We start from the raw sequence: 71,621 nt of genomic DNA, 5'->3' as shown, positions 1-71,621 counted from the left end.
TGCCCTGATTTCATTTGCTTTCATAATTTCTCATCAGATTTCTTTCCATGAGCAAGTCAAGTCCAGTCTCCTGGTGAACTCCTGGCAGGTTTTTTAAAACTTTCCTGAAATGTCTGGGTCTTCTTGGATCACCCTTCTTTTCTTGATTTTTTTTCTGCTTTTTCTTAGTCCCTTGCACTATTAATCAAGGACATTTTCAGGTCATTATCTGATGATTCCAGGATTTCCTTGCAGCTGTCTGGCAAGCAAGTCTCTTATCCTTGCAAAGGCCACTTCTTGCTGTTGGTATGCCTTGTAACTTTTAGTTTGTTTATTTAAAGCCACTCAGAAAAGAAACATGAGATTTCAGTGGGCCATCTTGTGGTAAGTTGGGATGTATTAACAACTCCTAAAACTGAAAGTTCTAGGGAACTGACCACCTTCCTGGTGTCTGGTTTTCCAAGAACTCTGTGCTTGTACAGTCTGGGTCTTATGACTCTAAGCTGTGATTAATTGAATTTGTTCTGGGTCCCTGTTAGATGGGTGTGGCTGTGGGGTTATTTTTGGTGGGTTCCTGGACTGTGGCCTTCTCAAGTGCACCTGGCCATAGTGGCCCCAAGGGCTGGGCCAGGTATGTATCTTCCCATGTGTGGGAACAGGTTCTCTCCAGTCCTTTCCTGCGATAGGAGATCTCGCTGCAGAGATTTTCCTATGTGTTACAATAGAGTTAGTTTTCTTCTCACTTTGCCAGAAACTTTCTTGGCCTTTAATATGGGCAGCTGCTTGACTTCTGGGAGGTAAAACCATGGAAGTGTGAATCCTGCCCAAGGCCTGTATCCCAGGGGTCTCTTCTCGGCCGGCTGATGCTCAGCTTCCAGCAATTCATCAAAGTTGTCATGGACTTGTCTCACCAGGTCATGGCTCCTGAGGCCTCTAGAGCCAACCTCCAAGTGGCACTCAGAGCACCTGCCTCGGCAAGCTTCCTGAGCATGGTATCTCCTCGAAAAGAATCAACAAGGTTTGTTTCTAATTAGGCTAAGAGCGTCTTGTTTTCCAAGGACTGAATGATAAGGGGCACTTGGGCAGAACATATTTGCATAGCCTATCTGAGCAAGAACTTGTACCCACACATAAAGAACATATCCAAAATGGAACAGTAAAAGCCAAGCAGACCAATTAAGGGTAGCTGTCTGTCTAAGAGACACTCTGCCCAGTGAGGTGGGCAGGTGGCAAGTGTGTAGCACTCACTCTCTGTCATTAACCTAGGGACATGCTGGCTGAGACAGTGCTCCCCACGGTGGCCACGGTGAGTAGTGACCCCAAGGTGTCACTCATCCACACTTAATGGACATGTGCAATGAGCAGCTGCTGGAAACAGCCCGGGAGTGTCTTGAGAGAGTCAAACAAGCCTGCACAGTGACGGGTTGTTCCCACCACTCAGCGTTTTCCCAGGGGAGATGCGAGCATGTGTCTTGGCAGAGGTGTGGACGCCAATGCTAGCAGAAGCTTGATCTTCAAGAGCCAGGAATTGAGGACGATGTGACTTTTCATTCAAAGGTTAATGGGTGAACTGTTTGGAATGCCCACATGGAGGGTTGCTGCACAGCTGTCAAAGCAGGGTTGATACTCCACGGAGCAGCACAGATGATCCCAGTCTTCTCTGTGTACAGCAAAGCCAGACGGAGTATCATGCAGTCATGATTTCACCTATATAAAATGAGCTGGTCTATAGTGGCAGGAAGCAGAGGAGTCATTTCCTAAGGACCTATGGCAAGAGACAGACGGAAGGGCTCCTTAAGGGGGAGGTGATGGTTTTGCCCATCATCTCAGAGGTGGCTTCCCAGTTGGAAGGCTAAATACCGATCAAATTATACAACTTAAATATGTGTTGTTTATTTTAACTATATATGAAAAGATTTAATATTAAAAATAACAAAATTTCACATTCCATAATGCATGTGATGTTTCAGAAAGGAGAGAGTGGTCTGTAGAGACACAGAAATCATTGTTCGCTGGCCCCTGACTGAGAGTGGTCTGACCGCAACAGAAGCCTGAGAATCTTTGGGGTGGTGAAATGTTTGTGGAATGTACAACTGAAATTTTGGAATCTCCAGAATATGTATCTTATATTTCAACATGCTTCATTCAAAATGCCAAGTATAACCCCTACCTTTGGCCCTCCAAGTTATTTATTAGTCTTACAATTACATATTTCTAGGCCATTATGAAATATATCCGTGTTGAAGAAATGTTTGTAAATGTGCGTAATTATGGGAATCTTCCCTTCTGTCAGAAAACTCCACCTTAGCAGCAGTGAGTATAGAAACCATTCAAGCTTCAGAAAATTCACGGGACCAGAGTGTTCTTTGGGCAAACGTCTGACCCTAGTCACCTATTCTAGTCGTCATCCCGAAAGGAATGAATTAGAACCATCTGATTCAATTATATTTGTAGCGTGTTTGTATGGGAAACTCCTTTGAATGTTCTAATTGTTTCTTTTTATAATCGTTTGGTAATAATCTCCCCTTTAATAGTTTAAATGTCACCCTCAGACGTCAAATGAGTAATATAAAATATTTGAGCGTATACAATAGCCATGTGTAATGGCCGGAAATGTCCCATTATATCCTTCCCAGGCTGCCCCTACCCAGAGAGGATATGGGTGGTTTTAATTATTTGTTAAAGAACACGAGTCTATAAAATATTAGCTATGATGAAATGGAGAGAATATTTTGAGGCAGCTACAGACAAAACGCTGCTGTCAAGAAGATGAAAGGCTGGGTGAGTCACCTTGTGTAGGGAGAGCCGCCCCCATTTCCCAAGTGGGGAGCTCATCCTCTCCTAGGCAATTGTGCAATGGTGTAGCGGCTCACACAGTCCCTGGGGCCCTGCGTGAGCTCACGGTCCATGCTGTGTTGTACATCACTGGGCAATGGCTTGGTGCCAGGTGCCCCAAGCCTAGGAAAGCCCAGACTACCAGAAGCCATTTCCAGAGTGACTGTCCTCATCAGGGAGGGGATCCAGGGCTGAGGTCTGTATAAATATTAATGACTAGTGAGAGCCAGTCTCACCCATGACCACGCTTTGTGACAGTCTAATTATGGAACACCTAGAGCAACACCAACAGGCTATTTTTAGGCAGGCTTGTTGAGGTAAACTCTCTACACGAAGAAGGGAAATGCTGTGAAAAATGAAGGAGGTTTTGTGAAGATGAGGCCGTGAGGTCATTCTTCAGCAGACATTCTACTCCCACAGAGGCACTGAGCAGCGGAATCAGTGGGTACAGGACTCAGAGCGAAACCAAGCAGGTGAATCAGGCTCCGATCAAAACTAAACACAGAGGAGGTTGCAGCTGGAAGCCAGGCTTCTGGGGCTTGAGCTCCAACAGAAACAGCTATAAAGGCAATAAGCAGAAATCTTGAAGACAGAAGAGAGGAGCCATTTCTCCCAGGAGAGACTGAAGAACCAACAAGACACACTGTGGAAATCCTTTTCACTTCCCTCTTGCTTTGTTTAAAGCTTGTTAGCCCTGAACTGACAAAGAATTCCTCTTTGCTGTCTGCTCAAGCTGTTCTTAAAAGGGGGCAGGGCAGGAACTCTGTTGAAGATAGCGGAAGGGTAGGATTTTGACTTCCCTATGGGCTGTGCACGTCTGTGGTGACCTGCACGTCACTCTTCTTGTCCCCCGTGGTCACCCACTCAGCTGCCTTCTACTCATGCCTACCCTGCCTGGCGGCCATCGCCTGGACTCCGAGTCTCAGATCTTTGTGTAGACACAGGAGTTGTGGACTCTGTAGTTCATGTGTATGTAGCGAGAAGGCCACGAGAGTCTGTTAAGGGTTCTCAAGAATTTATTTAGGTATAAAATAGGGGTGAACACTCACTGATACAGAACAGTTTAGACACCACCGCTGGCCCAGCTGCCTTTGTCCAGTCGTTCTGTCCAGGGGTCAAGGGCAAGGCACCTGCTCTGCTCCAACCACCGAAGAGAGCGCAGGAGCAAGAGCGGGCCAGACCCTCTCCATAAGCTTATAAATTGTCAAGTTCGCTGACAAGATCATGCTGTAGGGTTGGTACTCCCCAAAAACCATTGGCTAAAGGGATCGAAATCCCACAACATGTGTGTGAGCTGTGCTGCGGGCCAATCTCATACCTTGCTGCCCTGGGCTTTGGTCAGGCTTGCTTGTTTCCTGGGTTCACAAGTGTGGGGTCTGCATCTCACAGGCAAATGCATGTTTCCTCTGATGGCTTTGTGTTTGGGACCGTGTTCCTTGGAGTCGATAAATGTGTGGATCAAATGCAGCTGGGCTCTGCCTGGCTGGATATAATGTCTTTAGAGAACAGGAGCTGCTGTTTCTTGTGTCCTCTGCTCACAAACAAGAGAAACAAACAAACAAACAAACAAACAAGCACTTCTATTTCATTCACAAAACGAGAAATGACGTTTACACAGCACATTAAAAACATGACATGTTTTACTGCAGTCAAGGATTTTAATCTTTCTGTGGTTGGACAGTAAGTACCCTCAAGCCCAAGAAAAGCTTGAGACATAGAGCTCATAAGCAAATTCATAGGGAATAAACATATTTGTTTTTAAACTTTTGGCACGCAGGGAGTGTGAAGATGTGCTCCACAGTTACTGGCTCTCAGGATGCTGTGGCTCAGCCAGGGAGAGACTCAAGCTGGCCCTCACTTCTGCCTCTTGTGTTGATGTGTGGATTAGGAAATGGCCACCCTGGTGGATAAAAGGAGCTGTGGGCTGCAGGCAGGGAGGTAGGGGAGCAGGGAAAATGGAAGCTGATGGCCCACCTGGGAAGGATGCTACCTGAGAGGGGTCAGCCTCCGGGCATGTCTCCAGCACCTGCCCTCATCGTCTATAGAAACAATAGGCAGAGGCTTTTAGACACTTGAGAAATGGCGGTGTCTTCCAGCCCTCTGCTCTGCAACCCAGAGTGCAGGAGGCAGCTGTGGCTCTAGTTGCCTTTCTAGTGCCATGGCCCACGTTATCCCCTCCTCTCTGCATCTGTGACTCCTTCTCAAGGAAGTGTCTCTCAAGTGTACATAATAAGCACAATCTCCATCTGTCCTTGGTCAGCATGTCCCCTGCCCATGCTATGGACATCCCAAAGAGGACACTACCCACACTGTGAGTAACTGAGGTCTCGGAGACCTGGGTGAGGGACGTTAGGATTCCATGGGGGTTGGATATGGGACATTAGAGCTCTATGGGACCTGAACAGGAGGATACAGTAAGTTGGAGGTTTATAACATTTCCTCCTTTGTGATGCTCCTAGGAACCTTCATTCGCTATACCAGAGGCAATAGTTTTCTTTCTTCTGGAATGTAGATGGGATCATTGGCAAGTCCACTCCGTGTCTCCAGATAGAGATGTGTTCTCTGCACTCTAATTGACTTTTAATGTGAACTCTGGTTCTTTTAGTGTGAGTGTATGGTGTACACTTATGTACATACGTGTATTAACATGGGTGTTCTGTGTGTTCACATGGATGCTCATGTATGTAGAAGTCCTAAGATCAATGTCCCTATAGTGGTTTGAAAGAAAATGACCCCCATAAGAAGTGGCACTATTAGGAGGTGTGACCTTGTTGGAGGTTGTGTGTCACTGTGGTGGATGAGTTTTGAGGTCTCCTATGCTCAAGCTATGGCCAGTGTGAACACAGTTCACTTCCTGTTGCCTGCAGATCTAGATGTAGGACTCTCAGCTCCTTCTCCAGCACCATGTCTGCCTTCACACCACCATGTCCCACAATGATGATAATGAACTATGCCTCTGAAACTGTAAGCCAAGTCCAGTGAAATGTTTTCCTTTATAAGAGCTGTCATGGTCATGGGTGTCTCTTCACAGTGATAGAAACCATAACTAACATGGTCCCATGTTTGTTCTGTGAGACCACATCTCTCCCTGAATCTGGAGTTCATTGATTTAGCCAGATCAGCTGATGGCTGAGCCCCAGGAATCATCTGTCTTTGTTACCCTAAACACTGAAGTTATAGGTATGTGCTGCCAGATCTGGCCACTTCTGTGGGTACTGGGTATTTTAATACAGACCCTTATATATCAAGGCCCCTCACCTCCATATCCCCCTAAAGGAAGCCAGGCACTCACTGTGAAAGACAGCTTGCTGGGGATACAGGAAGCTCTGGGTGTCAAGGGGACATCTATTGTATCCTCAAAAGAGGCCCCCTTCCTCCTTTCTTTCCCTAAGGAAGCGTGTAATATAAAACATACACATACATATATATACATATCACACACGTGTATACATATACATACATATATACATACACACATATACATTTTAACTGGAGAGCTATGGGGGAACAGACTCACAGACACAGGACAAGACATATCAGTTGCAGAGCTCAGTGTGCAACCTCCCTTTCTCACCTCTTAAGTGGTCACCTCTGCTGACAAGAAGCCACACCCTAAGGCTGGTACCCCAAGGCTATTGGAGCAATGAGTTCCCACAAGAAAGCTCCATGTGATCTGCTTGCTATCTTCTCTCTAATCTTCAGGAATTCTGTCCCCACGTGATTTCAGTTGACATGGTCACCCAAACAGCCTAAGTTTCCAGGTCTATTTCCTGGAACTTGTCCCGGTCACCTGACATTACAAAAGATGGAATGTGATGTGATGGCAGGCTACAGGGTCTCTGGACAGGGAGGTGATCCTTCCTGTCTCTATGCAGATGCTATATGCAATGGGGCTTGTTTTAAATGGGAGGGAGATGGTATTCCATAGAGCCAGAGAGGCTGCTGGCCACTGAGCAGAGACAATACTCTGGATTAGTGGTTAGAGGAGGAGGCTGTATGGGACTCAGCAGGGCTGAGAACTGGGGAGCGATGAGGGCATGTTTTCCTGTTGTCCTGGGGTAGTCGATGTCTGTTAAGGAGATCTCAGACTGGGTTCCACAGGGAAATGTGTGTGAGAGCCCCTGAGTTTGTGGGTGAAGAGTCTAAGGGAAGCCAGCATCTCCCAGCTACCTCCACAGGCACTTGTGATCTTGCTAAGGGAATCTCATTTCAAGACATAAGTGAAAACATGGTGTTGACTTCCAAACAGTTCTTGTAAGGAAGGGAACTTGTCCTCTGCTCCCACACACCCTCCTGCTGGTTCCTGGCAGTGCTTACAGCCATCCTGGACCGCGAACCATAGTTTGGAGTTGAGTCTATGCATGTCGGGCCAACTAAGCCGAGCAGTGGACAACACAACATTTAATGAGAGGAAAGAGGGCCTCTGTCTGTCAGTTTCACTCACAGCAAACAAAGGAATCCATTGTTGTAAACACAGTCCTGGTTCTGTCTCTCTCTCTCTTGAGAGTCCCAGGTAAACAAGAGTCTGTTCTGCTCACTGAACTTTTTATCACAATGTTGACAATGAATGATGGGTGAGAGGAACCAGTTTAATGTACTTAGCTTACAGGATAGTGTGATGTGGAGCTCACTACTGACTTTTCTAATATTAAACCCTAAGGGTGGTTTCCTCCAATGGCACTTTTAACCATGTCTCTCTGATGCAAATGTCCAGGCTTCGGGATGAGAGGAGCAGAAAGGTTAATGAATTGCACGCCTGTGAGTGATAAAAAGCTGTGCGTGCAGGGTTCTCCACCATCCTTCCCATCAGTGGGAAGCTATTTAATTTACGTGTTCTCTGGTACGCTGTTTATCCGATTTGCAAGAACAGGTGTTTTCTGTGTGGACATTTCTGAGCCCCTCACATTCTCAATTCAGAGTTCAGCATGTTTGGATGCTGAGGCCTGACATCCGCCTTGCTGGACTCTCCAGATGCGTGGCTACTTGACTTCATGGAATTCCCAATGGCGCCCTAAAATGCAGCCGTGGAGAGAGTCATAAAGTTTAAGCCTTGTCCAGTCTTGTTTTCCCTCCTATTTATGAGAGAAAACTTTTGGTTGTTTTTGGAATCTGTCTTCCTCATCCATCTGTCTCCGAGAGGCCGGCAGAGGTGGAGTTTCAAGTGTTGGAATCTGGCCTGGGTGTCCAGCCCCCAATATTCAATTGACTGCTGGTGGTAGCAGACTTTCTGAAAAATAATCACTAAAATCAGAAGCCATGGATGTGGGCACCCGTGGAAGCTGCCTTGACAGTTTGTCCTACACGAAAAGAAGTGCATGAGCTGCCAGAGAAGTAGATCTTAGTGTTCACCTGCGCCTTTGTTGAAGCCAGGAAGAGACAGGCCTTTTTCCCCCCTCTTGGCATTTTGGCCGCTTACTTCCAGGCCCAGCCAAAAACCAGAAGTACAGAGAAAGGTGATTGAAATAAACATTAGGAAAAAAAAAAGTAAAGGCTGCAGTGGGCTGGCTTGAACTTGGTATTGAATTTCAACTCCAATCTTTCATCAGTATTGTTTCAACAGGTTTGATGGCTGCCTCGGGGAGGACAACGGCATCTCTGCTCCTCTCTATGTCCGCAGGAGGATGTGTCCAAGTGCATAGTCACCAGCATGAACTGAGGGTCCTTTTCAAAAATCTGTAGAAAGGGGTACATATTTCTAATCAAACTGGATATCTGAATTCTAGACAAATTTAAATTATTCATACTTCTAAAAAATGTATGCTATTCAAGTGATTATCTTTTTTCATTTTTAGAGAAATTCTAAATGTACCCCTGGCGTTGAGTGAGACTTATGTTTAGGGTGTTATGTGAACAGGCCCTTCAGAAGCCTTTTGGTGGGGCAAAAGCCAGGGAATTCTGAAGTCAAGCCAGCAAGAGGACAACCTGAATGGTCAGAAGTGGAAAGATAGTTCAGTGTTGGGACTCAGATGGGCAGCAACATATCGGCATCTGGAGGACATTAACCTTCTGACCCAGGAGCGTCGTCATTGCTGGTCTAGCACACCCCTGCCTTTAGTCATCAGAGTGTCCATGCAGTGTTTAGAGAGCATATATTTTTGCCTGACTTATCCCTAAGGATCTCATGTGTCTGGACTTACCAACACTCTTTGTAGAGCCCATTCGGTTTCCTACATGGGTGACCCTGCTTCCCACAGGAGCTCTGGCCTTCCAGCCTGAGAGCTCCGTTCTTTCCACCAGACTAGAATTCCGGCCACAATCCCGGGGCGGGGATGATTCCCACAGCCCCAGATTTTGCTCTGTGCCTTGGGATTTACTGTTTTCTCACCGAGTATGATGTCACCTAAAGGAAGGTACTGATGTCCTTAAAGTGGCCAGACAACCTCTGATTCTGTTTCCCTCTCTTAATTTCCCCTATCTGAGTGTAGGTAGGAAAGGGAGGGTCAGTTTGTGTTAAACCAAAGATGGCTCAAACTGAGGCGAAATGGAGAAACCTTTACTCTGTCACACACATATCTGCTAGGGAAGGTTCTTCTGCCTCCAGACATCTGAAAATGTCTGTGTTTTTCTTTTGGATTAAAGAAATAAATCTTTCTGCTAGATATAAGAGACTGGACAGCCTTTATTTTTGGAAAATGGGGTCTCGCGTTCTCATTTATAAAGATTGGTTTTTTATTTTTGTTTATTTGTTTGTTTGTTTTGGTTCTTCAAGACAGAGTTTCTTTGTGAAACAGCCCTGACTATCTCTCTGTAGACTAGGCTGCCCTTGAACGCACTAAGACTCACTGGCCTCTGCCTCCCAAGTGCTGGGATTAAAGGTGAGCACCACCTGGCATAGACTGATTCTTTCATCCCCAGTCCTTCCTATATTGTGTTTTCTTGTTCTCTGTTTTTTTTTTGTGTGTGCTCTGGGCCGTTCTACACCACACACCAGTTGAGTTTTCCTGGTGTCACTGTGGACAGCACTCATTCGGTTCTGTCAGTGTGCTCCACTGGGGTGAGAGAATCATTCTACCATGCTGACTGAGCAGCCCACTTCTGTGGGACTCCAGTTGCAGGCAGATTAGGTCTGCTGAAGCTAATCCATTATCTGACAGATAATTGATTAACGGTGTGCTTACCAAGCAGTTCTGCTTCTCTGTTTCCTGTGGAGACTAGATATTTTAATTGCCTGACTTTCTTCTGCAGCATCTAATCTGCACACATGCATCTCCTGTGTCACACACGTGACTTCATGCTGGAAGTTTGGTCTAGAGTTTGAACATGTGCATCAGGGTGGGTCAACATTGCTGTGTTGAATGTTCTCCACGTTGTGGGTTCTTGTTTCCTTTGCCACACATCCCAGGAGAGCTTCTGGTCAGATAACAGCATATTGGGAATTTACCTTGTACCGAACATTCTTTTGTTTGTTTGTTTTTGAGATAGTTCTCACTGTGTAGCTCTGGATGTCCTGGAACTCATTTTGTACAGTAGTAGGTCGACCTTTAACTCATAGAGATGTGCCTGCCTCTGCCTCCTGAGTGCTGTAATTCAACATGTGGGTCACCACTCCTCGAAACACTAAGTATCTCAACTCCTATAATATTCCCAATCTAGCTTTGGTTCAGGAAAACTACTGAAATAATTCGATGTTTTCTATTCTTTTCTTCTAAGATTTAGTAAGTGAAGTAGAGCACAATACAGTTTGGGACTATTTCTCTCAGTGGCAGAGGCCAGAGTTTTCCAAGTCTACTTCCAGAAACACCTGTTACAGTGGTGGGAAAAGTGGGTACCTGGTGTCACCTAAGCTCTGGATCAGTTTCTACATGGATGCTCTGGTGAGGACCAAAGGGCCAGGTGTTTCTGCAATTAATGGTAGTTTTCTCCACCCTGGGTGTTTGTCTTTACAGCTCTGCCTTGTGAACTCTTGCCTCCTCTCTCCAGGAGCTTATATGTGTTGACTCAGCACAGAGCAGCCTAGACTCCTCACATCAGGATACTGTCCCCAGGTCTGGGTCAGAGAGTGGGGGACTCAGCTCAGCCTTTCTCTTCCTACTCCTTTGTCCTTCACGTCTGGATTCAGAAACACTGTGGCCTCATATCGTCTGGCTTTTCCATATATTTCATATAAATTTTATTTTTGGTTGCTTGGTGATTTCGAATTTCCTCTGAGTTGGAAAGGAGCCCCTCAGTTTCTTGTCTTTGCGACAGAAAATCAATAGCTTCTCAGACAGCTTCTGTGGGAGAAGAAGTGGCTCTCGCTAGCAGGCACGAGGCTGCAAAGAGGCTTCCAGATGTCTTTTCCTAGCCAGCTTGGGACTCCAGGGCTGGGCATATGGCCCACTAACTTCCCCACAGCTTCTCGGGAGGAGTCTAGTTAGGACTGGTCTGCCCTCGCCTTGGGTGTGGGGTGGTGTCCCTATGAATGGAAGAGGAACATCTGATAAAAGAGTGGCTATCATCACGGTGCGGCAAGGAAGGGGAAAAGGCCCGATAACGCACTCGGGTGCCAGCAAGCCCCATGCAGGTGTGTGTGGGTAGGCACCAGCAGGCCTTCAGAGTCGAATTTGGGTTAGACACTTTGTTGCCCCGTTTCATAGGCAGCTTTGGCTCACTGTTGAGAAGAAGGTCCAGAGGCCTTGGAATAGCATGACAGGCCTGGTTTGGAGAGGGGAAGGCTGCCCATCTCTGAGCACATGATACATCTCTCTTGACGGAGGAGCTGAGTCACAGCTTCTGCTTCCAACTTCCTTGCTCTCACATCTACAAAAGTCTCCAAACTTGAACTTCTTTTCTGACTTCAGCTACTTACTCTGGAGTCCGCTGTGGCTGTAAACTCCCAGCTTCTGAGCGGATGAGCCTCCTTGTGTGCCTGCTCCAGTGGAGGTTCTCTCTCTAGATCTTTCTTGGCCAACTGTAGGAGATGCAGGATGGAGCCTGGGTATGCTCCATCTGTCACTCAGTTGCAGAACACAACTAGACCGGAATGTGATGAGGGACCATGGATAGTGGAGCCCCAGATGGTGGAGCCACGGACGGTTCTATTACTCTGTTACACTCCACAGTACTCAATACACAACCATACTGTTCTCATTGACACAGGCCAGGGAGTCATCCTTCCCTCAACCACATCACTCAGGGCTGGACCTGGGAATGCAGAGAGGAGATTTCATGGTCCTAGATTCCAGGCTTACTCTTGGCATCTGATGTTTCTGTGCTGGTGCGGATATGCTCTGTGTCCTTGTCCTGTAGTCATGGAGATGAAGTGACAAAGTCTACTCAGGAGCAGTGGTCCCCTGTGGATCTGAGGATCTGTGCAGGCTTGAGAGAGTCTAAAGCAGAAGCGGTGACCGTCAATCTGATGGAAACCATGGGCCTCTCTGATGTCCCCGTGGTATTTTTCTTATCTTCTGATCTCATTAAAGAGAATACTTTGTAAAGCTATGGTCAAAAAAATCACACATTTTCCATGTTTCAGTTTATATTACATCGTAACTGAATAAATATGATAAGAAATACCTCCAGGACCAAAGGATACTGTTTAAATGAGCTTTATGATTGGCTCATTTTGGTCTTTCCCATCCCTGGGAGTTTCAAGGTTACACTATGAAAAATGATCAGTCACAGATGTGGGCACTGTTTTCATGGCCTCTTCCTGACCTGTGTCTACTGAGCATCCATTAAACACAGTTACCGCCTTGCTTCCTCCTTCGGAAGCATGGGTTTTAATCTTTGCCCACCAGGTGTGATGGCTTATTTTATATGACAAGTTGATGACCACAGGGTGCCCAGATGCTCGGTGGTTGGGTAAGTAGATGCTCCGCTCTGTGAGCATGGAAGCCGCGGCGTTCCCCAGTGCAGTGAGCTCCATCCAATCTCTTGACCGAATGAACGCACAAATGGTTAAGTGGTCTCTTGGTTTGGGGAGCTTCTGCCGGCCTCTGGGGAGAGCCTCCCGTCCCTCCTAGTTCTCCACTTATCCAATCAGATCTTAGGACCTGTCAGTCAGTTTTTAAAGTTCAGTCTATCCCCAGACACACTTCCACCTCCTCATACACCTACACACCTCATTGGTTCTACCTTTCTAGAGAGACCTGACTACCTATCCGATTAACTAAGCTCGTTTTGAAAGAATCCAGAATTGAGGTGAGAACACAGTAACCCCGATGTCCTTGTGAGGTCTTGTGGCTCATCACATCTGGTCAAACTTGGTCTTAGTGAACCCCGGTGACTAAAAGAAAGAAGACTAAACTCTTCCATAGTTATGATTTGTTAAAGGTGGCACTTGCTTAATGTGGAAGATCAGGCTCACATCTGTCGCCCTGGCTGGGATATTTCGTAGTTGTTGGAATTCCGCCTTCTCCACTGGCTCGTGGGTCTCACAGTAACAATGTGACGTGCCCACGCACGCACGCACGCAGCAAGTGAGCGGGATGCTGAGGCCATTGGCTGGGCCCTTCCGCTCTGTCTCCATGTGTGAATTCCTGCCTAATCACAAAAACATTGTGCAAATGTCAGTCACATGAATCTGCTTGTGAAACCCCGGATGCCATGTGCACATTCTCTCGGGACAATGTGGTGAGTGATTCAGCCCCAGATGGACCCTGTACAGGGACATCACCAGGACAGCACACTGAGGTCTAGCAAGCCAGGGACATCTCAAAGCACTGAGCCACTGTGCTCATGGTGCAACGGAAGCAATAAGAAATCTGGTCATGTTGACACAGTGTCCCCCTGCCAACCTCTGGGCAGACACCCTGGAGTCCCCTTTCTATGGTGTTTCAGCAGGCAGGATCTGGGAAAACAAGTGCACTAGTAAATACCAGACAATGTTTCAGTTCTGGGCAACTGAGCTCCAGCTCCCTGGGCAAACTACACTGTGAGAATGAGCAGAGACAATTTGCTCAGAGCTGAGATGGTGTGGGTACCTCCCCGAGGCACTAGCAGTTAGCGATAGCACCCTCATGTTACACAGCTCAGGTTGTACGGGTCCTGCCTTCTGGGAGTAAAGAAAGCTTCCACAATTCCACTGTAGTGTACAAATGCTGGGAACACCCCATGTCTATCTTGCACTTTACCTTTGTTGCGTTCTGTCTTCCTTCCTTGTCTTGTCCCAACTCTAGATGCTCTCTAGACATGCAAGTGGTCCAGAGTCCAGTGCACTCTCATGTTTGAATTTGTCCTGGTCAAGTGCAGTGGCAGCTGTGGTTCCACAGCCTCTCTGCCTCCCTCTCCTGAGACCACTTTGTGCGTCCCGATTCTACAGGATCCGACTTTCCTGATCTGTTGAACTGGAGGCTTTTTGTGAGCCTTGTGTGTTTGTCCCCTCCACACACGCCTTCTCTGATCATTACTCTTCTGCACAGGGTTTAATGCTGATCCAGGCCTCTCCCAGCACAGTGCTGACATCACTGAGTAACTGCCCAGCCTCCCTTGCAACCCTAGCTTCTCTGTATACTCTGCAAGCTCACAGAAGTCTGATTCCTGCAAACTGTATTTCTGGGAGTTTCTGCCCTCTGTCTCCACCACCAGGCCACATCCACAATCTCCATCTGTTCTGTTCCAGCTTCCTCTGCTGTACCTGCGCAGCTATGGCCCCAGGTGTGATCACTGTTGTATGGTCATTATCATACAGTGGCTTGACTCAAGTGTGGTGGTTAGTGCTGGAGGAGCGGCAGTCAAGAGAGACCATCCAGTTGTTGACAGAGAAGAGCTGGGTCCTAGCAGAGGGCACAGGCTGTTTCCTCCAGGCTTTGCTTGAGTCTCTGGGATTTTCACTTCATTGATAAGGGCAGATTTTGGATTTTGAGCTTGTGGATGTTTAGATTTTGACTCCTGATGTTCAGGACTGTGACTGGAACTAGAGATGATCATATTAGGTGAAATCTTTCTGCCAGAGACAGAGAGATGAATAATATCATATTTTTCCTTATAGATGGAACCCTAGATTAGGTGTATGCACACGCACTTGCACACACACCCATGTACACACACATAAGACATGGAAGTACAAAAGGGAACTATTTGGGAAGAGGAAGAGACACACGGGGAATAGACAAGGAAGGACACAGTAGTGGATATGCTTGATGTACATAATCCATTAGGATGGACCTGAAACCTGGTGCCTCACACAGTCAACACAGGCTAATGGAAAGGTTTTCAGTGACCGACTGCCGTCTCAGAATTTTAGAGAGCAGACATTTCCAAATGCGGTCTTCAGATTTTCACTCTTTACCTTGGATTCCCTTCATGGTGACTCAGAAGACCATAGCTGTTAGTTTCTCAGGCGTCTTTGTATGTTAGTTATCGTGGCTAAGTGCCTACTCTGGGGTAGGAGAAAGGATACTCAAAAGAGTCTCACAACTGGGGACTCATGCATCTGTCTTAGAGGAGCACCATGGCGTTTGTTCTCAGCCATGATATCTCCAAGGTTCTCTGTGATGTTTTCTGTGGCCTTTTTTACATATACCATTCCTTACATTTCCAGGGATGGTAGGCACTTGGGAACCCAGAGTATCCTGGGAGGTGTCTACGCTGTCCCAGGCTGGTCCACATAGATCAGGTTAGCACACGTTGGTTCAAGAAGGCTGCTTGACTTTCTTAGTTTATATAAAATGTGATATTTTTATTTATTCACAAATATGTATAATAGAGTTTATAAATAATAAAAAATTAAAATGTCTTGTCTAATAAGTGGTTAGACTGTATACTTGAAGTGACTGGAAACTTCTGGCAGGAGATGGCTTATAAGTGTCCCTACAGTTACTTTTTAAGTAGAGGGTTCGGGGGAAGATGGCCAATTGGCTGCTCCACAGGCTCTTGCACATGTGCCAAAGAATCTGGGGAAGAACAAGGACTGTCCCCTGGTCCTCAGAGACCTCAGAGTGGCAAACTTCTTGGGTTCCCTGGGACAAAAAGCTTGGGTGCATCTGCCTTTGGTCTTGGTCAGGAAGCTGCTGGGGGCAGGAATTTTGCATTTGGACAGATGAGTCCAAAGCTAAATAGGTGATTAGCATCTGGTATGATGCTTAAACCACAGGTAGGGCAAGGCCGTGTGAAGTGTGAAGACAGGAGAGTGGTGGCTATATCCTTCAGGACAGCTGAGTCCACACAGAGGCTGATGTGACCCTGCCAGGGAGATGTCCCATGCCTGAGCTGCAGGTTACTCTGCAGTCTGTCCCTGGGCAGGTCTGTCACTCTCTCTCTCTCCCTCCCTCCCTCTCTCCTTCTCTCTCTCTCTTTTTCTCTCTCTCCCCTTCCCTAACCCACCTCAGTTTTAGATGATTTGAAAAGAAATGCTGATAAGTCTCAGACAATACCAAATTTCCTGACTCAAAACCCCTCACCTGAGGATCAGCACCCAAGTTCTAGAAGTATGTCTCAATCACCTCTCTGCATGCTGGGAAATTCTGAGCTGGCTTCAATGGTCACTAGAACAAGTACACAATTTCTGTGTGGCTCCCTTGACTGGGAACCTGCATAGAGCCAGCTAGGCCCACACACAATGGCTGGGGACAGAGTATTGTGAGCTTGCTTTGGTGGCTCTTACGAGTTCCTAATAGCTCATAGGCCTAATCCTCTTCACCTCGCTGAAAATTCTTTCTTAGTGTACCCATTGCCCTGGAAGCAAAGGCCGAGTTTGGTGTCATAGCATGGCAAGCTGTCTTATGGACTGGCCATAAAGAGAAGAATTCTCTTCTCTTCTCATCTCACATAATATTGCTTCCCTCCCACAGGAGGGGTCTCCTTTACTCTGATGCAAGTAGAGAATGTTCTGGAATTTGATTCATAGGGAGAAGGGGCAACCCTAGCCTGAACCCAGCCCAGGAGCCTTTTGGGGAGACTTTTCTTCCTTTGCTACCAACCTTGGGGTGCTCACGCTGGATTCCCGGTCTTTGCTACTTATTAGAGGAGAGTGGGTTCCCGTAACTCCCTCCCAGAGGAGGGACAGGAGCTGCTGCTTACTCACGAAGCTGAGGACACACTAAGAGGAAACAGATGTCTGGGGCTGTGGCTCTGCAGCCCAGCAGCTTTCGGACTTATTGTCCAAAGACCTCTGAGGGCCAGGACCTGTGGGGGCATCCCCGAGACACAGTGTCAGCAGACGGAGGTTGTCTCCGGCCCTTGACACCTCCTCATTGTGAAGGAAAGAGGGCGACATTATCTCTGGCACCCACTGACTTGACCCTTCTTGGCCTGGGACCCTGAGCAGTTAATCTGTCTCCCTTTGGCACTATCCACACTTTACTGAGTCAGTGCTCATTCAGAAACAAGAGGCCATTCTGCTTATTCATTTGTAAATCTTTTTGTTCATTCTTTTATTAAAAATAGTTTAGGCTCTACAACATCGAACTCAAAGAAGATACTATTCCAAAATACTGAGTCTCCAGATATGAGTGTACTATGGTGTCTTTGACCTTCAGAGCCCACAGCCATCTATCTATCAGTGTCTTGTTCCCAAATGCCGTGAGCCACAGCAATCGAAGTCCCTGGTGAGCACTCATATTTATCCTATAAACAGACCTCAGGATGTTGTAGCGAATGGAAAAGGCTCATCTGCCTGTCTCCTTACACAAGCATCCTATCTGACATGTTTTGTCCTTTCTGAGATGTGGTCTTGCTGAGGTCCCGAGACTGGCATCAAGTCCCTATTCTCTCTGCTTCCTTTTCTAGGCTGCTGGGACTACAGGTTGTGCCATCACACCAGGGTGAGACACTGGCTCCATCTCCTGTGGTTCTGCAGTCTTTGGCAGCAGAGAATTTCTTGGACCCTGTCACGGACACCTACACATGTTCTCTTATAGTCAGCTCACTCTACTGCCTCTCTCTTTTCTCCCTCCACCAGGGAATAATTCCTCCTTCATACAGGATCTGAGAATGTCTTCCCAGAGTGGCAGATGTCACCAAGCATAGTCGTGTAGTCATGATGATGTAGCTATCAGCCAAGCTTCCTCTTCACTTCCTGTCTGGGATGGCCTGACAGCATGTGGGGTTTCTGAACCTATGTGGAGCTGTTTCCTCTCACCCTATGTGTTGAGTTTTAGACCCCTATTTTTCCTACAATGTAGTCTGCATTCCCTATCTTTAGATTTGAAAATCTCGGTCTCACCTAATTTTGATTCTGGAGCTAGAAAACTCCTTCAGGAGTGGTGTGGACCAGATACCGACCTGGTCCTGATCATTGGTGTTGACTTGGGTGAAGCAACTCCTCATGGCCCTTTGTAACCCACATAGCTCTGTTTGTCCTCTCCCCGTCCCCCTTCTGTTCCTGTGTGACCTTGTGTACACAGCATATACTCAAAGCAGACCATTACCCATTCCAACCCTAGAGATGGCTTCCAGCATCAGCCGGTGCCCCCGGCAGAAGTGTCATAGGTGAGACCACCAAGAAGAAGCCTAGTCCCATATAAGCCTTAACATACTATGAGAAACAAATCCATTTTTTCCAACTATGCCATTTGGGCTATGCACCCTAGCTTCCGAGGGACCCTGCACTAACAGGTAAACAGGTGAGGTGCCCTTGGGGCCACATTCCCTGTCTTCTTCCAGGTCCCTATCACCACTGGCCATCTCCTGCTCTTCAAGTACACTCTCGCCACTCCTGGCCTAAACTTCACCTTGCTCTAATCTGTAGATCCAGAATGACTCTCTGGAAATGTGACCATGAACAACAGACGGTGATCAAGACCCAATATGAGGAATTCTGGGTTTCTGACCCTCTTCCTGGAATCCTAGGGTTTGGCCCCTTCTGCCCACAGCGGCTCCGGTCTCAGCCTAACTCCCACTGGGCAACACTGATGGTGTGCTTGGGCATGTGGAGGAAATGCTGTCTCTGCTGAAGGCCTCTGAAGCCATGATGCTGACCTCGGCTGCCTGTCTTCCTTTAAGTCTGGTGGGTTCCAGGTAGAAAGTAGGCTGTCTCATCCCATTCATCCAAGTGTCTTCATGCTCTGGGCCACATGGCCATTCAGAAGGAACCTCAGCTGATCACTGGGTCAGCCTGTGTCCTGATAGTGCTCTGCCTCGTCTCAGGATCTGGGAGGACATTATGCCCACAGCCCTATCTACTATTTTACTTTTGGATCCTGGTTTGCTCTTCGGTAGCCCCGCTGCTCTGCAAAGATAAGCTTGAACGGCTGCCCTTGCCTCTTCCTTCTGCTGGATCACAATTCAGCCACATGTGGGCGTCTGATGCCCATGCCCACAAGGTTTGTTGTCTGTGGAGATCACACTGACCTTCGACTCTGGGGCAGAGTTTGCCTGATTAGATCAGCTCATCTTGTCAGCATGCCAGGACCTCTTGCTTCATGACCAAGGCCTTCTGTCTTGCATTGCTCTGGGCCTTTGTCCTGCTTTAGGAAGTGCTCACAGCAGGGATGGGGGAGGCCCTCCTCTCCCCACCCACTGCCTTGTTCTCTGCCCCCTTCTCCCCTGCTGTTAAGTCATCATTGTTGGCTACTCTGCTTCTCCTTCTGGAGCTGAACTAAGATGGTGTAGGTCAGTGAGAATTGTCCTTTGTGGTAGGAATTCCTATTTGCTGGTTGTGTAGTATTACAGGGCTGGCTTTTAAGCAGTATTTGTGGTACTGAGGCAAGGTGTCTGTCAAGCAGTGTGTCTGTCAGCCAGGCAGCATGCCTGTCAACCAACAGCGAGTCCATCAGGTGAGGGTTAAATGATAAAAATTGTCCCACTGTTCTGGAGGCCAGGAGTCTGAGGCCATGGTGTGACTATGCCAGGCACCAACCAGAACATGACAGACATGAGATTTATAGTCTTGAGAACCAAAAACTGATGCTGTTCTACAGTCAGAGACATAGAGTTCTAGGTACTCAGGTTGCAGTCTTGCTACCCTAGGCTTTGGTTGTAATATTCTGGTGTCATCTTTGGTCCCTTGCAGCTGCGATAGGAGAAGCAATTTGAACGATCTAATGTCACAGCTCTCAAGCCTTCCCTACCACGCTCCATGGTTCCTAATGGCATCAGGTGTCACAGTTCCTGACTGAGTCTTGGACGTCAGGACCCTTGGCCTTAAGACTAGGAATCCTTCCAAGGAATAAGGTTCCAGGCTCCTTACCAATCCGGTTTATACGTTCACTGTCCTCTGACATCTCTGGTCATGCAAGCTGTGTCCCAGCTACCCTCTGGGACTCTTGTGAGCCTCTTCCTTGCTGCCATGTGCGCTATGGTTGGCTCTGCCACTGTTGTTGTTGCTGCTTTCCCGAAATCTCTTCTTTGTATTACCAGAGGGGGCGGCTCTGTTTGTGACGGAATCAGAAGTACGCAAAGACAAGACCATTGGAAGAAGGATTTTATTGGGCCCAATGTTTCAGTCCCAGGAGTCAGATAGCAAAGTGTCCTCCAGTTGACTTGAAAAGTGAACCTGCTTATGTAAACAGCAAGGGGTGTGACAAGGACACTTGGATCAGCCACAGCACAGCTCTTTATGCAAATGAAAGATAAGGTTGTGCCAACCACGGCCCTTCTGTTGGACCCCCAGGGGAAGTGTTCTCCTCTGGCCTGGATGAATGTAACTACAGGATCATCTAGAGTTTGTTGCCGTAGGCTTTCTGGAGTGGTCATGGCTGACACATGTCTTCAGCCATGTTTGGATTGATCCTCTGAGACTGTCGGAGGATCCTTAGAGTGACGGTAAAGTGTATAAACTCAGCAACTTGCTGTGTGGACAGTCTGGCCGGTTGTCAGAAAACAAGTTGCTTGGTTGACAGTTCTCAGCCCAAAGCTGCAGGGCACAGGGAAGGGGTCTGTCAGTGGTCACGTGTGGCAGTTTCAGTTACTCACAGGAAACATTAGCGGCGTGCTCGCAGACCTGATGAACGCGCAGCATAGAACTGGCTACCCTGGCAGCATTCTGCTGTGCTTTACCGTGCCCAACTCTTGCTGATGCCATCTACGGAGGACCAGGTCTCTCTCACTGTATCCTTCTTTCACTGGGTTGAAATTATTCTCTTCCAATGGGGCAAACGTAGTAGGTGAGAGCTGACCTCCTTCAAAGTGACCACGTCTTACTTTCCTTCTAGATGCAGACCTTAGTTCCAGTAAATTGGCATCCGCGGATTCCGTGGGCATGATCCCTCTGACCTTCCTCCGTCAACCCCTTCCTGTGACATGTCCCTTCCTTGCTCTGCATGTTTCCCAGAAGTCTCCACACACCTGAGAACCCCCGCTGTTCCATTGTCTTTCTCCATGCTCCGTGTGTACATCACACCCCCGACAAGGACACTGAGACGTAAGATACCTGGGAAAAACCCCTGGGTGCTAGGTGGGGCCGTGAGAGCAATGTCACTAGCTCCATGACTTCTTGTCTGGAAGATTCATGTTGTCATGGCTACACTGACCCACAGCCCTCAGCCATCTCTATCACGGGAGTCATTTTAACACTGATTCTACTTCACCATCTGTCTGCCTGGGCTGTTTCTGGCTTTCCCTGTGTTCCACTCCTACATTGTACACTATCAACTCATGTCGCCTCTTCCATTGACCTTTCTTGGTTGTCTTTATGGGACATTTCAAAGGAGGCATCTTTCTACACATTGGCAGCAGCATGGGTCCCTGCTGACTGAGCATGCTGTAGAGAGTGCATGCCCTTCCCACACCCTGACCCCCTGCTTCTCCGTGTAATAGCTACCACAGAGCGTGTGGATCTGAACAGCGGTAGGGCAGTTGGGCACTGCAACTCAGAGAGCCCCGTGACGGTTTCCTTTCAGCTTTGAATTGTAATATAAATTTTAATCTGATGATTTTAGTTGAAAGTCAAGATATTGGCCATTAATTAATTGACTCAAAGCAACGCAACCTCCTTCAGAGAAGACACACGTACTGTTAGAGGCCAAGCTTGTCTATTTGTGAGTTAGGAACAAACACTTTTTTTTAGATGTTTACTAAATTTATTAATTGATTTGTATGTTTGAGGTATGTGTACGTGTTTGGGAGTGTGCGCACATGGATCACAGCGTGTGAGTGGAAGTCGGGGGACAGCTTGTGGGAGTCGGCTTTCTTCTTCCACCACGTAGGTTCAAAGGATCCAAGTCAAGTTGTGCGGCTTTGTAGCAAGTGTTTTTATTCCTGAATTATGTTGTTGGTCCAGAAACTGTTCCTTCCTCCTTCCCTTCCCTTCTCTTCTCTCTCTCTCTCTCTCTCTCTCTCTCTCTCTCTCTCTCTCTCCACCCTGTCATCTTCTCCTCTTCCTCCTCTTCCTTTCTCTTGTTTTGTTTTTGTTTTTCAAAACAGGGTTTCCTCTATGTAGCCTTGGTTATCTTGGAACTCGCTCTGCAGACTGGGGTGGCCTCAAACTCACAGAGATCCACCTGCCCCTGCCTCCCAAGTGCTGGGATCAAACGTGTGTGCTATCCCTGCCCAGGTAGAAACTGATATTTCGTAGGGAGTGATGCAGGAAGAGTCTTCATAAGAAAAAAATGGCTTTTCCAATTGCAGCCTCCTCTCCCCCCATCTCTGTGTCTCACAGCTGCTCTCACCCAGCAGTGCTGTCTGCAGGCTCCCTGCCCACTTTGGTCCCAGACTAAGAGGATGTAGCACAGTGAGTGCCGGGATACTTCAGTTAAATCCCCAACCAAGAACAGAAGGTGGCTAAGCACATCCCCCATTTCATTTCTCCCCTGTTCTTTGAATGAGACCTGACATCATCGTGCGTCAGCTCCGATCAATGCTCAGACAACTTTGAGTGTCATCTGCAGAGAACGAAGCCGAGCAATGGTTGTGGGAGATGCCGCGGCTCTACCATCTGCTTTGGGCTCTGGAGGAACCACCTCTCCCCAGCTTCCCTGCAGACTGTCTCCCGTGGGTGACCCTGCTCCCACCTAGCCGTCATCTACCCGGGCACCGGCCTTATTCTTCCCGTACCCATCATCTGTCCTCTCGGGCTTGCAGGGTGTAGAAGGAGCATCAGCTCCTGTCCCTATATTTTCGCAGAGCCCCTAACCTGCCCCCACCCTATCTTATTAACTGTAAAGACTACTTTTGACTACAGGATTCCCATTCTTGGGCAAGTTAGCTGTCCCAACAAAACTTGCCTGAGGACTGAGTTCTCTCAGAGAGACTTGGTCATAGAGTCGCAGGGCCCTGGCTGAACAGAGGAAGTGAGTTTAGATTAAGGTCTGTTCTCCCAGGAGCAGGGCTACTTCCCAGGGTCAGAGACAAAATGAATTTTCTAGTAAATTCTTTTTGCATATGACACAAACCAATCAATTCTTTGAATAGAGTAACTTCCCCCGCACTTATGGTCTCTCCCCTGTTTTTTGGGTTGTCATTCACTTGGTTTAGAAAGACCAGTATCACACTGGATAATTTGAAACACATTTAAACATAGAATTGGCTTTTTTCCCCCTCCTAGGCAAAATGGGGAGTCCCAGCCAATCTCGCTGGTTTTATTTATAACTTTTTATTTCCTGAGAGAAGACAGGAAAAGTGAGTCCCTGCCTTCCCCTCTTGTCTAACTCCACCCCTGGCCCCTGTCTGGAAAGCCTGGGTGGACATGTAGGAGGGGCTCCAGCTCAGAGGGGCTGGATTTGGCCTGGGACACCAGGTACTCCGAGCAAATGGTGAGAGCAGAGGAGGAATTATGACACTCCTTCGAAAGAATGAATTAAACGTGCCTCCGCGTGTGTCTGATTGACAGGCCTCTTGGAGAAAGGGCGTATAAAGGAGCCAGTCACCGCCTGGAGGCAGCGAAAGCCTTTGCTGTCTGCAGCCTCCCTGGCCAGGTCACTCCTCAAGACAGACTTAGAACACTGACATCGGTCATCATTCATTTTCAAACACACAAGGTACCTTTTTATTTCTAAGAATTTCATTGGGTTGCGATTTTTCAGAACAGGCTTGTGGTTTCCAGGAGGCTGGAGGGGAAAAGTGCAGCTATGTCCTCCCACGCTTAGCAGCGTGGTTTTCTCACCCTAGGTTTGCCCTGCACAGTTAGAGACCAGCCAGGAACAGGCGCTGCTGCTGTCTTGGCCCCAGGGTCTCCCACAGCAGGATCCCAGGGATATGAGGGTCTGGCTGGCTTTATTCCTAGGATGCTGGGGAAAGCCCTGACATATTCTACTTCAAAATAAGAGGTTTCTACACTGAAGTTTGTTGTGGAGGAGGAGCAGAGAAAGGAATGTCGAAAGATCCCTTGAAAATGTGAAAATAATCAGCGGATTATAGCGATCCTAACTCTAAACATTATTAGCAGCCGAACAAAGTGTAGCTGTCTTTATAATGTACAGTGGGGTAGGCTGGGGGCTCTGAAGGGAACTGCGTTTGGGTTGCTGCTTGGGTAACTTGCTGGTAGGCTGTAAGGCAACTGGAGGAGGGTCGTCTGGTGAGGAGGGAGGAAGGAGGGAAGCAGGCAGAGCAATAAGTGTTGAGGGGCATAGAGATGACCCAGCAAAGGCACTTTGATTGCTCCTGAGAGGTAAACTTGGGTGAAACCCATGTAAGTTTGTAATGATACCCCACTGCAGAAAGCCTTTATGAAAGTCTACCCACTGCAGTGTGGACTTGTGGTCGGGGAAGAGGCTCCGGCTCAGGGGGCGCCTAGTGCCATGGAGCTGGGATGCAGTTGCGTTGGCTGCCAGGATGCTTGCTCCAGTTCTAGACACTCTCCACTCCTTTGTCCCATTTTGACTTGAGGAAGGCAGCAAGATGAGATGGGAGCTTATGCTGGCTTTCTGTGGCACTCCTGATTGCGGTGGATTTTACCAAAGCACAGTTTAAGGGACTCGCTTGTGCATGCATGGAAGCAGACCAACCGTCATTCTGAGACGGAGTTCTCCTTTGCAGAGCTGGCATCCTGCAGCTGTCTTTGGGATAAGGTGAAATTTGGGGACAGAATCAGGTGTCCTGGGGCACACACCTGATTAGGGATTCAAGGGTAGGCCAGGCTGCAGCCTTCAGAGAGGGACTCAGTTGAGATTCTCGACTTTCTCCGAGGTCTCGGTTCTGTTCTAAGTGTCTAACAGGGTCTACCTTGCTCTTCAATTTCCAGAAAAAGACTGCCTCGGGACACAGTGTTAAGAGCCCCCCAAGCTATAGACCCACTGAGGGCGTGTTTGCTGTGTCTTAAAGAACTCACTGGATATTCATTTGCATAGGGTCTCTCTCCAACACCCTAGATAAATAATTTAAGAGTGAATTTATCGAGCCACAGACAAGGGCACCAAGTCAGAGGATAGGAGGATTGTCTGGATGGGCAAGCTGATGTTAAGGGCTCAGGTTGGGATGGTGTGCTCAGCTGCCTCCTGCACCATGATCTAGAGCTCAGTAGATGAACACTGGGCAGTGCTGTGGGCATCAGGACCACACTCTCAAAGGCTGAGGATCCTGCCGCATCACCTTCCTCTGGAGAGGAGACTTTCACTGCTTCCAGCCTTCCAAAGTGTTCTGGAGAGGGGACTGCTTAGGTGTTTTTATCAATGAGAAACTAGGCCGTTTTAGCCACCTAACAGATGAGGAACTCAGTGTATGGTTCCGTTTCCTCAGAGCAGGGTAGACAGGGAACAGAGCCAGGACCATCACCCCATACTCTTTCCTCTTGGGTGGGTAGCTGAGACCCGGGCACAGGGAAGCCCATAAGGAGTTAACAGAGCAGGAGCAGTGGGGCTGGGCTTCAAGCCAGGCCTCCTGACTTCCTCCAATCCAGAGTCCAGTGAGCCAACTCAGAATCCCCGAGAATGGAAAAACAGGCCTGCAAGAGACAAGCACATTGGGGTAAAACCCTCCAAAGTAAAACTTTCTGCTTGTCCTAAGAAAATGCACTGAGTTTATTCGTAACTTCGGATGGCAGTTAGTATCGGTTGTGTTTAATCAAGGCAGCATAACGGGTTTTTCCCGGACATTGACGTAGAATGCCTGTCCAGAGTCTTCACCCTACAGGACCTGAGTTCCTCAGGGGGAGCAATGCTCTGGTGCAGCCCCCATTTACTCCTCCAGAGGGCAGGGAACCCTAAGTTGTTATGGTGACCGCTCAGCACGAGTGCTCAGCACCCCCTCACCGCGATGTCAGGGGGAAGTAGGGGATGAGTGCTAACAGCAGCTAGAAGAACCTAGTTGGAAAGGAAGCTTCTTGTCTAAAGTTTTGCTTCCCACGGATACATTTGCTTCTGATTTTTGTGTGAAAACTGTTTTTTTTTTCCCCTCAAAGGTCACGTGTGCAGATTTCCCAGTGACACTCAGGCTGCAGCTGTGCGCTCATCACCGGCGAGACTGCTTCTCTTCTGAGTGTCACGGGTGGAGACAGGATGCTCTGGGCACTGGCCCTGCTGGCTCTGGGCTTGGGGCCAAGAGCTTATGGTGAGAAGGGACATAACCCTTGTCTCTGTTTGCAGTGTGGCTTAGCTGCACTGACCAGCTGAGACCAGCAAGAGTCTTGGAGTCCGCATCTTGCATGTGAAGTTTTCTTTCTATGTTTGTCAATAAAAAAATGCTCTGACTTTTGAGTCTGTATAGCATGGAGAGATTGTCTTTTGGAAAGTGAGGTACTTGCTTCACATAGCTGGGTCTTTATGCATTATTATCATTTATAAAACTTGGGCTGCCATTTTTAGTGGCAATAGTCACCAGTTCTAATTATTTTAATTGTGTTGCTGCTAACATTTTTATTTAAAATGATAATATTTGTGCCTCTATAAGCAGTGGTTTATTTTCTTTTCAGTTTCTGGGCACCTGATGAGAAGCTATGTTTTGTTTTAACTTTCTCGTCAGCGTATCCATTTGAATTATTGAGCCTGTTCTAATTTTCCTAAGATCTGGTGACTTTTCTCATTGGCAGCTGGACAGTGAGTTCAGACCCCTCACTGAGAGTCACGCGGTCCATTGCTGTCTCAGATCCTAGCCCACAGTGCACACTAGCTATTATTCATTGAAGGTATTTCTACAGAAGTGAAAAGAGGTCTACATCATCTGTTTAAGGCAGAATGCCATTCCAAGAATGCAAGATAGGACATAGTAGACCCTTAAATCCCACAACCAAAAGCCAAAGGTCTACTTTTAAAACTTCTTTCTTCCCCAGCCACACAAAGGAGGGGATGGCTGTGCTCAGCTTAAATCTGGGACAAAAAACAACAGGGATGGGGGTGGAATTCAGAGGCCTGGTCTGGAGGGAGATTTGGGCAGATGTCACAGTGCTGACATTTATGAAAGAAGCCATGTTGTGGGTTCTGGGAAGACACAGAACACTTTCTACACTGTAGCCCTTGACAAAGCCGTACCACAGCACTGCGGGTAGCCTCCTCTGGCTCAGCCAGGGGTGGGGGGAGATGGCAATGCACACATAAGCTCTGCATCTTGTCATGGGGAGAAGCCCCTGTGAGCTTATGGTTCTCCAGCCCACATCCTGGAAAGCCTCCTTTCAGCTTGTAACTGTGCCTCTGTGGTTTTCTTCGGCAGCCGGTGACCAGGGCGAAGACACTTCGTTTGACCTGTTCAGCATCAGCAACATTAACCGGAAAACCATCGGCGCCAAACAGTTTCGAGGGCCCGACCCTGGGGTACCCGCTTACCGTTTTGTACGCTTTGACTACATTCCCCCAGTGAGGACAGATGATCTCAGCAGGATTGTCATGCTTGCAAGGACAAAGGAGGGTTTCTTCCTCACAGCCCAACTGAAGCAGGACCGCAAGTCCCGGGGCACACTCCTGGTATTGGAAGGCCCCGGCACCTCCCAGAGGCAGTTTGAGATTGTGTCCAATGGCCCAGGGGACACCTTGGACCTCAATTACTGGGTCGAAGGCATCCAACACACCAACTCCCTGGAGGATGTGGGCTTGGCTGACTCCCAGTGGAGGAACGTGACCGTGCAGGTGGCCAGTGACACCTATAGCCTGTATGTGGGCTGCGATTTGATTGACAGCGTCACCCTGGAGGAACCGTTCTACGAGCAGCTGGAAGCTGACAGAAGCAGGATGTATGTGGCCAAAGGTGCATCCCGAGAGAGTCACTTCAGGGTGCGTGTGCGGCACGGCAGCCATATGACAGAGCTGTGAGGAGAGCTCACGGCGTGGGGCAACTCAGTGTAGGCTTTGTGTTGGAAAGGTGTAATCTTGCCTTGGAGAAACACGTAACACTTCCTGCCGCACACGTGTGTGCACTCTGCACACCGGCAATACTGCATACACATTCACACATATCACACATGCTCAGATGTACAGTGCCTATGCTGTATCTTCTGATGGGTGTACCCGTTCCTCTCTCACCGCAGATTAAGGGACATTTGAGCAGTGCGCTCTTGCAGGCCTGCACTTATCTGTAGAAAGGAATGTGTGTCAAAGCTTAGTTATTTGACCTAGATGTGCACGCTCTGTGAGGTGCTGCTATAGCTATCTGACTGGCCCATTCATGTTACATTAACTCCCTTCTCCTGGTGTGACCCAAAGGCCACTTTTTCTGAACAAGTAGGTGTTTCTGAGACTTGAATTGCAAACAAGGACACAGCATTCCAGGTCCATGTGCAGAAATAGCCCGGCACGTCTGTGGGAACATATAGGGGACAAAATTTGCCTATCCCTAGGCCTCCCTCATTCTTCTCTAGGGTTAATTTTCTCCTAGTTAGAAATGTTTTTATCCTAAACCTTTGTGCACAGCATGCATGCATGTATGCATGTGATGTGATGTGGGGTGTGTGTGTGTGTGTGTGTGTGTAGTAGCATTTTCAAAGTAGCAGGAATAGGGTCACTGATATAAAAAGACTTCTGGCCTAGTGGATAAAGCAGAGGTGACTTGGTGCTTTTGGAATCTTCTGTTCTGTGTTTGTAAGGTGTCATAAGCTTCCATCAAGCTCATGGTTTAGCTGAAGTTCTGTTCCTCTGTTTCTCCCCAGGGCCTGCTGCAGAATGTCCATCTCGTGTTTGCAGATTCTGTAGAAGACATTCTAAGAAAGAAAGGCTGTCAACAAAGCCAGGGAGGTGGGTGAGCTCTCACCTAGGAGTTTCTTTTCTTTCCTGGTGGGTTGCTTCTGGGCCATGTGTGAGTGTCCTGAAGGGAATTCGGGTCAAGTGGGCAAGTGCGCTGGCCAGCTTAGACTTCTCAGCCCTTGAAAAATGACAACTGTTAAGGATTAATTCTGAATAGATTTCAAGAATAACAATCCATTTTTGGGGGGTTCTAGGAAGGTAGTCCAGTCCATGATCAAGACCATTCACCCCTCTTATGGCTTCTGAACACATTCTAACCTGTAGGTTCCTTCAACAGGATTATTTTACACTCTGAGTTACAAGCCAGCAATACGTAGAACTATGAAAAGCAAACACTTAGGCCTTTCCAGAAGTTCTGAGCCCTTCTTAATAAAATAGACTTACACAGAAGTCTACATCTGTTCTCTGAAGATGGGGAGTGAGAATGGACTCACTGGATTCACGTACTTTTATCCATATCTCAGAACCCACTGCGAGTTCTCCCCTCAGAGCCTGGGTCTGGCAGAGACCGCCATTCTCCTCCCCTGGTCATGTCACACTTGACTATTGCAGTCACTGGGAAAGCAAACTCATGAGCCTGGTCTCAGAGTGTGACTTCTTTGATGTTTGTGAAGATAAGAATGTCTGTTTCGAGGCTGAGTCATTCAGACTTTACAGCTGCAGACACTGGTGTAGATCTGACAGGAACAGACTGGCTCAAACATCCGTCTATCATCCGCTGAAACCCATCCAGGGCAGAGGCAGGGGTGTGCAAAAGCACAAATTGGCTTATTTTGATTAATTCCGAGATATGAAAAGTAAATATCTTAAATGAACTAAAGATTTTAAAAACATAAATGAAAATAAATGCTGAAAAAAATCTACTCAAAAATCTATTTAAGAGTGTCCCTGTCTACTTAGTTATACAAGTACTTATTTTAGCATGACTTTTTATGGTTAGTAGCACACTAGATATAAGAGGTTTCCAGCAGCCATGAGGATTGCAACAAGGTTTTGAGCCCAAGTAATAAACACTCAGCTGTGAGTGAATGCCTGTCATCCCTTCCTTCTTTTCTCTCGGGCTCTCTCCTCTCTGGAGCCCTTGGCTCTGGATGCACTGAGGATGACTCTGTTTTGGGACTTGTCTCAAAGCAACTTGAAAATTAAAGGAGTCTGTGAATGCATGGTCCAAGCAGACTCCCTGTGATTGGGCCAGGGCTGTGAGAGCCTACCCACACTCCGAGGAGCCACTGGGCAGCAGAAGATACTGTGTGGAAAGAAAACAGTTTTTCCTAGAGGTGTATATTTCTGTATGCTTTTATTCTGAAAGGAAGCCCCAAGAATGGGTTCGCAGGTTGAAATGGGACATAGGAAGGGTGAAGTGAAGGGGTAAGCATATGGACTATGTGTTGGAGGAACCCACTTGGGGTTAAGGATGAGGACAAGGCTCTGTCCCTCAACTCAGTTTTACTGAGGTGTGCGATGCATGACCCTGCACTACAAATTACTTGTCTCCCATTGCTCTGCTTTGCTCTTCTCTGTTCCTGGACCGCTGCCCCACTGGGGAATCTTACAGGCCTAGGAACCTGTTCCACTTCGTAGTTGCCACCCAATGTCCTTGTGTTGATGGATACAGTCTAGCAAGTGGCCACTCCAAGAAAGCATAGAGTTTCAAGGGTGCTGGTTTATAGCTGCAGAGGTGACACCTCAGGAGCGGTGCTTCACTGACCACATGAGTGGGTGCCAGTGTACAATGGTCAGTCTGACCACATCAGTGGGTGCCAGTGTACAGCGGTCAGTCTGAGCACAAAATGGGTGCCAGTGGACAGTGGACAGTCTGACCACATCAATGGGTGCCAGTGGACAGTGGTCAGTCTGCCATCTTACAGCCTGTGCTCTGCTGACCGTGCTTTCTCCCCCGTAGCTGAAGTCAACACCATCAATGAGTACACAGAGACACTCCACCTGAGTCCCCACATCACCACAGAACTGGTGGTCCAGGGTGTGGAGAAGACACAGGAAGTGTGCGCACACTCCTGTGAGGAGCTGAGCAACATGATGAACGAGCTGTCTGGATTGCATGTCATGGTGAACCAGTTGAGCAAGAACCTGGAGACAGTGGTGAGCATAAGGGAGATGGCAGAGCTGGCAAATGAGGGTGGGGGGAACAGATGGTAGCCTGTCAGGGAAGCCCTCCCAGCAGCCATCCAGTCAGCCTCTGAGGACTAATTCTTCACTGTTTCGAAGAATCTATGATTAGAAAACCGTATTAAGAGGCCATTCAGGTCAGGCCCTTCAGGACCTGGTCTACCACAAAGTTGGTGGGAAGAAAACCTGAGATGCAAGAAACATTGCAAATAACAACACAGTCAGGGGACACAAGTTCCTCACAATAAAGCTATGTTTCTGGGAAATACATCTCCCAGAGAATAAAAGACATCCGTGCAGAGGAAGATATTTTATGAGAAGGGCAGTTTTGAGAGGAAGAGTCTGCAGGCTTGAGGAATGTCTCAGCCTTATTGTATTTAAGGCCAAACATGTGTGTCCCAAAGTGGGTGGAAGCAGGGGACAGAATTGCACACGCCAGAGCGGGCATCCTGTGGCTTTAGAGAGGGAGGTGAGAGCTGTAGTCTCTCCTGGCTGCAGCTCCCTGACACCCGTAATATCACGAGAAGCAGAGAGGGCAGGGAGAACGTCACACACACACTTCCTGCAAGCCTCCACTATGGCTCAGGGAGAAAGTCCCATGACAAGGCCTGTGCAGAGTGCCTTGTGGGGCTGTCTATTGGTCAGAAGCTTCTCCTGTTTCTGTCTGCTTCTTAGTCAGGGTCCCTGGGTGGTATCCCTTAAATCATTACTGTGCCAGGAAGTACTCAGTGCACAGTGATGGTCCTGGCTGACTTGACAGAAGACCTGGCTACAGAGCTCAGAAGAGACAGGGGCTGAGCACAGGGTCTGGCAGCTTCCCTACAACTGTAATGTAGTCCAGGTCCAATGTTACTGAATGTGAAATCAGAGGTCAAGGAAACGTGTGAGCCCTGAAGCTGTACACAGAAGCCACAGAGGTGGTGTGCTTCTGTATTTGCTGTAGAGGGTTCGTGACACCCATCTGACTTCCAAGTTCAGACATTGCACCTTGGGTGAACCTACAGAGTTCTGAGGTGGCCAAAGCAAATACATACACGTTTAGTGGCATTTTGTGCAGATTCGTCTGTTTTTTCACTTTACCCCTCCCCCTTTCCCTGGTATAACGTCCAGGTGGCCGGTCTTGTGGCTGTCTTCTTCCCCCTTTCCCTGGTATAACGTCCAGGTGGCCGGTCTTGTGGCCGTCTTCTTCCCCCTTTCCCTGGTATAACGTCCAGGTGGCCGGTCTTGTGGCCGTCTTCTCCCTTTCCATCAGCTCATTGCACATCTTTCTCATCCTATCTGCTGAACGAAAGGAAGATGAGTGAATTCATAAACTGGCCTCTTTCTCCTTCCCTGAGCTCTGCCCACTGTGCACAATGGTGGTTTTTGAGGGGTTGAGCAGGCAGCGCTTCTGTATGTCTGTGTGTTGGGTATTAGCTGTGAGCAGGGAAAAGGCGGCGGGGCTGAGCTGATAGACGTGTGTGTAGCTGAGTTCTGTGATACGGTCTTTGTAGCAGAAGTTCATGTGGATTGCAGTCCCATCCGCCTTTACCTGACCCTAGTATCCCAGGGCAAAGTTCCAGCTACACCTGGAGGTTTCAAGGCTTGACCTAAGCTCGATGGAAGAGGACGTTGAATTCTTATCCTAACTCTCACCTCTGTTTCCAGTCCAATGACAACCAGTTCCTCTTGGAGCTCATTGGAGGCCCCATGAAGACCAGGAACTTGTCAGCTTGCGTGCAGGAGGGCCGAGTCTTTGCAGAAAACGAAACCTGGGTGGTAGACAGCTGTACCACGTGCACATGCAAGGTGAGCTTGGAAGATTGGTTCTTCTGGAGGCAGAAACGCCCTGCACAGGGCGGGCAAGTTCAAATTGACACATGCGGATCCTAAGGGCTGCCAATGACTTGCTCGCACACATGTACAGAAAATGTTTAGATACATGGAAGGCTCACCATGAGAGCCTTAGACACGGGAGCGAACACAAATTTAACTTAAATTGACCTCATTTTGCTGTGCATAAAGAAAGCACAAGCCTGAGGGTGGGGTGGGGTGTCCAGCGTTGCCGCATGACGAGAAACAATGAGAATCCAGCTGTATCAGCGCCTCGCTAGCGTTGCTTGACCACATTCATCTCTGACAGGGCCCCAGCGCTCACAGAGAGATCCGGGAAGCCCGGTCATGATTGAGAAAATACAAATGTTCTAGTTTCTTCTCATTAATCCCTGTCCGTGTGTTGACCTCAGATGTCGGGGGATCTGGGAATAGTCACTCATTCTTCTTCTTTCCCACCCAGAGGGCTCAAACACTGATGCCGTCATCTCTCTGCTCATGGCGGGAGGACACAGTGTCAGTGCTCAGAGTCCCCTTGGGTCTGCTCAAGCCCTATATCTGAAGTAGGATTTATAGACAGAAAAACCCCTATTTTTCTTGCTGATTTTTCCTCATCCAGATCCCGTGACAATGTCTGTTACATTACATAATTGTTTCCCAAATATTTTTCTGTTCTTTCAGAAATTTAAAACAGTGTGCCACCAAATCACTTGCTTGCCGGCGACTTGCGCCAACCCATCTTTCGTGGAAGGCGAGTGCTGCCCGTCCTGTTCCCACTGTAAGTCTCCGGTGGCGAGCTCGTTGCGAGTCCTAGCGGTTGCATCTGTTTATTTGTTTTATGGTTTGAGCGGAGGAGAGTGAGGTTCGTGTTCCTAGAGGCAGGCGGTGGGGAAAGAGAAGAGGCGTGGCTGAGGCCCTCCTTTAACCACTAGCCAGTGGCCAGGAAGCCGTTGAGAACTCTAGAAATTAAATGTCTGCAGCTGTCCCATTCTGGCCTGTCCCAGACAAGGAGGCCCCTAGCGATCCTGCAGGGACCAAAGTCCCATGCCCAGGCCAAGAACAAGGCCCTGTGTCAGTAGCCGCTGTGATCAGAAGCCGCAGCTTTATCTGGGCTGAGTGAAGATTGGGCAGTTGCTGTGAAACCCACGGTACAGTAAATAAACACAGAACCCAGAGACGGTTACTCAATGGTGCACTCAAGTTACAGAGATATGGTCCAAGTTACACAGAACTGGACTATGGCGGAGCCAGTTCTGTGAAGTCTGACACTGTAGAGACAGAGCAGGGCTGGTATCATGGAGTCCTGGAGACTCCGATGTACCCTAGAAGAGCCTGCGCTGTCCTTGCTAGACTCAGCTCCACGGCTCACTCAGAAGCCCCTATGGTCTGTGGATCCCTGTGCCTGTTCTCTGGATCTGGCCCCTGGGTGATGCTCACCTGTGGCTTCCCTGTCCTTCAGACCCAGGCATCATCCCCGAGTGTTCTGGATTCCTCTGCTTGGGTTTTATCCTGGTCTTCCATTCTGGTGTGTGTCTAGAATCCCAGCTACTTGCTCAACACAGCAATGCTACAGCCACAGTACTGGGCGCCTGAGGCTGCTTCCCCTGTGTCAGTGAGGGCCAGAGCACAACAGACAGACTGGGTGCTCTGGCTGCCTGTGCTCAGTGTCGACCTTGCTGCTGCTCTTTCCTTCCTTCCTCACCCAGAGGGACTTCTAAAAGACCCCTGCTAAGAGAACCCTGCTAAGAGACCTACTGTATACTTTACCTTTAACTCAGGCCCCACCACACCATGTGCCTGTGAAAATTTTCTTCAAGAAAATTATCTTTTTTATTGAATTTTCTTTCAAGTGTTTAAAAATAAATTATGCAAGCTGTAATCTCAACCAATGGTTGACATTCCGTTACCTTATATGAGCCAGCAAAGCTATGTAGAAATGACCTCTTGGAGGCTTTGAAAACGCTCCCTGTAGACATTCTCTGTGGGAGCCGTCTCCTCGGCTCTGTGGACCAACTTCCCTAAATACACCTAGACCACTCTCTCCTTAACACTCACTCCGTGTTCTGGTCCCTGTGCTGGACTCTGCCTTCTGAAGGAACTCAAACCCTTTTCCCAGGTGGTGGGTCTTTGCCCATAGAATTTTCTTCTGGATGAGCCCCTTCCTGTTACAAAGTATCCAAAGCAGCCCCACAAGGCTGTAGTGCTTGACTTCCCCACAGTGTGTGAAGAGGGAGAACCCATCCTCAGGGACATGTGTGCTTTCTCCCTTAGCTTCAGAAAATGATGAGGGCTGGTCTCCGTGGGCAGAGTGGACGGAGTGTTCTGTCACCTGTGGCTCTGGGACCCAGCAGAGAGGCCGGTCTTGTGATGTCACCAGCAACACCTGCCTGGGCCCCTCCATTCAGACGAGGGCATGCAGCCTGGGCAAATGCGACACAAGAAGTGAGTGTGCCCCTGCCGTGCTCCAGGGTAGGGTGGATGGCTCTCCATGTGGGTGTGCCAGCAACAGCTGTTTGCTGATGTCTGGAGGCCATGGCCTAAGGGAAGGGTTTTACCACGAGAGACGCTTTCTTCTGGGTGACGGTGGTGCTCTTTGGCCTGCCCTCTTTCGTGGAAACAAACTAGCTGGGAGGACAGATTTGGGGATCGCCTGGCCCCAGGTCAGAGCCTGGGACAATGATCTCTTTGTGCTTCTGATGTCAGTCCGGCAGAATGGTGGCTGGAGTCACTGGTCACCCTGGTCTTCGTGCTCCGTGACTTGTGGTGTTGGCAATGTCACCCGCATACGTCTCTGCAACTCTCCAGTGCCCCAGATGGGTGGCAAGAACTGCAAGGGCAGTGGCCGGGAGACCAAGGCCTGCCAGGGTGCACCGTGTCCAAGTGAGTGGGTGATATGGGGAGGGGTGATGTCCTGCCTGCCTGAGCGAGACAGGACGCTGTGACGGCTGCTGGCTACAAGGTCCGCTCAGGCTGAATCTGGTCACTAAACCAAAAGCCAGCAGAGTCTGAGCAGTGGGGGTGTGGCTGCTCCTGCTCTGAGGACAGAGCCCATCACTGGGTCGTTGGATCCCCACCCTGACCCCCTAGTTAGCCTGATGTCTCTGTACCAGGCATAGGTCAATCAGGTGAGCATGGATTGTCATCTGCAGAAAAATAAGCCAGCACTGTCAACCTGGACCTGGAGCAGGACATCAGCAGGACAGGTCTCAGGACAGGGCTGTCTGGATCACAGCAAGGTCCAGCTTAGGGAATTCACAGCTTAGGATACCAGGACCCCCCAGGGAGGCTGGGCTTCTGCAGTGTGTGGATGCGGGAGGTTTACTTCCACACAACATGTTTTCCACCCAGATCTTCACTGCCTTTCTGCCCAGTGCAATAAGAATCCGTCCCACAAAGTATTTCCTACCCTGGAGGCCTGGCTCTATAAGGAAATTCAGGCTTCTGGCTGTGAAAGATTAGAAGGATTTTCTTTCAGAGGCAAAACAATCGATCAGCAATTGTATATCAATCCTGACTGTGGCCAGCCCCTCCCTTTTCACTCATACACTGGTTTCTTCAACTATGTTGGAATAGCCAGGATATCAACTTCATCTTCCCTCTGCTCTTGCCAGTGCATGTAACACATCCAGCCCTCCATGCCCCTCTCATGGTTCTCTCTACAGTTGATGGGCGTTGGAGCCCCTGGTCCCCTTGGTCGGCCTGCACAGTCACCTGTGCTGGAGGGATCCGTGAACGGACACGTGTTTGCAACAGCCCAGAACCCCAGTACGGTGGGAAGGACTGTGTGGGGGATGTGAAGGAACATCAAATGTGCAATAAGAGAAGCTGCCCCATTGGTGAGTCATAGGGCATAGGGCTTGTCTGCGTGTGTGCGTGTGTGTGTGCGTGTGCGTGTGTGTGTGTGAAAGGAGCTGCCCCACTGATGGATAACAGGACATACATACTTGTGTGTGTGTGTGTGTGTGTGTGTGTGTGTGTGTGAAAGGAGCTGCCCCACTGATGGGTAACTGGGCATATATACTTTTATGTTTATGTATGTGTGTGTGCCTACATGTATAAATGTGTGTGGTATCTGGTCATATCCCTGTTCCCCATTCTCCATGCAGATGGATGCTTATCCAACCCATGTTTTCCTGGAGCCAAGTGCAACAGCTTCCCTGATGGGTCCTGGTCCTGTGGTTCCTGCCCAGTGGGCTTCCTGGGCAATGGCACCCACTGTGAGGACCTGGATGAGGTTGGTACCTTCACCTTGGGCGGCAGGGTATCCTGTGGAGATAATGAGAAAGGCTGACTTCTGCTTGTCTTCACAGTGTGCTGTGGTCACAGATATCTGCTTCTCAACCAACAAAGCTTCCCGCTGTGTCAATACCGACCCTGGCTTCCACTGTCTGCCTTGTCCCCCACGCTACAAGGGGAGCCAGCCCTTCGGGGTTGGCCTGGAGGCTGCACGGACAGAGAAACAAGTAAGTGCTGCTGGCCTTGCCTGTGTTTCTAAAGGCTTGAAAAAGTCAGACAAGTCTAGGCAAGTGGAGATGGGATAGGGAAGAGAAGGGGCAACATTGCTGAGAGACGGACAGAGACAGAGTTTATCTTATGAAAGCCTCTCTGTTCATCCGGGGCCTCTCCTACTGACATGTGGAGTACATGTCTCTATGCAAAGGGCCTATGAACTTCTGGGCAGCAGTGACACCTTGGTCACCTATGGGATGCTATAACAGAATGCCCAAGGTAGGGTAGGGATAAAGGAAAGACACAGTGTATCACAAATTTTGAAGACTGGAAATCCCAGACTGAAGACCAGGCATCTAGTTCAGGTGTCTGTTCTGTCATCACCTGGTAGAAGCCAGAGAGAGAGAGAGAGAGAGAGAGAGAGAGAGAGAGAGAGAGAGAGAGAGAGAGAGAACCTCAGCATTGACATGCTGAAGTGGCAGGATCCTGACAACTATACACCTCCAAAGGGACTTCACTTCCTGAAGCCACTACACTGATACAGATTCTTAGCAAAGCCATGACGAGCAGTATCACATGGTAAGCTCAGGAATGATATTTATCTGGCTCAGATAACCACTATAAAATACTCAAGTCTTCTCCCTGAGAGATCCAAATCAGTACTTTAAGACCCAGCATGATGCCCTACCCTCCATGTCCTCTCACAATGAGTCTCTTGCCATTCTCAGGGGTACCCATCGTCACCTTCTTTCCTCATGCGCCCTCTTTGTAGCTCTTACTACTCTCTGCTTTGCAGGTATGTGAGCCAGAAAACCCGTGCAAGGACAAGACTCACAACTGCCACAAGCATGCAGAGTGTATCTACTTGGGCCACTTCAGTGACCCCATGTACAAATGTGAGTGCCAGACTGGCTATGCCGGCGACGGGCTCATCTGTGGGGAGGACTCAGACCTGGATGGCTGGCCCAACAACAACCTGGTGTGTGCCACCAATGCCACCTACCATTGCATCAAGGTGAGACTCACATCATCTCAGGCCCAGAGCTAGGACTGTGTGCTTTAGTCCCCCCTTAAGTCGGTGCCAGGACTCCATGCCTTAGTGCCTCTTCAATGGTGTAGGGTCTGCTCCACATCCTCTTCATCAGTGAAGGGTCTGCCCCTCAGTCCTCTTCAGCCAGTGTAAAGGTCTGCCCTCAGTCTCTCTTCAGCGAGTCACTGCCAGGAAAGACTGGGCCAATCTGGAAGCAATGATCTAAACAGTGAGAAACTACTACTCCACATGAACCTCCTGCTCTGAGACTGGGCCGTGTTAGCCCTACATGTGTTCCTACAACTGCAGGCATGAAGAGAGCTTGGGTCTGATGTATGGAGTGCACAGGGGTCCACCTCAAACACTGAACACAGAGATCTCTCCCTTCATTTTCTTTTCATTCCAGGGATGGTTAGGGGAAGCAGCACACACTCATGGTGCTCGTTGCTGATTCCTAGGCCCATCAGCAGTGAGTGGACAGGATGAGTCCATGCCTATCCCCAGAGTGTGAGGCTGAAATGACCCCAACAAATTATCCTGCTTGGGATCACTTGGCAAGGTCCCATCAAATGTCTTTCTTTACAAAGACACACACGTGCCAGGGTATAGGCCTGTTTGGGGAGTCAGAGTTTGATCAAGCACATGAGAGGTTAGTACAGGTTGGGCCTCTGTAACTTCACAAGTGTAGGTGATGCAAGGCTTCTCATTGAAGAGTCATTTAAAAACTTAATTATATGCATAAACTCTCCTTTTATGTTTAAAGTGACAAAGTCATAGTGCAGGAATTTCTTCCTTTATAACCACTGAGTGAAGATGGAAAGAATTGGCTAACAAAGCAAGACTGTCACAGAAACAAGGCAGTGATTTATACACACACACACACACACACACTGAAATGAATCTCAGAACACACAGTGTGTTTCCTCCAGTCTGTGGTACCATGGTGGTTTGTTTGTAAAACATTTTCAGAATCTTAAGCAGCAATAAAATCATTTCATAGAGGACCTGTCACAGACACAGACACACATAATGCATGTACACACATATACAAACACACATGCATACACATACTATGTATGTACATACACACACACACACACACACACAAAGGCACGATGTGGTTGAAGCCAACACTGCACTTCCCTGCACCACTCTCCCTTAGTCCCTCAGTTGGGTCCTTGGCTCAGGTTCAGGTAACATAACAGTGGACACAGCTGTCACACGTTCATCAACTGTGGCAAGCTGGAATGGAGTTTGCCTTGCCTTCTTCTAAGTGTCTGTTCAATGCAGGAATTGCAAAGCTTGCACCATGTACGAGGAGGCTTCTTCCTTTGAGGCCTGCCGGCCACTGAGGGCCGAGCATGCATAGACACTGAGGCACCTGGTTCATTGGCTACGGCTGTGGGAAGGAACTGGACTCCAAGCATTTGCTATTCTGCCTCCCCTGGGCAGGCACCCTTCACCCTCCTCTCTTCTCCCAGGTGTCTGATCCCTTCCTGGAGGTCCTGGGCTCAGAACAGGGCTCCTTTTGTCTGTTCGTGTGCAGAAGCCACATAATTCCCAGGGTAGGACTTTAAAGAACAGCACACGTCCAGGCCAGCTGGCTCTGGCCCCCGTCCTGCGTTTATCTGAGGACTTGTATCAGATATTTATATCCTTGGCTTCATGAGTCTTGCTTTGTTTTCCCTGTTTTGGAAAGAAAGCCACTTTGGAATGCTTTCATGGTGATTATTCCTCTCCGAATTACAGGACAACTGCCCCAAACTGCCAAATTCTGGGCAGGAGGATTTTGATAAGGATGGGATCGGAGATGCTTGTGATGAGGACGATGACAATGACGGCGTGAGCGATGAGAAGGTAGGACGGGTGCTGCTCTCAGATACTCAGCTGCTCTCAGATAGACACTCAGCTGCTCTCAGACACTCAGCTGCTCTCAGACACTCAGCTGCTCTCAGACACTCAGCTGCTCTCAGACAGACACTCAGCTGCTCTCAGACACTCAGCTGCTCTCAGACACTCAGCTGCTCTCAGACAGACACTCAGCTGCTCTCACTCAGCTGTTGGAAGAGACCAGGACCCTGCACCAACAGTGCCCCCAAGGCTGGCCTACTGACACGTATTTGTGAATAGTTCTCAGAGGCTACCAATAGAGAAAGTTGTCTCCGCAAATGCTGATTGGCTAGTGCGGGGCTCCCTGCTGTAAAACTCAGTGACGTCACTTTCCTTAATTGCATCAAAGACCTTATTAGCTTCCTTTCCTTCTGCTGAGCTGTGCTTGAGGCAAGCAATGAGTGTTACAAGCAGAAGGTTTAACATGTGACTCCCGCAGCTCCCTGAGGATGGGTTCTCTGTGAGGAAATCCAGGGCTCTCCATGTCTCACCCATTCATCCGTCCAGTCACTCACTATCCCGTCCATCTGACTTCCCTGTGAAAACAGATGAAATGACCCCTTTGCAATAGGAGAGCTTAACACTTATGGGCAGGCCAGCTGCGTATGTAACCGCAAAGTCACATGATGTTGAAAAGGTACCCACGGAGGGAGGGCTAACTGGCTGGCTTCCTTTGCTTCCTTGTTGCTTGTCCCCTAAGTACTGAACTGACTTATGGTCATCTGGTATATGTCCTGTGCTCTTCCTGATGTCTTTTTCTGGTGTTTTTAGGATAATTGCCAGCTCCTCTTTAATCCCCGTCAACTGGACTACGACAAGGATGAGGTTGGAGACCGCTGTGACAATTGTCCCTATGTGCACAACCCAGCACAGATCGACACCGACAACAACGGCGAAGGGGACGCCTGCTCTGTGGACATTGACGGGGACGGTCAGTAGCTCTGCTTATCTTAGTGACTCAGATAAGGTTCCGTGGTCATAAGTGAGTCAGCACCTTGTGTACGCAGGTTCACAGCCACAAATCAGCTAACCATGGATCGTTGACAAAGAGATCACATCTAATGAGCGTGTACAGACGTAAAGTTTATTTATGTGCGTCCGAGGGTATATGGAGGGGGAGGGTGCTGCCCTGTGCCTGTGGGAGTCAGAAAACAACTTTCACGGGTTGGTTCTCTCTTTCCACCTCCTTGAGACAGGATCTGTCTGGTTTCTGTTTCACTCAACTCCAGATAAGCTCCTCTGGGAACAGTTAGGTGATGTTTCTGTGTCTTCTGCTCATCTTGCCCTTGAGGTGCTGGGATTACAATGTTCACTGATGCTCAGCTGCATCTGATTTTTGTCTGTTTTGTTTTGATGTTGAGTTCTGAGGATTGAACTTGGGTTGTCAGGCTTGTCTTGCAAGCACTTTTACCCACCCAGGCTTCTTACTACCTGCTAGATCTTTATCTTATCCTTAAACGAAAGGTTGTACCTAGATTGCTTGCAAACATCACACCATTCTGTATAATGGGTTTGGACATCTGGATTTTGACATCTTTGTAGGTCCTGATAACAGCCCTCTATGTACACCAGGACGACTGCACTCACAATTCTGAACTTGTTGCAAGAGCTCAACTTATCGCTACTGTATAAAATTGATTTCTTAAATAGCTTGCCTTCTCCCACAAGCCTCAGGCCCATTCTCAGAAAACCACAGTTTCCCACATCCTCTTTCCTTGATGCCAGCTCCACAACTGCTTCTCCATACTCTTTTCCCCGAATCTTCTACAGTGAATGCTCCATCTAAAACATATAAGACCTGCACTTAAGCCTCACCCTGCTCTGAGAAAGGTCTGAGGAGAGCTGTTGTCTCACTTCCATCCCCTTTTAGTGGTATTTATTGGTTAGGTCTGAGTACAGAATCTGGCTCCCTAGACAGGTAGGGTGATATGTATGTCCCCCAAGAGCTCTGGCATCACTGTGGGCTGACATTTTACTCTGAGACTCCGTGGCCCCCATGAAAGAGCCCAGGGAACTGCTGTATGGCCCCGGGAATCTACACTCCAATCTCACAGTGTCGCTGTAGAGGCAGGAGACACTCGGAGCACTGTTCGGCTCAGCTTCTCCGTGTGCTTTCTGAGTCTCCCCCTCCTCATCCTTTCCCAGCCTCGAGTTTCTTCATCCACTTTGACTCACTCTACCCTCTTATTTGGAGCCATCTTAAAGCTTGAGTTCTTGTAGAACTTTCCAGTGAGCTTCTACATCCAGCCTCACCCTCAGGACAGTCTGAGCCACTCCGCCTTCTCAGAGCTCAGTGCAGTCAGCAGGTTCCTCCTTCTGTCTTGATGTTGGTTAATGCATCTGTTACGCTGACTGGAGTCTCAGGTTCTTAGACCCTGTTCGTTTGCCTTCAGTCCCTCCCCAGATGTCCTCCCCTTGCTTGTGAGGCAAGGCCAGTGCCCAGGGTCCCTTCTTTCTGATTTGCTAGTTATGACCCTTCACTTTGCCACCGTATCTTTTAAAGATTATTATTGTTTCTCCAGTATTGGTGGACTGTATTATCTATTTCCAGATTTCTAAGACTCTGGCCACTCTATCTCCACCACCGCTTCTCTCCTGCTGTGTGTGGATGAGAAGGCATCACCCAGAGCCTGCCATTAGCACAGACATTCTGAGCTCTAAGTGGGGTGGCCAAGGCAGCAAGCGCAGAGACAAGCCACACTCACCCTTCTCTGGTTGAACAACATCACCCCAGAGAATTCCAACACTAGCTATATTTTAGGCTAAGAGAATTTGTATGTGTGTGTGTGTGTGTGTGTGTGTGTTTGTGTTTGAGACATCATTTCACTGGGAAGTTGAATTTTAATGGAAACTCTATCATGTACTCTTCCCTGAATCTAATAATCTTTACATTTTTGCCATTTTTTCTCAGTGAAAATTTGTCTGTATCTTATGATGGGAAAATGATGTGTCTTCTCTAGACTCAGGGTGTAACTACTTTTCTCTTCTGTCCACAGATGTTTTCAATGAGAGAGACAACTGCCCCTACGTCTACAACACTGACCAGAGAGACACGGACGGGGATGGCGTGGGCGACCATTGTGACAACTGCCCCCTGATGCACAACCCAGATCAGGTGATGGAATATCTCTAAACGGGGCTCTGTGAGCCTCAGCTGCTGCCTTGAGATTAGTCTTTGAGGTCGACTGGCATCTCAGGGCAGGGTGTGCCATATCCTCAAACAGTTTCAGAAAGATGTTTCTGTGTGGTTCTCATCTGCTCCGCCAAGATGACAGCATAGAGTTTTCTATAATCTCAGCTGGAACCTCTTACCGAGCCCACACCTAAGCATGTTGTATCTAGGTGGCTACAGGCCAAGTGGCTTCCCGTCACTGTCTGGGGGGATATTTGTCTCCATGGTTACTCTGAGGCAAACTCAGAACCAGCTACATTTCCAGGCTGGCTGTTGGAAGGGACAAGGAGAATGTGACCTAGAAATACGGTCTGCAGAGCGTACAGCAACAAATGCTGGGGGAAATGATACCAGTGGCAGTTGCATGGCAGTTAACTATAAGTCCCTGATATGATGGGGCACAGGAAGGAGAATCTGAACCCAAGGGTCTGGGATTTCAGGCTCTGTTCTGTGTAAGTGAGCCAAAACACCCCATTTTTGCACCCTGTCCCCAGTACTGTCCTATAACCCAATGGGGTGGGTCTCTGATCTGGCACCTAGCCTTCAATGACTTCCTCAGGGATATTCTTGGTGTTCACTTCCTGCTCTGCCCTACAGACGGATATGGACAATGACCTTGTTGGAGATCAGTGTGACAACAATGAGGACATCGATGATGATGGCCACCAGAACAACCAGGACAACTGCCCATACATCTCCAACTCCAACCAGGCTGACCATGACAATGATGGCAAGGGTGATGCTTGCGACCCTGATGATGACAACGATGGTATTCCAGATGACAGGGACAACTGCAGGCTTGTCTTCAACCCAGACCAGGAAGACTCAGATGGTAGGTGCCGTCCTCAGCTCATACGTGTGTTGCAAACTGTGTGAGCAGTCCTACAGAGGTAGACCTGCTTCTCTGTTTACAAAGCCACTTTAAAAGTCAGAAGGATGGCTGTCTTAGCATGCTGGCCACAGGGATGGCTGGTTTTCTGCCCAGTATACTTGGCAGTTTCAGCTTCTTCTTGTGTGTTTAATATTCTACCAATGACAGAGGAGAAGTGTGCTTGTACGTGCCATGATGAGGAACCCTCTCAATAATTCTGTACTTCTGGAAACCTTTGGGAGTCACTTAGAAAGAAATAAGATTTGCCATATGCAGCCCATGACAGAATGGGGGGATTTATTATTTTGAATCTAGTAACTAAAATAGGGCAAGTTGAAGTGGAAGTTCTTGTGTAAACCGCTGGTCTGTAACTGTGCAAGTTCTGGAGGAAGTCACTACAATCCTAAATAACAAAGCACACAGCTCTGCTTGCTGGTTGGCTGGCCATGAACTCCCTCCCAATGGCCAGAATGATCCAAGCTCTATTTGGAAGACACTTATCCTGAACAAATGGAGACCAGGAGCCCTGGGGTGTTGAGCCAATCTGACTCAGAAGCACGTGAGAAAGGCCTGGCCAAAGCCCAAGGGCAGCTCCAGGATCCTCCCTGCATGGGAAACAGCTTTCAGCAGAAAGTTTCCAGCTTGATACAGACACCAGTGCAAGCAGGGGTGGATGGGTGGGATCTGGGCTCATCAGGAAGGGGATTGGGAAGGAGGAGAGGTTGACATACTTAGGCTGACATTTTTAATACTTTTAAGACACCATCACTGAGACTAGGGATGCAGCTTAATTGATAGAGAACTTGCCTAACATACATGAAACTCAGTACTATATATACAAAGCATATGGGTGAGTACCTATAACTCAGGAGGTAGAAGTAGGAGGACCAGAAGTTCAAAGTCATCCTTGAGGTAAGCCCTACAGAGGCCCTCCCTCCCTGTCTCAAGAAAGGGAAATGCCTGTACACCTAATTATGTGTGTCACATGACAGGGGAGGATGTGGCAGTAGATACAGAACTGGAAACTAGTTTGAAGAATGGGGGAATTAAGATATCAATCTTGATACCAAATACGGTTTCTTTTCTTCCTTTTGAAATAAGAGGTCACAGCAGCATGCCTGTTTACCCCACTGCCTTTGCCTGTGGGCATCTCACTGTGGCCAACGGTGGGGCAGCTGTGAGGTCACACACATGACCTATCCACCTTTGCAGACCAACCTCTCTGGGCCCAATCTCCCCAGGGAAAGTCATTTGTGCTGCAAAGGATCTATTTTAAATGCCAAATAAATTAAAATGGCTCCAGTTATTAAGAACGACAGCGAGAGACAAACAGCCTCCTCTGAGTGAGAGGGGGCAGAGCTCTTACGAGGGTCTTGCTGTGCTATCGTTGGCTTCAGGGTTTGCTGTGATGATGTTTTAAAAAAGCACCTCTGGGATTATTTGCTTTACAAATTCAGTGCTTAATGAGGCAGTTGGTTCTCAATCCATAGATACCTGCAGGATGCTCAGCCACAGACCTTAGGGACCCAGAGGTCTCTGCTTATGAGAAACAAGTGCAAAGCACTCACCTTTGCCCCCGTGTCTGTTTCTTTCTTATCCACAGGCGATGGCCGAGGTGATATTTGTAAAGATGACTTTGACAATGACAACGTCCCAGATATTGATGACGTGTGCCCTGAGAACAATGCTATCACTGAGACAGACTTCAGGAACTTCCAGATGGTCCCTCTGGATCCCAAGGGAACCACTCAAATTGATCCCAACTGGGTGATTCGTCACCAAGGCAAAGAGCTGGTGCAGACGGCAAACTCGGACCCTGGCATTGCTGTAGGTGAGCCTGAGATCCCGAGTGAGGTGATGCTGTTGAGTTGCCAAGTGAGGCCATGTGGACAGGATTCAGGATAATTTTCCTGGTAGTCTTACCCTGTCTTGGTATGTAGAACAGCCTCCCTTAAAAACCTGGGAAGGGGTTCTGGGAAAGAGCAGGTTTGCTCCTCAGGTCTATGGAGTTGGTGTTCAATAAGCTAGTTCATATTATGGACTCTCTGAAATGGTACACGACACAGTGGAGCCTGTGTTCTGGAGCCCAGCAGGCTATTGGTTGGGTCACAAGTCCTGTAGCTTTTGCTAATCTCTCAGTGACGAGCATGGGGCAGAGCCAATTTAAGATCTTTAGACCCTCGTTTCTGTGACATGGGCCTCTGAGGGGTCCCTGAAGTGCTTTTCCCTGGGCCTCCAAACCATGCCTATTTCCTCCGTATCCAGGTTTTGATGAGTTTGGGTCTGTGGACTTCAGTGGCACATTCTATGTCAACACTGACCGGGATGATGACTACGCTGGCTTCGTCTTCGGCTATCAGTCAAGCAGCCGCTTCTACGTGGTGATGTGGAAACAGGTCACCCAGACCTACTGGGAAGACAAGCCCAGTCGCGCTTACGGCTACTCTGGTGTGTCCCTCAAAGTGGTGAACTCCACGACCGGCACCGGTGAACATCTGAGGAATGCCCTGTGGCACACAGGAAACACAGAAGGCCAGGTGAAGGACTGGGCAGTTGATGACCTCTTCCGTATAGACCCTTGGCTCTCTTTAATTTTAAATGATGTTCTTGGTTCATTTTTAATCAAGTAGAAATCATTTTAATAGTTGACATTGAATGCCCTCTTTATTAAACACAGAGTACCCAGTCTTTTTGTCAACAAAGCTGACAAGACTGAACACATGTTCATTCTTTTTAGAGACAGGACCCGAAAGTGTGAGTGTTCTGTTCACAGTGTCACACCCAAGAAGAGAAGCTCTGAATTCAGATCCATGCCTGTCTGGGCCGGGGGTTCATGCTCTCAGTGCATCTTCAGCACACTAGGCAGTGGATTTAGGAACGTGTTGTAGTGCCCCATAGGTGTGCACAGTAGGGTAGATGATACACAGTGTTTGAAGATATAGTGTATAAAACAGAATACAAGAGAGGTAGTGCAGCAAGTAGGGTATTGCTTTCGCAGTCCAATTTGGGGGTAGAGAAGAATGGTAGAGAGGCATGTATCTCATCCTTCAACAACGATGCTGTTCTACAGGTGCGCACACTATGGCACGACCCCAAAAACATTGGCTGGAAAGACTACACTGCCTACAGGTGGCACCTGATTCACAGGCCTAAGACAGGCTACATGAGGTAAGGGCAGTTGTACATTTCTGTTCAGTGGTCGGTCCCTCAGGACTTTCTTCCCATTGGATGAGCTAATCTTCCTTTCCTGTAAATAACCAGTCTGCTTTTTCCATTGGATGGCTAGATGGCTTTTTACAATGGATGAATAGTCTGCTTCCCATTGGATAGACAGATTGCTTTCCCATTGGATGGATAATCTACCTTCTTTGTCTTCCTTCCCTCTGGAGATTATAAATAGGTAACTGTGCCATAAAGAACTTTAAATTCCTCTCCGGATTCCTCAGTTTTAAATGTCTTTTCTCATCTATCTTGCATTCTTACTACACATCAGTTACTTTAAAATCTTGAAAGAAATCTGTGTCTTAAGATACTTGTTGGGTGGTGTGAAGCCCACTCCACATCCATCTAGATGAAATCCAGGACTTTGTACATGATAAGCAAATGTTCTGCCAATGAGCCAGAGCCCTGTTGGCTGTCTGGTGTTTGCAGATACTTAAGGGTCTGAGCAGGTGCGGTGTAAACTTGTGTGCAGGGTGTGATGTCCCTGCAAAGGGGATCCCATTGCCATGTGCTCCATTAGGGAATTCTGTGACATCACTTCACATTCTGGGCTAGGAAGATAGAGTCTTGTCACTACTTTCAGACAGCTCTTACAATGGGACAAAGATGAGATTAGGGATCTTCAGGAAAATGAAAGCCAAGGAGAAGGCCTGTCTCTAAGGAAGAGAAACAGGCAGCCACCATCTTCCTGTCTCTAAGGAAGAGAAACAGGCACCCATCTCCTACAGGCAATCAGAAAACAGCCTTCACTCACTCTGCACACTGCCTTGGCTCTTAAAGGCAACCTAATGCAAACCTGGGTGATTAGTCTCTCTCTCTCTCTCTCTCTCTCTCTCTCTCTCTCTCTCTCTCTCTCTCTCCCTCCCCCCCCCTTTCTCTCACACACACAAAGGGTACAACAGCTTTGCATGTGAGAAGAAATGGTCTCTTCAGCTCCTGCTTCCTGATAGGACTCGGTGTTCCCACAAGGAAAGTAAGCCCAGCCCAGTTGCTGAAACCCTGAGGAGAGTGTGGGGCTACGAATCCTCTGGGTTGGTCTGGGTCAGCTCAGTCAGTGGTAGAGCAGAGAACTCTTGGTCAGCATACACAAGGTCATGCTTTCATCTTTAGCACCAAGCAGGGAGACCAAACTCCTCTTGATCAACAGCTGCCATCCAGAACCAACCACTAGCCTCTCCAGAGAATGTGCTGCCAAGTTCAAGTTCTCTTTTATCCTTCACTTTCTTACCTTAGAGTCTTGGTGCATGAAGGAAAGCAGGTCATGGCTGATTCAGGACCAATCTATGATAAAACCTATGCTGGTGGAAGGCTCGGCCTGTTTGTCTTCTCCCAAGAAATGGTCTACTTCTCGGACCTCAAGTATGAATGCAGAGGTGAGTGCAGGTTCTCATCGGGGATGGTCCCACAGGACTGGGGTGGGACTGACATCCACTTTTCTGTCTGCAGAGGCTTCATTCCATGGAAATGAATGATGACTTACAGTTTCTGCCCTTGTAGCAAAGATGTTGTTTAGGCAACTTACATCCCCCTGCTCTGTCTCTCTGTTTGTTTGGGTTTTTTTTTGTCTTATATTGAATCTGAAGGTCTTTGGTAAGACAAATACTTTCTGATAGTTCACAGATCATCTGTCACTATGCTGATCCTGTAGCTTCCTGATTCCATACTCTCTGAGTTTCTAGGGGCATTTTAGAATATTAACTTTACTGAAAATTTCAAGAAGGAAAGGAAGAAGGAAAAGGAGAATGGAGGAGGGGAAGAGAGATAGAAGGAAGAAGTGAGGGAAGGAAGGGGTCTACTTTTTAGTTATACTGCTAGAAATGTATTTATCTGAACCAAAAGATAAGCCTGAAAGCAAACTTGACTCCAGTCTAGTGTACTGACAGGCCTACAGAGCAGATCAGGAAAGTTCAGGAATATTTCTCAGTGCTCACACCTTGAAAATAATACACAAATAAAAGAGAAGTAGAGACAAGACCATATTCCCTCTCCTTCCACCAAAGTTCCTTTTCTTATGATAAGATTCCATTGAAGATATTTCTTTTTTCATGTATTTACTCTTTAATCTATCCATCTATGTCCCCATCCTTCAAAACATCTATTTCACCTTTCCAAACATGCATCCATCTTTCTATCATCCCATCCATCCACTCATTTCCCATCTGCTCATTCATCTACACAGCCACCAGTCTGTCCTACCCATCAACTTTACGTATACCTTCTTAAAATTAATACAATGATAGTTGAGGTTATCAGTAAAACAGATGCATGGGAGCCTGAGGCAGGAGGATTGCTTCATTTGAGGCCAGTCTGAGTCACATAGCAAGTTCTAGGACAACTTGGGCTACAGGTATAAGATGAACAAATAAAGGAACATAATAAAATACCCCTGGTCATTCCTTCCTAATCCCATTGCTCCTTCTCTTCCAGATGTCTAGAGAGAAAGGCTGCATTCCATCAATGTGCTACAAACACTGTTTACGAGACACGTCGGTCCATCTTGGTACTTGCAGCTTTTCTCTCTTTTGGCATTTCCTGTTTCTTGACCTTAACTGAGTGGATCTTCACCTCCTGCATCAGCACCAAGTCCAAGTGCCTTCACATGACAAACATCAAGGGAACTGCAAGATGAGCATCTGGCCCGCTGCTGGAAAACAGTTTGACAAGAAATGAGATTCACCACGGAGTGGAAACTTAGTGTGTTGTTACATTGTCTTTTCTTGTCTGTTTAAACAGAATGACGTTTACATGTAAAATGTAATTACTTGCAGTATTTATGTGTATATGGAGTTGAAGGGAATATTGTGTATAAGTCATTCTCATAAATTAAGCATGAAAACTATTGCTCACCTACTTTCAGTGCCTAATGTTGTCACTGTTCTTGGATTCGTGCTGTTCAGCAACACAGCAGTCCTGTAAGGGCGATTCTAAAGAAGGACCGGGTGAGTGTGGCTGCAGTAAGGAAAAGGTCAGAAGACAGTCACATGACTGTGGCCCCTTGTCCAGTGATATTAAACACTGACTAATCAGAATGTAGACACTGATTGGAAAATTAGATGAAAACCCCTTTTTATTCCTCTTGGTTCACAGTTAACAGCTGACTTGATGGAGACAAAGAAGGTGTATCACTGCAAAAGGGAATCTTTCAGGGTTTTTCAGAGCTTTCAGAGGCAAGCACCTCCTGGGCTTTGTGGAGAGCCTCCTTGGCTGGAAGTCATGGAGCTCTCTCTGCACACTGACTGCTAGGATCTCTGACTGTCCATCCTTTCCTTTCCCTGCTTCTAGAAAACAGACTAGGAGATAAATTTACAAATGCATTTTGGTACCCTACTTTTAGCCTAGACTTTGGAATGATACAAAAGTTGCTTTTGTCTAATTTGGTAAGATATTTCATTAAGGTTCCAGGTACAACTGTTGTGTTAATATTTATTAAATGAATTTGGAATGTAGCTCCATCCATCAACAACTTATTTTAAATATGCAAAGCAACAAATATGTAGTGTAATTTCTAGAAATAAGCGTATGACAAGGATATAATGATATAAAGATCCACTTACCAAAATATCTGCTGGTTGAAATCCAAAGCTCCATGTCACGATAAAATAGAACCTTAATACACACAGTTACCAATGATTTTAATTCAATTCCTTTTACTCTTATCTATTTGCTGTATATAGGTTCTTTTTATTTTAATACTGAAGAAAACATTCTCCTCTCCACAGATACACCTATTAATCAGTCACAACACAACAGACGTGCTAGGTTGGTTTTATTGTCTTGCTTTAAGCTGCATGATCTCCCAGCAGGAAGTATGGTCTCTCTCATTCCACATGAGTTCAGTGGAGGTACATCTTGTCTCTCTTTGGGGTGGGTAGAGTATGATCCCTTTTCTGGGAAAGGCAGTCGCATTTCTAAGTCAGATAGAAAGAATCCATGCTTAGATTCTGAGCTTCTACAGTTCATCTTGACACAATTGTTTGTGCTGGTGTCTTTGAGGGTGAGTTTCCTCTGTGTTTTGTTACCCTGCACTCTTTGCTTTCTGTGGAACTGTATTTCCAAGGCCAACATGAGACTTCTAACTGTGAGGGTGTGGAGAACATTTAGGCTTTCCCTTGGGTATTTGGTTGAATGGGACAAGGTGGTGGGGAAGATGTGAATACGTTCAGTGTGCCATATTATTTTTGTAAATTATTTATGTAGTTTAAAAAGAACAAAAGCTTCTCATATACGTTAATGAAACATTGTTTTTGCCAAAGACTGTAAATATTTATTTATTTGTTTATTGGGTCAAATTTTCACCACTGAAACCCTACGTTTAGCTAGAGCTTCGTTTTTCTACTAAAGATTAACAACAGCAAATAAATTATAAAAAGGTTTCTATAAGTGAATCTCTTTCCCTTCTTTAAAAAGAATTAGTGGGATTCCTTCTGGAAAGGGGCTGGGCATTTTACCTAGGGAGAACGACTGGCATTTTGTTCCTTGGAACTGGAAGAAGTGGTGTCTCTGGCTGCAAGATTTCCTAGTATGCGTGTAGGTTCAAGGCTCAAAGCAGTTGTCTTTGACACAGGTCCTCTTTCCGCTGAAGGCCCTGCTGGTATGCACATGACCCTGGCTGCTGGTTCCCCTTGTCAGACAGAAACAGAACCTCTCAGTGAAAAGCTGAGACACAAGCCCATAAACACCTAGGGCTCCCCTTACCCTACTGATTCCATGCAGAAGAAGGAGCAAAAAGTAGACAGCACATGGCAAAGCATGTCCTGGTCTGGTACAGGGAAGGGGAGACCACAGCCCTGCAGCATGGGAGATTTGGCAAGGTTTATGGACATGATGGTAGCATTACGCAAATGGAGACACAAGAGACAAATAGAGGTAGAAGAGAAATAGGTGGGGGTCAGAAACAGACAGAGTGGGTGTCTTTGCCTGTAGTAGTGGGTCTGACCACGAGTGATGAGGGTCCACACTCTCTGTGGTGACATAATTGGAGTGAAGTCCCTGGATTGATCAAATAGAGCTGGTGGACTTGCACCCATAAGTATAGAGAGAAATGTTGGACATGCATACATCCATGAACAAGACTTTGAAAAAACTCAGAACCACAGCAGTAAGGGGTGGGATGTGATCTTGGCTGGTCATTTGGGTAATATGGAAGGATGCTTAATGAATGTTTGATTCAAAAAACAGAGAAGGTACAGGGAAGGATTAAACCATGATGAGAAGCCAGCCTGAATATGAAACATTGCTCAGTTGCTCATTTGTACATTTTGTTACTCTGTTTGATCAGCTATGGACAAACATAAGTTTTCTGACAGCATTCTCCCCTCCCCTGTGGCCCCAGGCACATCAAAGCCACTGTCCTCAGGACTGAGGCTTGTGTGTCTAGGATGTGACCAGGTATGATGAGGGTCCCTGGGATCTGGTGGTTTATATGAGAGAATAACCTACAAATCTCTCTTCTGCTTCTCACACATGCTGTGGTGTCGACAGGCTGCACAGCCTAAGGCTAAATGCCATAATTCTAGAAGCTAAAACTATCAGCTGTGGTTGTTAAGTGACTGGGACCCCACAGTGTGAACTCTGGGTGCAATGAAGGACTCTGTGTTATAACAGACATCTTGTTCCCCGAGTATGTGACTACCAGGGATGGAGGAAACCGTTCTGTGGAGATGGGAGATTTTGGATCCTTCCATGGCTATGGGAGGTTTTGGAACCTCAGACTGCCTTTCCCTGTTTGCTCTGGGTTTCTAGTCTTTCCAGTCCCATGAGGAGGATGGTCACTGGGTTTGCAAGCACCCATTTAGGGCAGTCAGGGTTACTTTGTTAGTTCTGAATCAATGGCTCAGTAATCAACTGTGAAATGGATCTGGTGACCCAGACATTGGGAGTTGAGAAATGAAAGCGCACATGAGACATGTGTGTGGCCCATGCTCCTCACCCATGTTTTTCAGAGCTAACATCCCAGTGCCAGTGAGGTAGCTGAGAGAACTGGAAGTACTGTCGGCCATGCCAGCTGCCTCCCTAAGACTGGGTGCTGCGCTGCTCCCAGGAAATATTCCTGGCAGAGCATACTGTTCTGAGAAGAGAACTTGCTGCCAAGGTTGTGAGGACAGTAGCCGGGGAACTCCCTCTGGTATTTTTGCCAAGATGCCGATGCTGCCAGCCCACAAGTGCCTACCTCAGACACCTCTTACCTTCTGCTGCAGCTGTCCAACACAGGTGTAGAGAGGCTCGCCTCTGACCCTTCTCATTCTGGGCAATGTTCTGAGAGGCCTTGGAGCACAGGTTAGCACCAAGATTAGGTAGCCATACTGACCTTGCTCCTCAGAAGCACCGTGTGTCGCTGGTAGCAGTGTCAGGACCCCACCACGTACAGGCTGAGCTCAGGTTTCCATGTTTAGATGTCCTTTGAGTCTATGATGGCCTCTTTACTCCAGACACATGGTGTGTTATGAGAAGAATTATTTTAGCACTGGGCTTCCCATGAAGAGACACTTTCAACATGCCTTGGCTCAGAAAGCCAGAGGATCGGATCTAAACTCCATGCTCTGTGAACAGGTATTGGAATTTGCTGACAGGAGCAGGTAGAAACTGTGGAGGTGGAGGAGAAGGCAGCTCCTCGTGATGTGAAAAGACTACAGTTCTGGAGCAGATTCTTCTAAGAATCCACAGGGCATGATATGTGCAGTCTGTGCTCAGGAAAAGTGCACATCTGAGCACATGTGTGGAACAGGTGTATAGATCTGGATTTAATGAATCAGCTTGTGCTCACCATTGGGATTGATGCTATACACACATGCACAGTTCAAATCATTTCTGTGGGTTCTGATGTTCTCACTGTACACACAAATGAGCTGGAGTAGGAATGGGCCAGCATCAGACAGGTGTCAGGGCAGTGTGCTGTGTGGATGTGTATGGTATGCAGTGCAGCGCAGTGAGTGGGTATGTAGAGTACGCAGTGTGGTGCAGTGAGGGGGTGTATAGGGTATGCAGTGCGGTGCAGTGAGGGGTGTGTGTATGGTATGCAGTGCAGCGCAGTGAGTGGGTGTGTAGGGTATGCAGTGCAGTGCAATGAGTGGGAGTGTAGGGTATACAGTGCAGTGCAATGAGTGGGAGTGTAGGGTATGCAGTGTGGTGCAGTGAGTGAGTATGTAGGGTATACATTGTGGTGCAGTGAGTGGGCGTAGGGTATGCAGTACAGTGCAGTGAGTGGGTGTGTCGGGTATGCACTGTGGTGCACTGAGTGGATGTGTAGGGCATGCAGTACAGTGAGTATGTAGGGTGTGCAGTGCAGTGAGCGGGTATGTATGGTGCTCAATACAGTGAGTGGGTTTGTAGGGTATGCAGTATAGTTCAGTGAGTGGGTGTGTAGAGTATGCAGTGTGGTACAGTGAGTATGTAGGGTACACAGTGCATTGCAGTGAGTGGGTGTGTAGGGCATGCAGTATAGTTCAGTGAGTGGGTGTGTAGGGTATAGGGTTATAGGGTATGCAGTGTGGTGCAGTGAGTGGGTGGTTAGGGTGTACAGTGCAGTACAGTGAGTGGGTGTGTAGGGTATGCAGTGCAGTGCCATGAGTGGGTGTGTAGGTATGACGTGTGTGTAGGCTCCTGACCTTTGGGGAAGGCATGTGTTCAGACAAGTCACCTATTTAGCTATATCATTTAGCCTTATCTTGTGAAGTGAGGACTGAGGCTCAGCATACTCACAAGGACTTTGCTGTTTAAGCTGTATGGTTTAACGGGAGCAGTCTGAAATGCTCTGGTATATAAGCTGATAGCAAATATTAGTTTTTAATTATTGTCCCTTGCATGGAAGTGTGCTATTGATCTTACCTTTGAGAAAACTAGAAACTTCTTGGTCAGGGAAGCTGCACAGGCATTCTGCCCGCCTTCACAGGACTGCCTTGGCCTAGTCTGGCTGTGTATCCCTGGTCAAAATACTCACATATCCTGAGTGCTATATCCTTATCTATTACAGAGCACGAATAACCTTTTGTTTAGTAGGGGTGCAGTGGCTAGTTTTATGCTAATTTGATATAAGCAAGGGTCATTGAGTGGAAGGAGCAGACCAATAACCCAGATATTAATCCACACACCTTTGAACACCAGATTTTTGTCAAAGAAGCAAAAAATATCAAATGGAAAAAAGGAAGCATATTTAACAAATGGTGCTGGCATACCTGGATATCAACATGTATAAGAACGAAAATAGATTCCTATCTATCACCATGCACAAAACTCAAGTCCAAATGGATCAAAGACCTCAACATAAAGCCAGCCACACTGAACCTTATAGAAGAGAAAGTGGGAAGTATACTTGAACACATTGGTACAGGAGACCACTTCTTAAATATAACCCCAGTAGTACAGATACTGAGAGAAACAATTAATAAATGGGACCTCCTGAAACTAAAAGCTTCTATAAAGCAAAGGACACAGTCAGCAAGACAAAACAACAGACTACAGAATGAGAAAATATCTTCACGAACCCCACATCAGAGGACTGATCTCCAAAATATGCAAAGAACTCAAGAAATTGGTCACCAAAGAACACATAATCCAATAAAAAAAAATGGAGTACAGACCTAAACAGAGAATTCTCAACAGAGGAATATAAAATGGCTAAAAGACACTTAAGGAAATGCTTAAGATTCTTAGTCATCAGAGAAATGCAAGTCAAAACAACTCTGAGATTCCATCTTACACCTGTAAGAATGGCCACGATCAAAAACACTGATGACAACTTACGCTGGACAGGTTGTGGGGTAAAGGGAACACTTCTGCATTGCTGGTGGGAATGCAAGCTGGCCCAGCCTTTTTGGATGTCAGTGTGGAGATTTCTCAGAAAACTAGGAAATGACCTTCCTCAAGACCCAGTCATACCACTTTTGGGTATATATCCAAAGGATGCTCAATTGTGCCACAAGGACATATGCTCAACTATGTTCATAGCAGCTTTGTTTGTCATAGCCAGAACCTGGAAACAACCTAAATGCCCCTTGACTAAAGAATAGGTAAGGAAAATGTGGGACATTTACACAATAGAGTACTACCTATACAGCAGAAGAAAAAAAAAAAAAACAATGACATCTTGAAATTTTCAGGAAAATGGATGGAGCTAGAAAACATAATTTTGAGTGAGGTAACCCAGACACAGAAAGACAATTATCACATATATTCACTCATGGGTGGTTTTTAAACACAAAGCAAAGAAAACCAGCCTACAAATCACAATCACAGAAAACCTAGACAACAATGAGGACCCCAAGAGAGGAATACACGGATCTAATATATACAGGAAGGAGAAAAAAGACAAGATCTCCTGAGTAAATTGGGAGCATAGGGACCATGGAAGAAGGTTGAAGGGGAAGGGAGAGGCAGGAGGGGAGCAGAGAAAAAAATGTAGAGCTCAATAAAAAAAAATCAATTAAAAAGAAAAAGAAAGTGCCTCCACAAAATGGGGGTATAGGGAAGCTTGTAGGGCATTTTCTTTATTAGTTATTTGTGCGGGAGGGTTCAGCCCATTGTGGGTGGTGGCATTCCTGGACTGGTGACCTTGGTTTATACAAGAAAGCAAGCTGAGCAAGCCATAGGAAGAAAGCCAGTAGGCAGAGCTCCTCTATGGCCTCTGCAGCAGTTCCTGCCCTGTTTGAGTTTGTGTCCTGACTTCCTTTGATGAAAGATTACATTGTGTAAGTCTAAGTCAAATATTCCCTTTTCTCCCTAACTCACATTTTGTCATAGTGTCTCACCACAGCAATAGAAACCAAAGTAAGACAGGGAGTACTGTGAGGATTGACTGAAACCAACAGTAATAAGATAAACTCTTCATTTAGATGTTTTAAAGTAGATAGGTGGCAAGGACATGAGAGTATGAAAGAAGAGAGAGTGACCATTATAGACATGGGACAGGGCACACGCTGGGCATCACCACCTTGAGGTGGTGAGAGATTCACCCACAGCCATGAGAAGCCTCTAAGTCGTAGCATCCAAGGGACCATGAAAATGAGGTAACTGTGAGCCACAGAGCATGGGCCATGAGGTCGCTGCTGCACAAGGCAATCTCCCCATGAAAGCCTCCGCACGGGATGGGGAAGAGTTTAACAAACACCCAGATCCTAATCAAACCATTTTGGGTGTGTGTTTCCAGAGGAATTCGATTTTATAAGCTCAAATGAGTTCCCCTGAGAGTTAATGGACTTTAGAAAATAGCTGTGCTGATGGGGAGAAGATAGTGAGGCCTGGAGCTGAGGGCTGCAGCTGAGCTGAGAGGGAGCCAGGATTCAGTCACCATGGAGCTGAGAATGCCCCAAGAGGGTCACATTCTGGTGGCTGGACAAGCATGACCTCATGTTTGTCCATATCCACGAGTAGAGATCTTATAGCTAGAACTATTATAACCACATAACCATAATGTGCAATTCTCCATTTTCCAAGGCAGCTTTGTGACTGGGCCCTGCCTTTGCTTGGAGCAAAGCGCTCATGTAGGCATGGGCTACCCTGCTTGGTGTGGAAGTGACCCCAGGAGCTGTAGAATGATAGAGGAACTGAGGTGTGTGCATGCCACTTAGTGGGCCCCCAATGTGAGCAGGTGAACCCCTAGACTGACCTAAGAATCAGGACAGCGCTGTTCTCTGAAGGCAGGAGCCTGGAACAGGCCTGTCACTGTCATCAGGATTCTCCACCTTGGCCCTTAACTTCTCGAGGAGAAGCAAAAGAAACAAGAAAGATGTTGGAATCAAAGCCTGGGTATAGACAAGCCAGGCTTAGATTCTATTCTCTATTGGACAATTAAAAAAAGAAGTAATCATGGGCCACAGGGGCTATATTTAATGTGAAGATTCAGACTACAATGTATAACTTCAAAATCCTATCTGGAGAATTCGGAGGCTCTGGGTTTAAACAGAAGAGCCCTGCACAGCTAAGCAGCCCTGAAGGTGTGGTCCCACCTATCATGGTTTGCTTCTGTTTGCAGCATGGCCTTACAGGTTATCAGAACAGTGTGAAATCTTTCCTGGCAGGAAAGCTCTGTCTGCGCTGACCCCAGGCTTCTCTGACTACCCTTCTCCCAGTCAGAGGTTCCCGAGTAAAGTGTAATTTCTTAGGTCCCTTGTGTCAGTAAGCTGACAGCTGTAGGAGGGCACGAGCATCTCTCTAAACTATCTTCATTCCTATTAGGGCTACCACAATATGAGTCAGAAAAGGAGAGAGGCGTTCCCACTTCAGTTCCTCTGCAGACACTCGGTTTGGAGCTGGGGCCTGGAAGCAGTGCTCATGGCTTAGCTCATCTATTCTGTCCTCTTGATACAGATTGTATTGCACCAGGAGACAGCTTGGACTTGGTTCTCTGTCCTGGACTTCACAGAACGAGTCCAAAATTCAGACTCACATTATGGGTTTTAGCTAAGTGCTCTTGGCCAACATGAATTTTAATGCCATGAGCTGTTTCTGGTTTCTAAGCTGTCTTTCTCCCACTTTCAGCCAAAGGAGAAGGACCCTCTTATACTAGCAGAGGTGTTTGAAAGAGCCTTGTCATCAAAGCAATTTCCAGTCCCTGTCAGAAACTGCATTATATACAGGAGAACCATGAACTCCAGAAAGAGGGGTAGAGTGGGGTTGATGTCCTGCAACAAGGATTGCAATCAAAGATATGAGAGTCTCAGTTAGTGTGGATTGGACTGTTCCTAAGGTATAAAATGCTCAAGGGCTTCTCGAGGATTAGTAAACATGGCATGCTGTGCTGTGCTGTGCTGTGCTCTGCTGTTCTGTGCTGTGCTCTGATGTGCTGTGGAATGATCCTTCTGTACACTGTGAAGATGCATTGATTTTGTTGGTTTAATAAAGAGCCAATTGGCTAGTAGGTAGGTAAGGAGAGATTAGGCAGGAGAGCCAGACTGAGAGAATTCTGTGAAGAAGAAGGAGGGGGGGGGTTGGCAGTGGGAGGAGATGCAAGAGTTGCTAGCCAGATGCAGAGGAAGAAGGACATGTAGAAGATAAAGTAAGAAACCATGAGCCACGTGATAGCTCATAAATTAATAAATATGGGTTAATTTAAGCTGTAATAACACACTAGTAACAAGCCTAAGCTATAGGCTGAGCATTCATAATCAACAATAAGCCTCTGTGTGGTTATTTGGGAGGTGGCTGGCAGGACAGAGCTGACTGGTGGGCCAGAAAAGTTCACCACCAATGCTGAATCAGAGGCCTTGTGCTGGGTACCAGGTATCCAGCTGTGCATGGCTTCTGAAGTCTGATCTTTCTGTCTCCTCCCCTAGCTCAGCATCTCTTCATTGATGGGGCTGACTCTGTCAACTCCAGCTGGAAGGACAAGAGAGATCTTACAGCACGGAATAATACCAAGGTCCCCTAACCTGACAGGGAGACAGAAATGCTGTCCCACCTGGAGAAGGGCTGACTGAGGCACTCAGGAGGGATAGTTCAATGGATGCCAAGGACCAATCCAGTGCCTGAGGCCAGAGGAAACAGGCTGGAAAAGGAAATGTAACGTGTAGCAGTGTAGTCAAGGAGATACCAGAAATAGAGTGTGGATTCCTGGAGGAAGGCGTGCTGGGTGGATGAAGTGGAGTGTGGATTCCTGGAGGAAGAAGTGCCGGGTGGAAATGTGTGGATTCCTGAAGGTAGACATGCCAGGTGGATATGTGAGGAGATGGAGTCCTGAGTAGTGAGGGGCAGGCGGTAGGGGAAGGGAAGAGACACATTGGTTCTGAGCTCAACAGGGTTAGGCTGAGAGAAAAATCAGGCCTTTAGTCCATCTGGTCCCAAAGAGAACCAGATGAAGGCAGAAGGCTGTGGAAGAGCCTTCCCAGGTACAGGTGTGGGTCTGTACCTGGGGCTCGGGCTCTGATGATCTCTCAGAATTGTGAGAGGAGGTGCATCTATGGCATACATCTAGAGAGGAAAATAACCCTCCTCCAGGGGGGAGGTTTCCTGCCGAAGGCTGCTGGGTCTCCAAAACAAGTGAGACATTTGATGTCACAGGTCACAGGAGCACCAGGAATGAAAACGGGGACACACCCATCTGGTCAGGAGTACTGGGGATGAAAGTGGGGACATGCCCATCTGGTCTGTCTACTCTTCCACTCTCCCTCCACCTGTTATTTATTTTGGTCACCAGCTCAGTGATGGAAGGAAACAGTCCAGACAGAATTAAGTCATGTTCAAAATGCAGTTCAGTTATGCAAACTCTCTCAATACCTTCCTTTCTCTGTGTATTTTAGCGACAAAGGAGTTGGTTCAGGTATACAGCATCGCCCTCTCTGCTGATGAGAGCTGTGTTTAGAGAGGGGGTGAGCCGAACTCAGGTGAGTGAGTCAGTCCTGCAGTCCACATAGCCAGTCAGTAAGGGCTCGCTATCTTCTCTTCAGATTCTTAGGCACCTGTTTGATCACTTTTCTTTATAAAACAAAACAAAAAATGTCTTCCAAGTATATAGAGAATTAATTCTATCTTACCCACTGTGACCCTAAATGAGCTCCCAGAAATCCACTTTCTGGTTGGCACAACGGAGTAGACCTTTAAGGTCTGCTGAGAGAATTCCTGATGTCCGTGTGGGGCGCCCTGTCTTTTGTCATCTGATTTCTTTAGAACATGCCAAAACATACTCCCATCGGGCCCATCGCGGGTTGCAGAGGCTCTGACTTAGTCAAGATTAAATTTTCTGTTGGTGTTTTTCTTCTGCTGTAGCTCCTAGTATTTGGATCATTTTGATTTTTGATTTCCCCTTGTAGTTTTCTCATTTTAACCACCACTGTTATGTACAACGTTTTGTATATCTGTTACTTTTTACATTCAAGTAGCTTTCAAAAGTTTAAATCCAAAAATCTCCAAACACAGGGGGACCAGTTCTATTTCTAGCCAAAATAAGACAAAACACTTATTTGAGGAAAAAAAAATCAGCTAACCATTTGTGGTTTGCTTAGTGGCCAGTAAGACTATAGCTAGTGTTTATTTAATTATGCAATGGAAAAATTTGACATTTACCTTAAAGAATTACCACAAAATTCATCAGACAACTAAGATTTTAAGTTTCTCAAAAAAGCTCCAAGCGATGATCTAAGACATAGAACTTGTAGACACCAGCTCACAAGGCTCCCTGCAAAACAATTTCAGAGTTTGCCTCTCTGATGACCCCAGGCTTGGGAAATGAAGCATTGTGGGAGATACTCCTTGCTGGTCAGTACTGCTCCTAACTCAGGGTCCCACAGAGACCTTGTGCAGGGTATGCCCTGCTGGATGTATAGTCGGGTGACCCAGGGTTTGAGGTTCATCTGTCCTGAAAAAGCTTCATACTTGGAGGGAGAGACTGACAGACTGATCTTGAAGGTTAGTGAGGCCAAGGGTGGAGGGACAGCTCCTGGGGAATCAGAAAATCAGCGACTGCAAAGGAACTGAAGTACGCCAATTCTTTCCCTCACCCTTGACTCTCTGTGGGAGCGTGGGCAGTGGTGTGATGATGCAGGAATAGTCTCACCCTCCTGGATGTTGGAGTCCGTGTCCTAAGAGGAGAGAGTCTCTAAGCAAGAATGGCTCTGTGTTCAAGTTCCTATACTAATTCATGTGGAAGCCCTGCAATATTTGACAAATCAAAAACACTGGAAACTACTATAAAAAGCAGCCAGGAGAGGGCACCAAGCAAGGCTTGAATAAGCCCAGACTACCCTGTGAAGAAAGTCACCATGAGAACTGGAATGTGGCCTTCTGTGCTGGGTATCAAACATATGCGTCATTCAAAGCTGTATGGTTGCCAGAATAGCATCAGCATGCAGGCCCTCTCCATGAGTCTGGGCTCATCAGACCAAGGCCTGGTCCAATCAGCCGCCTTCTCTAAAATACAAACACAATATTCCTTTGAGTCCATCTAACACAGCAGGTAGCCAGAGGGGTTCCCCCATGTCCACATATCAATTCCTAGTGCATGTATGGCCCCAAACCTTCATTGTTTGTGGGTCTAGCATCCTGTCTATCATGTGGGAGGACTCTTTCCTGGGGCCTGGCTTCTGTGGTGTGATCCATAGCCAATGAATAATACATGATCTTTTGTTTCCTTCCAGGGCTGCTCTGGTGAAACCCCATGCATATCTGACAGTTGAGTGTTCTGATGGGACTCTAAGGATTGCACTGTGCAGGTTGGAAATGGAGAACATGTCACAGTGAAGAATGGTTTATTTTCTTTCCTTGATTAGTGCAAGAGACTGAAATTCAGAGGCCTAGGTGCTTCCCTTTGGTATAAAATGACTAAACTCTGCATGAGGGTGTTTTGACAACACTTTAAAATACTTTAATCATTTAAAATATTTAAATGATTACTTTACAATAGGTCATTATTGTGAGCTCCTTTTAATGTCTATTTTTCTAAGATGCTGGACCATTGGGAACTAAGCCAACTTGACCCCCTGACTGTCAACTGTCAGCAAAGCCTTATCACCTTGAGCAGGGGCTTTTGATCCAAAAGACCCTCTTGCTGACTAATGGTACCATCCCTATGTCCTCTTTGATGCTTTGAATGCTTCATAGACAGTGAGGAAACTATAGTTAGCTTCATGGAACACTATAAACCACTCAGCTACTTGAACTGTAGACTCCTTTTCCAGGCTGCCCTGTTCCAGCCACAGCTGCTTCAACCATCCCCTGGTGACTCCAGATGATGGCTTGCCTTGCATCTCTTCTCACTCAGTACCAATGAGAGGGGAACATCTCCCAGTGACTCAACAAAAAGACCTGTGACTGGCATTTATATGAGGCTTGTAATTGGTGGAACTGGAAGTTTTACATTGTAATCAGTGCACAGTATGTCATACCACCCCTCGGGCTACCAAAGCACGCTGTGTCACTCTTCAAGTTGATTTGGGATGCTTTTACTGTATGCATGTTTTCTGCTGCAACATTAGGTCCCACTATAAAGACTTCTCCCAAAAAGTGTTCTGCCTATTGTGACATTTTCTAGTGGGCAGAGTTGTCTGAGATGATCAAACAAGAAGCAGACAAAAACTTGGGATTTCCAGCTTCAGCCAAATCAATGAGGAGACTGCTGAAGAATTCAGTTCCTGAGGGCTAAGGGCCCTTGGAACCCAAAGTTCAGAGTTATCATATCATAGCCGTCAAGAGTCCCAGGGAGTCACAGAGGTCAGAAACTGAGTTACCTAAGGAGGGAAACTGAGGAGGGAGGCTGAGGTTGTAAAAGATGAGAAGAGGGAAAAATTGAAGGTAGGACCTAGGCTAGGATGCTGTGGTACAAGGATATTGTACCCTGTAAAGATTTATCAGTTGTATTGTTTTAATAGAATGATGATTGGCCAGGAGTCAAGCAGGAAGTATAGGTGGGGCAACCAGGCAGGAAGTAGAGGTGGGGCAATGAGGACAGGAGAATTCTGGGAAGAGGAAAGCTCAGTCTGCTGTCATGAACCAGATGCAGAGGAAGCAAGATGAGAATGCCTCACTGATAAAAGGTACCAAGCCACATGGCTGACACAGACAAGAATTATGGATTAATGTAGGATGTAAGAGTTAATAAAAAACCTGAGCTAATAGGCTAAACCATTTAAGATTAATGTAGACCTCTCTGTGTTTCTTTGGGACTGAATGGTTGAAGGAAAGGGTGGGACAGAAACCTCTGTCAACAAATGGCACCAGTATAGACAAATATAGCCACATAAAACACAAGAGAGCCTGAGAAGTAATTTTAGACTCAAAACAAAAGAATTGAGTTAACAGCTTCTTGAAAACAGCATTTTCTCAGGTGGGCTTTGTTTGCTAGAGGTAAGTGTGTCTCATTTAAGAGAGGCTTCCTGACTCAGCTTTAGCTGCAAAACCCTTGAAGCACTTTTAAGAGGACCTGTCAAATAAACATGTAAATGGTGTTTATGAATAGCAAGTCACATGCTTCTTGGTGGTGGCAGGGACCTTGAAACTCCATAGAGTTGTGGCAATAAACATGGTTCCAGCTGGTACCTCCTCCATGAGGCTAGACTCTCAGAAAGCTAAGGAATGGGGTGGATCCAGCCATCAAAGCCACAGCTTTAATCCTAGCCACATTGCTTAGCAAATTAAAGACTCATTTGGTCAGAAAAAAAAAGAGATACAGTAAAGATAGATTCAGACAAAAAAAAAACAAAACTATAAACAGTTTACAGTGTGTTTAAAAATAGATGTAGGCTTGGGAGAGAGAAGAAAAAGAATAAAGTCCTTTAAAAAAAGCAAAAAAAGAAAGAAGTTGGGTGTGGTGGCATACACCTTTAATATCAGCACTTGGGAGGCAGAAGCAGGTGGATCTCTGTGAGTTCAAGGACAGCCTGGTCTACTAAGCCAGTTCCAAGATAGCCAAAGATATACAGAGAAACCTTGTCTCAAAAAAATCAAAATTAAAAAGAAAAAAGAAAAAGAAAACCATGTAAAGATGAAAAATACACAGAGAATCAGGATATAATGTGTTATTGTGTTGTCTTTGAATTGTGTGATGATTGAGGAAGGAGCAAAAGCTGCTAAAAGACATTTGATTATAAATGCTGCTGGATTAATCCAACATATATATTTTGAAAATGCTTTGACTTCAAAATTTATGTCAAAAGGTATGTTACTTTGGAAAAGAGGTTTTGCTTTTGTTTCCACAGGAAATGAGAGGCTATAAATTCATTCTGGGCTAAGAAAAATCAGGTTTGATCAAGGAAGAACCTCTGAGAAATCTCTGATAGGAGGAGCAGATGTCCCAGATGTCTGAGTTCTATATCCAGAACAGCCACAACACTGCTGGTGAGATGATCAAGCCTCACAGAATATTCCAGTCAGGACTTGACCATAGATCAAAATTTTTCTTAGGTTCCCATAAGATTATCAGCACCCCCAATCAGCAGGAAGTAGCCTGGCAAACTACATCTGCATTCCCTAAAAATGGATTATAGATATTTGTCTTTGTTTAACGTGTTGGTTACAAGTTGTTATGGATAAGGTCAAAAAGAAAGATTAAAAAAGGAAATTAATTTCAGAGTTCTTGTTTTGAAAAAAAGTGGAAGAAGTGCTATGGGACAATGATCTTGTACCCTATAAAGATTTATCAGTTGTATTGCTTTAATAAAATGCTGATTGGCCAGTAGCCAGCCAGGAAATATAGGCTGGGTGACCAGGCAGGAAGTAGAGGCAGGACAATGAGAACAGGAGAATTCTGGGAAGAGGAAGGGCTCAGTCTGTGGTCATCACCCAGATGCAGAGGAAACAAGATGAGAATGCCTCACTGATAAAAGGTACCAAGCCATGTGGCTAACACAGACAAAAATTATGTACTAATGTAAGATGTAAGAATTAGTTAATAAGAAGCCTGAGCTAATAGGCCAACCCATTTATAATTAATGTAGGCCTCTATGTGTTTCTTTGGGACTGAATGACTGTGGGACCAGGCAGGACAGAAACTACTGTCAACACCAGAAAGACCACAGGACTCATCACCAGAAAAGTCTGAGAAAACTGCCGAGGTCCACAGAGAACTTTATCTCAAGGGCTGTCACCCTGGTTAAGAGTATCTGTGTTCTAAACCTGAGCAATGAAATCTGCCCTGGGCACCCAGAGCACTGACCCTACCTTTGGCACTCAGAGCAAAGACTCTGTCTTCAGGGCCCAGAGGAGTGAGCTTTCTGCAGAGGATGCTGAAGCCATTAGCTTCTAGTTCTCAAGACTTTGAGCTAAGTGCATGGTGGGAAGGCCCAGCCCTTGGGTTGCTGGAACTCAGGGCCATCAAAACTAAGGAAGCTGCCTCTTACCCATTCCAAAATTTCTGTCCAAGTAGAGCAAAAGAACCTAGCCAACTGCTTTCACATTTCTCCAAGTGCATAACAGGGAAGGGGACCACTCCCAGTGTAACAGCCTCGGGAGGAGATCATCTTGATAGAACAGCAAACGGCCCCAGCACAGCACAGGAAAGCAAGTCCCAGACAAAGCCCATTCCCGGATCCTCTCTTTGTTCCTACAGCAGCTCTTCTGCTTCTCCCTTCTTTTTTAATATAAATGGCACTATCTGGTGATATGTGCATCCTCTTTACTTTGCCATATCATACTTGACTCTTTGCCTGGAAACAAACGAGATTCTTTTGTTTGCTTTTGATGGGAAATACATTGCTTTCTTTTAGATAATCATAGTTTTGGTAGCATTTGTAGATGTTTTTATCATTGAATTTTCAGTATAAGTATTTCTTGTTTTAAAATAACACAGAGAGTCTATAAAACATTCATTTGTAGCCTCGCCTACTTCTGGACATGGAATAACAGTTGCTGATATAAATTCCTTCCTCACCTATTCTAAACGTGATTTCAGACATATGTATGCACGTTACAGGGAAAATACCCACTCACGATTAATTAACTGACCCACGCAATTTAACAAGCATACTGGTTTTCTGCCCCACACCTGCCTGAGGATGAAATCAAATCAAATGTCTTGCCATTTAGAGAAAGACAAATGACAGTAGTAAATGAGAAGGAAGATATTGGTAACCCTTTCCTCAGGACTATGGAATTTCAAACTAATGGGTGGAAAGGATTTATATACTGCAGTTATTAAGACTAAGGACTTAAGACTAAGGACTTCTTTGGTGCCTAAATGCTTTCCAAGGTTAAACAAGGACCTAAGGTCTATCCCCAAAATACTTCTTTCCAGGGCTAATCTGAACAAATCATGTACAGACTTTCATAAAGCAAATGCAATTGTCAATAATTTGAGAAATGGAAAAGGCCAATGGAATTCTCATTTCTCCAGCATTTTTTGCATAAAACTACACATATTTCTACTTTTTTCTCAGAGGATGTGGTTAGTTAGTGGGCTGTATCAAAGTAAAATTATACATGCATAGGACATGAGTAAGGCTATGTATTCATTTTCATAAAGATAAAATGATTCTAGATATATAGATAAGAACATGTAGACCGAAGTCTCTCTCCTGCCTTTTCTTAGTGCAGCATTTTCATCACAGCACTTCCCACCTGGGCAACCTGCTGGATCGGGTCTGCTAGGCACACTTGTAGGAGAACCTGCTGGATCAGGTCTGCTAGGCGCACATGCAGGAGAGCCTGCTGGATCGGGTCTGCTAGACACACATGCAGGAGAGCATGGCAGATTCCTGCCACCTTCTCAGAGATATTTCCAGGCAGCACAGTGTACAGCATGGCGGATTTAGCTTTTACACTGATAAAAAGGGTTTATGTGCTACACGTTCCTTCTTAGAGTTGAGGTGTGAGCACAGCTCCTACTGGCGGTCCCACAGCTGGTGTTACATATACCTCTGCCATATTAAAAGGCCAAGAGAGAGCTGGGCAGGCAGATCCCTGTGAGTTTGGGATCAGCCTGGTCTACCAGAACTAGTTCCAGGACAGGCTCCAAAATTACAAAGAAACCCTGTATCAAACAAAACAAAGCAAAGCCAAAAAAAAAAAAAAAAAAAAAAAAAAAANAAAAAAAAAAAAAAAAAAAAAAAAAAAAAAAAAAAAAAAAAAAAAAAAAAAAGGCCAAGGGAGGCAGGGCCACCTCAACCTGTTTTAAAATGTTTTTTTAAAAATGTTTACCATTTTAAAAGCTATCATGTTCAGAAAATGATTACAGATACACAATAAAGGAAGATTCAGACAAAAATAGACCTCTGAACAAGTCACAGAATGTTTAAAAAATATAGGCTTAAGAAGGCTTAAGAAAAAAGAAAAGGGGTATAAGCAGTAATAGAAAGAAATAGCTTTATAAAATAAGACACTCTTTAAAGAGACAGTAAAAGTCATATAAAAGAGGACAGTCACAGATTAAAAGAGTAGAGGTGATAAAGTAAATATTAAAAAGTTAAAAAAAGCCACGTAAAGAGAGAATACACACAGAGAGTCCGAATTATGTATACTGTTCTGTTTCTTTGGATTTTATATTCTAACTGTCTAAGAATATGTACCTTTGGAAAAGAGAAGATGAGAACCTGTGGATTCCTTCCAGGGTAATGCGGTTTGATGGAATAAGACCCAGGGAAAGGTCTCCATGAACCATAAAAATACTTCACTCAACAAAACAACAGGAAGAAGTTTAGAGAAAACTATGCCCACATTCCCAAAATGATTGTTTGTAAATGTTTATTTTTATTTTAAAAGGGTTGGCTATAAATTATTAATGGTCACCGCCAATTTCTAAAGAAAAATAAGGGGGATATAATACAAAGATAAATACTTTACATTGGTATGAACTTCATTTATTGATACAAGTTTAATGTCAATTTTGTTATATATACATATATGTATATATGTATGTATACTTGTTTGAAGTATTATGCTTACACAGCTCATTCTAAAATGCAATGTATAAAGCTGGGCAGTAGTGGCACACATCTTGAATCCAAGCACTCAGGAGACAGAGGCAGAAGGATCTCTGTGAGTTCGAGGCCAGCCTGGTCTGTAAGAGCTAGTTCCAGGACAGAGTCCAAAGCTACAGAGAAACCCTGTCTTAAAAAAAAAAAAAAACCTACAAAACCCAAAAAACCAATGTAATGTATAGTAACCTAGAGTGGCTCTCAGGTGCCCAAGGTGATGTCCCCAGTTAGTTCCTTGGGCAACTGAGGATAGGGAACCTGAAATGACCCTATCCTATAGCAATACTGATGAATATCTTGCATATCACCATAGAACCTTCATCTGGCAATGGATGGAGATAGAGACAGAGACCCACTGGAGCACCGGACTGAGCTCCCAAGGTCCCAATGAGGAGCAGAAGGAGGGAGAACACGAGCAAGGATGTCAGGACCACGAAGGGTGCACCCACTCACTGAGACAATGGGGCTGATCTATTGGGAGCTCACCAAGGCCAGCTGGACTGTGACTGAAAAAGTATGGGATAAAACCGGACTCTCTGATCATGGCAAACAATGAGGGCTGATGAGAAGCCAAGGACAATGGACTTTCCACAGGGCAGGGAACCCTGACTGCTCTTTGGATTGGAGAGGGTTCCCTGCCCTGTGGAAAGTCCAAGGTCCTCCCCCCTCCATCCATGTCTAGGTAGGTGAACATCCAAACTGGCTAGGCTCCCACAAAGCCAGAACATGAAGTAGGATCAAAATCCCACGCCATTGTCCTTGGCTTCTCATCAGCCCTCATTGTTCACCATATTCAGAGAGTCCGGTTTTATCCCATGCTTTTTCAGTCACAGTCCAGCTGTAATTTGTTCTGTTGCCTGTGTTGCTGTTGTTGATGTGGTGAGCCTCAGCAGAGGTCAGAGTGTAGATGGTGCACACACAGACTTAGGCAGAAAAGCCCTTTGGGCGCCTTCAGGGGGATGAAGGAAGTACAAACCCTGCCTTTAGAGTGACCCCTACCTTCGCAACTTGGGCTCTTGAATGGATCCAACTAGGCACTGAACTAGGCACTGTTCAGCAAAATCGCCTTGGCAACAGCTGATTCTAAAGGAGGAGCAATTTTGACAGTTCCCTGTGCTCAGTGACATGTGAACAGCATTGCCTGAAGACAGCCACCACAGACACATGTTAGCACATGTCAGGAGCAGCAATAAATTTACCAAATTCCATATGTCTTGCCTGCTATGGCAGTCGTACCCAAGTTCCATGCAGCTATCTGAGAGGGTCGGAGGAGGCTGCCACCATACTTGGGCTCCACATTTGGAAGCCGTAGAAAGCCAGGTGGAATGCAGAGAAACCCAAGGCATGGCAGAGCAGGCGCCATCTACTTACACCCAACCTTGGCTTCAGCTTCTGGCATGCCAGTGAACCCAGCTCCACTGCCGAGAGTCATGTAACAAGCACTCTGCTGACAAGGAGAACTCAGAAACCAGAGCAATAAAACAGAACGAGCTCATTGAAAGGAGCTGACAGGCCACAGAACTGGTGTTTGACTCTTAGCTACCGCCCTGTCTGCCTTCACAGAAGCTCAGGAACCAGGAACAGCGTTCAGCATGTTACAGCTCATTCCTCCATTTTTATCTTTGTCCCCAATGATAAAACATGCTCTGCTTTTTTGTATGAACCACGCTGAAGCACAAATATGGGAACTTATTTTTCTTTTACATGTAGAAGAAGACCAAATCCAGTTGTTTCTGCTTAGCTAGAATTGGAAAAGGCTCATTGTGCAGGTAGATACAGAATCTTTCTGCCACCCGAGAGATGGTGCTGATGCTGATGTGTAGCTTCCAAAGCTCACCCCTGCCAGCACTAACGGGAAAACACTGGATCTTTTCTTCATCTCTGCCTCATAAAATAAAATATGTCCTCCTGGAGAGTAGGAGCCCTATGAGAGGAGCTCACAACCAAGGTCATCGAAGAGAGTTTCCCACTTTAACACCTGGTAACCAACCATCAGTAAGGGACTTGCATCTGGTCATCACCCAACCTCCTGTCTAATAGTTGGAGTTTATTCTAAATTATACCCTCGTGAGATTCTCTGTGATGTTGGTTCTGTAATATAAACCTTAGGAGAGACCTTCCTCAGTGTTGTGCTCTGTACATGACCCTGGTGTGATCTACACAAACCCACCTGTCATCTAATGCTGCTGTTGAAGGTACCCAACACCACTCACATGGAAAACTGTCTACCTGTGACCCAGAGAGCCAAGGCTGTCATATATATATATATATATATATATATATATATATATATATATATATATCAGCTTCATAATTCTGTACTGCTTTCTGATTCTAGTACAGAAACTCCTACCTCTGAGATCTCTGACATTTTTTTTCCCCTGTATCCTTGCCCTTAGGGAGCTGTGAGAGATGGGCCATGAGCTCACCAAGGCTGTTGACTTTCTTCTTGGCCATGTTGGAACAATCTTCCTGCAGAAGAGCCCTAGAACAAACACTATATGTCTGTGCAGAGGGAGGTTACATACCCGAGGCCACTTGACATTTCAGGTCCTAATCCTACAATGGCAGATATTTTACTCTTTTTGCTTTCTACTCTCAGTAAATGCAGAAGAGCACATGGTGACCACCGAGAGTAGACCCACACCTGGAGGAGAATATAGGTCCATACATAACATAAATGACCTGAAATTCTTTGCCCACCCTCCCAATGAATGGTGACGGGTGAGAAGTTGACTCCAGTGGCCACTGAAATTTGGGGTCCTTCTCTACAGCCTTTCTACCTTAGGAGCATAAATCTTTGTTTACTTTAAGTAAATAACACTGTGTATAAAAGAAGGATGATGGGCAGATGGTGATGATAGAAAGATGATAATAGATACAAGGTGTATGATAGGTAAATAATATGTAGAATGGAAAATATACGATCGACCTATATATCTATGATATCTCTTCAGATATTGTGTGATATTATAAGACAGAATGGACACAGCATTGGGACACC

The 71,621-nt window shown here is 46.7% G+C and overlaps 1 protein-coding gene across 1 annotated transcript; it reads left to right on the top strand.

Moving 5' to 3' along the window:
- The first annotated feature begins 23,385 nt into the window (after window positions 1-23,385).
- Window positions 23,386-50,139, top strand: Thbs2 (thrombospondin 2). The gene is made up of 22 exons (XM_050136013.1): window positions 23,386-23,591; window positions 25,949-26,097; window positions 27,193-27,749; window positions 28,622-28,706; window positions 30,619-30,815; window positions 32,490-32,630; window positions 33,336-33,432; window positions 34,926-35,096; window positions 35,358-35,534; window positions 36,317-36,490; window positions 36,761-36,888; window positions 36,965-37,117; window positions 37,900-38,118; window positions 39,883-39,990; window positions 40,795-40,954; window positions 43,020-43,138; window positions 43,793-44,027; window positions 45,670-45,897; window positions 46,332-46,603; window positions 47,137-47,234; window positions 48,522-48,661; window positions 49,716-50,139. The coding sequence occupies exons 2-22, from the start codon at window positions 26,046-26,048 to the stop codon at window positions 49,721-49,723; spliced, it is 3,519 nt and encodes a 1,172-aa protein (XP_049991970.1). The 5' UTR covers window positions 23,386-23,591; window positions 25,949-26,045; the 3' UTR covers window positions 49,724-50,139.
- Window positions 50,140-71,621: the final 21,482 nt, after the last annotated feature.

The sequence above is a fragment of the Alexandromys fortis genome, unplaced genomic scaffold (genome assembly GCF_014885135.2).
Source record: "Alexandromys fortis isolate MF-2015 unplaced genomic scaffold, M_Fortis_MF-2015_v1.1 scaffold_23, whole genome shotgun sequence".
NCBI lineage: Eukaryota > Metazoa > Chordata > Mammalia > Rodentia > Cricetidae > Alexandromys > Alexandromys fortis.
The sequence above is the reverse complement of the archived record's forward strand: the minus strand, read 5'-3'. Positions and strand labels throughout refer to the sequence as shown.

Coding starts and splice junctions, on each gene's coding strand:
- Thbs2 (XM_050136013.1), top strand. CDS start 26,046: ATGCTCTGGGCACTGGCCCTGCTGGCTCTGGGCTTGGGGCCAAGAGCT. Junction 30,816..32,489: donor GCAAGAACCTGGAGACAGTG/GTGAGCATAAGG, acceptor CTCTGTTTCCAG/TCCAATGACAACCAGTTCCT. Junction 43,139..43,792: donor TGATGCACAACCCAGATCAG/GTGATGGAATAT, acceptor TCTGCCCTACAG/ACGGATATGGACAATGACCT.